The 63277-nt window shown below is 37.3% G+C and overlaps 1 protein-coding gene across 1 annotated transcript; it reads right to left on the bottom strand.

Annotated features, from left to right (window-relative positions):
* Nucleotides 1–21100: 21100 nt before the first annotated feature.
* LOC131154851 (uncharacterized) lies at nucleotides 21101–40797 on the bottom strand. The gene is made up of 2 exons (XM_058107640.1): nucleotides 39292–40797; nucleotides 21101–21459 (listed from the first exon to the last, which is right to left on the bottom strand). The coding sequence occupies exons 1-2, from the start codon at nucleotides 40486–40488 to the stop codon at nucleotides 21301–21303; spliced, it is 1356 nt and encodes a 451-aa protein (XP_057963623.1). The 5' UTR covers nucleotides 40489–40797; the 3' UTR covers nucleotides 21101–21300.
* Nucleotides 40798–63277: the final 22480 nt, after the last annotated feature.

Raw genomic sequence — 63277 nt, 5'->3', positions numbered from 1 at the left:
TTTGAATTTTTTTTTTGATAATATAAAACCTAGTACGTATACGTGCACAGTGTCACATGTGAATGCTCACTCCCCCCCCCCCCCTAACTAAAGCGGAACATTGTCCTCAATGTGAAAGCATAGGGAAAATAGAAAAAGTGTGCATAGGAAAAGTAAGGCGTACCTGAGTGGCAAAGTAATGGAAGAGGAAAACTGAACTACAAGAAAAAGGACTTGAAAACTAACTAAAAATAAAATAAGGTAAAATACAAAGAAAAGAAGGGAAAGAAAAACATAACAGTTGTCTGGCGGAGGCTTCGGAAGAATTTCGTCTGGTGGGTGCAGGTTTATAAATTGCACTAGCGGGTCTCCAAATTTGAGTCGCCACAATGGATTAGTCTTCATACCTGCATAAACTCAAATGAATTAATACGCGTTAGAATACCAGACATTACGTGTGCAGTCGACCCTCTTGTTTTAACAAGAAATGGTCTTTATTGAGCATATTTTCCAAGAAATTTACTTCTTTACGAACTAAAGTTTGAGGGAAAGTTATTGGAAACTTTACCTTTAGTTCTTCAGAAGTATTAACATTACAAGTTTTACCTGGCTCCTTGAAAATTAGACATTCACCATTCTGCTCACCCTCTTTATCGAGTGTACAATTCATCTTCCCACTGAATGGGCTACTTCCATACTGGGCTCCTTGACATCTAATTCAGTCGGGAGTAACGATGCCACGGTTTCCAAGTTCTGAGGGTGAGGTACCACAGTTTGGTACTCCTTATTAGTATCAGCCTCCTCATTAACTAATTGTTTCACTTCTAGGCCCGTTTTCTCTTATTTTTCTTTGAATTCATCTGTTTCAGTCGTAACTTTCGGTGCTAGGACAACTGGTTGTCCAGCAATGAGCATCTCAAGTTGGGAAACTTCTTTCCGGCTTCTCAAAGTGATGGCGCCCTCCACTGTCTTGAGAGAATCATTATGTACTTGTTGTTGTTGCTGGTATTTTTTAGGACTAAGTTGAGGTTCCACGGGCAATTTCTCTTCTTCTAAGATGTCCAACTGCGTGCTCATCGCATTAATGGTATCCCACAATTCATTTAAGTTCTGAGTATGCTGAGTATACTGATCGATCTGAATTTGCATGAACTACTAGAGCATATTCGCCATCTTTGTAATGCTATCATCAAGGAGTCTTGACGACGTACAGTTATGAGGGATCTATTGTGGTTGATATTGAGGTGGAAGATTGTCTGGATAGTATGTCAGCTCATATGCGTCTCTACCACTGATTGTGCTGATAGGTTGTACTGTCATGGGTGCCTGATTGTATTGTATATTCCACTGTGGGACACTTTCAGTTAAGTAATTAAAGAATGATAGTACCTGATCTGGATCCTCGCTGAAGGGTTCTCCATTGCACATGGTGTGTACAAAGTGCTTGCAATCAAGGGTAAGAGTAATATGAAAACAATCAGCTAACCTCCATGAGTCAAACCCGTGATGTGGACAAGTACTTAGTAGATCATTGAATCGCTCCCAGCAAGCCTGAAATGTCTTATCACCCTGCTGCACAAACTGAATAATTTGTTCCTACAAAAATTGAGTTCTTTGTAAGGGACAAAACGTATGCAGAAATTTGCCCTCCATATCAGCCCAATTAGTGACAGAGTGAGGTCTCAAGGAATGAAACCACGTCTGTGCCTCATCCTGCAAAGAAGCAAGAAATAAACATAGTTTGGTGGATTCATCTGTTCTACATTGAGAGAAAAACATATTGTAGGTTAGCTCGAACTCTGAAAGGTGCTAATAAGGGTACTCAGATTCCGTCCCGTAGAACTGGGGTAGCAATGACGTCCTCTCACGTTGCATCATGAAATCAAGTTCTTCATTAGGCAAAACAGTGGAAGAGGATGTAGTGGTGTATTCAAGTTGCAAAAAGTCCATTATCGTGTGCGGTGCAGATGTAGTCATATTTATTTGTTTATTTTTGTTCAAAACTCATTTTTTTTCTTCTTTTTTATTTTTATTTTTATTTTTCATAAGAATAATTAAAATGACGAGAAAAATGCTAATTTGAGAGTAAGACCAACATTCCCCGGCAACGGCGCTAAAAACTTGACTCACTCGAAAAATGAGCAGCTCGGAAGCTATCTTAAGTATAGGAGTTACGTTGTGTAATATTCAGCCCAAGAGCTAGATCGTCTCCTCAGGGAATGCGTTTTAATCTCAAATTTTACGTTCTCCCAATCGAAAAATAAAAGTTACTAAACTCAGTTCAGATTCGGGGTTTTCAAGATTTGTTGAGACTTATTTTGACAAATTAAATGAACACGCAATTTAAAGCCCTAAATTTAGCATGCATTGAATTAAAGAGCAAAAATGGAAACGCTACGTCTACTAAAGGAAACATCGAAACACGCATTAACTAAAGATGTTAACTTTGAACATGGAATTAAAACACGCAATGGAAAAACTCATTCAAACACATACGCAAACAATAAAAATTGAACCTTTAACACGAATCAAGAACTCAAACAAAAATTTAGTGCTTTAAAAACTTAAACATTACCCAGACACTATAAAAATACAAACTTTAACAAGAAGGAACCTAACTAAATCAAGCTTCAATTAAAAATTAAATTTTAAGAGAGGAAGACAACTAATTTCATGAAAACAATTTTTTTCTTTTTGTATTTTATTCTTTTTTTATTTTTATTTTTTTTAAAGAAATAAATCGAAATTTAAATTAAGAGAAAGATAAATAAAAAGCAACTAATTTAAATGCTTTGAATCTAATACTAACTTTAATTAAGAGTAAGATAAGTAAATAAAAAAAATTAAACTTCAATAAAAAAAATTTAAAATCCCTTAACAAATATTCAAATTCTAAAATTTCAATAAACTTTAATATATAATAAAAAAACATTATTTCATTGCAATTAAAAAAAGAAAAGAAAAGAGAGAGAGAGAGAGAGAGAGAGAGAGCAACAATGGTAGGAGAGGAAGGCTGTGTGGTTGCAGCAAGGAAGAGCAGCTGTGCAGGTTGGCCGGAGGTTGAGCTGGACAGAGGAGGTTACTGGTGTGGTTATGGTGGCCGGAGCTGGAGAAGAGGAACCCCGAGGCTGCTGTGCTATGCTGCGGTGTGGAGTTCTGTGGTTGCTGCAGACGGTGGCCACTGGTATTGCTGAAGCTGTCACTAGTGGCTGTGCTCCTTCTCGGCTGCGACAGCTGGTGTGGTTGCAGTAAGGAGGAGGCTGCAGAGGGCTCGTCAGAAGAGGAGCTGCAGAGGGAGTTGGGGAAGAGAAGAGAGAGGTCTCAGGAGGGAATAGGGAGAGGAGAGAAAAATAGAGAGGGAGAGAAAAAAGTGGCCGGAGAGAGAGAGAGAGAGAGGGAGGAGGAAGGGAAGAGAGTCAGGGAAAGAGATGGAGAAATAGAGAGGGAGATAGGAGAAACATAGAGGGAGAGAAAAGAGTAGGGAAAAGGGTAGAAGAGAGTGGTGCAGGGGCACACTGTGTGCAAGGGAGGATAGGAGGATTAAATAAAGAAGAGGGGAGGCTTTTCCCTAGACCAACTGGAGGATCCACGGCCCAACTGATGGGTTCAACCTGACCCGAGCATGCATGGCCAGGTCACATCAAGCATGATATATGTATTTCTTTTTTCACTCCGCGATAATGACCCATTTTGAACTTTCTAGAGCCCGTTTCTCTTGAAATTCAAAACACAGAAGTTGTAGATAATCCTATTATATTTCTCTAAAAATTTGAATCGTCTTGATCGGAGCTCGTATGGGAAAGTTATGCATGAATTATGAACTAATGCCGGTTTTGGCTCCTAGGAATTTTCCTACGATAAAAAATTGCCAAAAATTCGTAATTGTTCAATAAAACTCAGAAATTATAAATAGGGCATTTTTTTAAAATATTGGAAGTAATTAGGCATTTAATTAAAAATATAAGCCCTAATGACTGGTTTAAAATGCCTAATTACGTAGTTTAAGCGCGTAATCACTTGCTGAGTAAGGCGAGTGCCCTAATAGGTATCTAATTACGCGTCAAAAATAGGGTAATTCGACATTTAAATTCATGCATTAAAGGTCATAATTTTAATTAAATGCTCGAGTATGTCCATTTTTTAATCAATGAGTTCGTTTGATAATTATCCTATTTTGTCGAGGAAATTTACGGTCATTCGTGTTTTAATATTGGAGGACAATTTTTGGAGATCAAGATTGAAATTTAAAACGTACAGGAAGTCATGCACGTACTTGTATCTTGTTGTGTTCGGAAAGAGCTGCGTACGTGAGCCAAGAATCAAGTAAAGATCCGTGAGAATTAAATGAAGAAGCCATGCAATCCATGCGCATCGATTGAGAATTTACATGCCGAAGGTCCCCTTGGACATTTAACGAAAAAAATCATGAAGGAAAAAAATACATGTGAACATATATATATATATATATATATATATATATATGTGTGTGTGTGTGTGTGTGTGTTGTGCAAGAGGGTCCTGTTGGGCTTGAATTAAAATACAAGGTGGGCTGGCAGCTGAAAGAAAACAAAAATAAAATAAAAAGAAAACACAAAAAAAAAAAAAAAACACAAAGCAAATTAAACCAAAAAAAAAGGGGGGGGGGTGGGGCGGGTCCTGGAGATGATCCGGCCAGGCAAATAAAAAAAAAGGGAGTGAAGCCGCGTGTGTGTGTGTGTGCAAGAAGAAAGAGGCGTTGGAACTCGTGGGCAGTGCTGGGAACCTGTGGGTACTGCTGGGCGCAAGGCAGCCGAGTTTGTATCTTTTTGGAGGGCAAGAAAGGAGATAGAAAAGGGGAGCAAAAGAAAGGTTCTTTTAGGCTTTTGGGGGAGGAGCTAGGGGGGCTGTGGCTAGAGGTTTTTACGCAGCAACACAGCAAACATAGCAGCCGTAGCAGCTGTGTGCAGAGCTTCTCACGGCTTCTTCCCTCTCTCTCTCTCTCTCTCTCTCTCTCTCTCTCTCTTGTTTAATATTTTTTTTTTGATTATTTCAATACATTATTTGTCTAGTTTAATATTAGATTGAATATTTTTCTTCACTTTATTATTTGAGTAGTCTATGGATGAATTAAATTCTTGTTCTTTTTAGTTTGTTATTTTGAATGCTTCAAGGGTAGTTTAAGTTGTTTAATTTAGTATACATTTAAGCTAATGTTGGCATGATTATAGGGTGGATTGATTAGTTTTCTTTTAGTATTAGTATACATATAGTTTATTGTTCTTTAAGTTGTTGTCTTTTATTTTATTATTGCAATGGTTTATTGTGGAATTAATTTGACTTGAAAATTTGGGATTGCAAGCATGAGGGGCTAAGTTTGGTAACTTGGGTTGTGGGTCAATATCGTTTGCTTTCCATGGTTTATTAATTCTCCTATGATATTATTGATAAATTTTTATTTGGTTAAAACTGAAAATTGAAGGCATCGTTGATAATTCATTGGCTCTTATTTCTTATTTTGTTGTTGACGTTAGGCACATCAAAACCTTGATTTAATCTAGGATTTTCATCAACTAACTTTTACATGACAATCGGTTGATGCTTAATGAGAGTTTTTATTTTCTTCCTTTCGGATGTGGCAAATTTACTCGAGCTTTAGTAATAAAATTTCATCTTATCAATGCCTTGATTGGATTAACAAGAAAAAGAGTAAGGCCTAAGGAATTAGTAAACAGTGGAAGCAAATAGAAGTTGAACCCATAACCCGAGTGTTTGGTAAAATTGTTTCAGTTAATCTATTTAGTTTTGGTTGCGTTATTAATTTTACATTTTTGGAAAATTGATAAAATTTCAGTCTCATTTTGATAGTTTACTCAAGCTTCTCCCACTTTGTTTACTATTTTCAAAATCATAAACGATCAAAAAGATTTTCAAACCACATTTTACAGCAACATGATTTCACTAACCTTTCATAAATACTTTGATACTCAGTGGTCCTTGTGGAATACGATCCTGGACTCATCCTTGATACAACTTGACACTTCTGCACTTGAAAGCACAACTCAGAACGAGTCAGTATCAATTGTAGTCATGCCCAAGTTAAATGGGTAAGGTTATATAAGGTATCAGAGTAAATGGGTGTTACATGTTATGGGCTTGTAATCTCCCTAATTCTTGGGAACTCGCTTATAAATAATAATGGATGTTTGAGTATAGTCTATAAATGTATTAATAGTTGTTGTTATTGGTTAACAAATGGTTATATTTTTTATACACTAAACTCATGATAACCACACACTAATAATAATATAATCCGTCTTACTAAGAAATGTCTCACCCCAATACACAACTCATCTTTTTCAGAACCTTCTGGTGGTCGATCTTAGAAAGCTCCAGAGCAGGGTTGAAAGTATAACATAGCGTGAGTGGCTGTAGAAACTCAGATGTATTTGGGTTATGTTTTATAGTTCTAGTTATGTAATATGGTAGAATGGATATGCCCTTTTTGGTTGTATAGTACTTAGGTATTTTAATTGAGGAGGTATTATTAATTCCGCTGCGTGCATGATGATTTTGGTATCAGAGACAGGTGGAAAGAACACATAACACCCTGGGCCCCATTTGTAGGTTCGGGGCATTACAGAATGGTATTAAAGCTTTATGTTGTTAGGTTCTGCAGACTTTAAGGATGATTAATACCAAAATATAGGAAATAGATGACAATGAGAATAGGAAATAGGTAGGCTAGGTGTTGAGAGGTATAGGATTTTGTATTGTAGCTTGGAAGCAGAAGTACGTCAATGGCTTTCTGTGATTTTTCTGAAGCAGTCGACGACTTCAGAAAAGCCACGAAAAACTCTAGATGATTTCGTTTCTAGGCAGTGAGACTGGTCCTTAATTTGAGAACTTGGACGTATGTTGGATATTAGATAAATATTTGAACCGATTGGTTATGATATTGGAATTCTAAATTCTTTTCTGTCCTATCTTTAGTTGGGATTCTAGAGATAAGATGGTGGATGCCAGAAGAAGCCATAATTTGGGGGCTTCCAGCGAGGACAATTTTGATACCTCTACATTGTTGCGAGGTATAGCTTGGCAAGTTAGGAAAGAGATGAGGCAGGACCTTAGAGAGCATCACTGCCCACCTACAGACTAGGGTTGTAGCATCAAGCAGTTTACTCTCCTGAACCCTCCTACTTTTGTAGGAGAACCTGACCCAATAGCATCAGAGAACTGGATTCAGGAGATCGGGGAGACAATGGTGGTACTTTGCTGCACTAATGAGCAAAAGGTCGTTTACGCCAAATTTAAAATGATAGGAGAGGCAAAATGTTGGTGGCTTTCTGTGAAGCTGCTCGAGGGACAGAGGTTAGTACCAATGGCACTGACATGGGACCGATTCAAGGAGCTATTCTTTGATCAGTACTTCCCCTCGTCCACTAGAGATGATAAAGCTGAGGAGTTTACCAATCTGACTTAGGGGAGCTTGACCGTCAGAGAATACACGGCCAAGTTTGTCGAACTGTCATGCTTTGCCCTGTATATGATTCTGGACGAGATGAGGAAGGCAAGAAGGTTTGAAAAAGCCATGCGATGGAGGATCTATGAGTAGGTGGGGGGGTTCGAGGTCCAAAACTTCTCGGTTTTGGTGGATAAGGCCACAATACTGGAGAAGAGCTTACAGAATAGTACAGAGCTATTAGAGGAAAAGAAGAGGCCCATGCTTTCAGGTTCCCTGCCGAGGCCAGTCAAGGTTCATGGAGGAGACATAGGTACAACGTGGACGAGGCAAGAGATAGGGGATCGATGCTATCAAGATAATTCGTTGCACCCTTTATGTCATAGATGTAACAAACAACATCGGGGCGACTGTCGGGTTGTGAGTGTGAACTGTTATCAGTGCGATAGGCCAGGTCACATCGCACGATATTGTCGTTGGCTATTAATTAATTCACCTACTTCTAATCAGAACCAGGGGAACAATCAGGCACCCCCAGGCGGCCAGGAACGTGTGTATACACTGATCCCAACTAACGCGGATATTGCTCGTGGCGCAGGAGTAGGTAATATATTTATGTTATAAGGCAAGCAATGTTTATTTTTGGTTCTAGATTAATGTATTTATTTATAGTTGTGGAGTATATTGAAATGCATTGTATGGGGTTGGTTCATTAATAGTAGAATACATGTAGAATTATAGGTTCACAAATTTTGAGGACGAAATTCTTTTAAAGGGGGAGATTATAGAGACCTGAACCAAGAAAATAAAATAAAATAAATATAATAAAAGGGAAATAAATAAAAGGGAAGGAAAAGCAAGAAAAAAGAATGGAGATGGTTTGGTACATGACCAAACCGTTGACGGTTTGAGGCCATCTCAGAAAACCATCGACGGTTTCGTCAAGCCTAGAAAAATCGTTGACGGTTTCCCATGGGGCTGCTCACCTATAAATAAGTTTTAGCTCATTTTTTTTTTTATAAAAATTCAAATCCTCTCTCTCTTTCTCTCTCTAAACGCTAGGGTTCCACTCTCGCTCTCTCCCATGTGTCTCTCTCTCTCTCTCTCTCTCTCTCTTCCGAGGCTTCTCGGGATCCGCCTTTGCCCTCCGAATGCCTTTCTCTTCTCTCCCAACTCACCTTCTTACTTCCCACGGCGAGTTAAGGAATTCAGGGTTTCCATCTCCCAATCGTTGTAGGCATATCTTCAAAATCAGGTAAGGGAAATAAATTATGTCAGGAATTTTTATAAATTAACTGATTAAATTGTAATATGAGATTACAGGAATTATATACATATTTTTCTGAAATTCTGGCATATGAAAATTGAATTTTTGGATTATTATTAGTATTATTATGAGTTGATTAAACTGGAGTTTGTGAGCCTAGGGATTTTATAATAATTGTATTTCAAAGTTTATCCGATTGAATTAAAGTATTTGATTTCTGGATTATTGTAGTGGAGTTTCTGAATGATTTGACTAGTAAATTATTGGTTTGGTTTATTATGTGTATTTTGTAAAGAATTAAAGTGAGTAGGGTTGATTATCTCCTTTTTTCCTTTAAATACATATTTTGAGTTAGATAAATTGTGGAGATGATTAAACATGTGTTCTCGGTAAAACATATATTGAGTATAGAACGACGGGTTTTCCAGTATTTTATATAATTATGAGAAACACTCAAATCGTGTGGGATAAGGAAGAGTATTATTGTTTAATTAAAATTATGAGTTTATAGTTTGATATAATGATATACTAGAATTGTGTTGGTGTTATATTATTTTCTGGAATGATTAAAAACAATGCATGTATAGTAACTGTTTATAGTGGCATATAGACCACGAGTAGTTTTATTAAATTGTAAAGTATGGTTTAAGAACTCCGATGGACCATAGAACGCTCGGTACCACAGCTACAGTAATGAAGAGCTTAGTGCAATCACATGTCTCTGAAAGAGAGTGTTGGTATTAAATAGTCAATTGGGCTAGTGAAGTGTAGAGTTCCCACCTGGAGTCTAGACCAGCTATGGGATGACCATTCATACTAGCAGACATATAGTATAGTTGACTTAACCTGGTGGCAGGCCGACTAGGGCTAAGTCCGGCCTTAGGGCCGCACAACCTGTCATGGGGGGAAACATGTCATTTATCCATTCAGAGGTGAGTTCTTATATTCACATTTTTAGATTTAACGAGAGTATAATAGAGTCTAAGAAAATAGAGTATAACAAAGCAGAGTGTTCCAAAGGTTGCAGTTCATAGAGTATAGTTGCAAAGTATTTATAGTACATAACTTATAGTTGCAAACGTATTAATATCTTACAGTTTATAGTATTTATATCGGTGTGAGTTATAGTTTGCATGTGAAAGTTATTTAAATTAAAGTATTAAATGTATTTTATACTGTGGCATTGCATGTGATTAGAGCGAAGTAAACTCTCCACCCGAGGGCTTACTGAGTAAGGCGAGTGCCCTGATAGGTATCAGTTGTAGTCACACCTAAGTTAAATGAGCAAGGTTATATAAGGTATCAAAGCAAATGGGTGTTACATGTTATGGGCTTGTAATCTCCCCAATTCCTAAGAACTCTCGCTTATAAATAATGATGTATGTGTGAGTGTAGTCTATAAATGTATTAACAGTTGTTGTTATTGATTAACAAATGGTTATATTTTTTATACACTAAACTCATGATAGTCACACACTGATAATATTCTATTCCGTCTTACTGAGAAGTGTCTCACCCCAATATACAACTCATCTTTTTCAGGACCTTATGGTGGTCGATCTTAGAAAGCTCTAGAGCAAGACTGATAGTATAACATAGCGTGAGTGGCTATAGAAATTCATATGTATTTTGGCTATGTTTTATAGTTCTAGTTATGTAATATAGTGGAATGGATATACCCTTTTTGGTTGTATAGTATAGTACTCTGGTATTTTAATTGAGGAGGTATTATTAATTCCACTGCGTGCATGATCATTGTGGTATCAAAGATAGGTGGAAGGAACACATAACACCCTGGGCCCCATTTGCGGATTCGAGATGTTACAAAATGGTATCAGAGCTTTAGGTAGTTAGGTTTTACAAACTTTAGGGATGATTAATACCAAAGTATAGGAAACAGATGACAATAAGGATAGGAAATGGGTAGGCTAGGTGTTGAGAGGTATAGGATTTTGTTTTCTAGCCTAGAAGAGGAAGTACGTCAACGGCTTTCTATGATTTTTCTGAAGCAATCGACGGCTTCAAAAAAGCCACGACAAACACTAGATGATTTCGTTTCTGAGCAATGAGACTGGTCCTTCAACTGAGAACTTGGACGTATGTTGGATTTTTGATTAATGTTTGCAACGATTAGGTTATTATATTTGAATACTAAATTCTTTTCTGTCCTATCTTCAGGATGGATTCTAGAGATAAGACAGTGGATGCCGGAGGGAGCAATAACTTGGGGACTTCTAGCGAGGACGACTTTGATACCTCTACATTGCTGTGAGGTATAGCATGACAAGATAGGAAAGAGATGAGGCAGGATCCCAGAGAGTAGAACTACCCACCTCTAGGCCAAGGCTGTGGCATCAAATAGTTTACTCGCCTCAACCCTCCTACTTTTGCAGGAGGACCTAACCCAATAGTTGTAGAGAACTGGGTTCAGGAGATCGAGGAGACAATGGCGATACTCTACTGCACTGATGAGCAAAAGGTCCTTTACACCACCTTTAAAATGATGCGAAAGGCAAAACGTTAGTGGCTTTCTGTGAAGCTGCTCGAGGGACAGAGGTTAGTACTAGTGGCACTGACATGGAACCGATTCAAGGAGATGTTCTTTGATCGGTAATTCCCCTCTTCCACTAAAGAAGATAAGGTTGAGGAGTTTACCAGTCTGACTTAGGGGAGCTTGACCATTAGAGAATATGCGTCCAAGTTTATCAAACTGTCACGCTTTGCCCCGTACATGATTCCAAACATGGCAAGGAAGGCAAGAAGGTTTGAAAAAGGCATACGATAGGGGATCTATGAGCAAGTGGTGGGGTTCCAAATCCAGAACTTCTTGTACTTGGTGGATAAGGCCGCACTACTGGAGAAGAGCTTGCGAGGCAGTACAAAGCTGTCAGAGTAGAAAAAAGGCCCATGCCTTCAGGTTTCCCCGCCGAAGCCAGTTAAGGTTCATTGAGGAGAGAAAAGGACGACGTGGGTTAGAGGCAGGAGATAGGGAATCGAGAATGTCTGGGAAATTCGTCGCATCCTATATGCCATAGATGTAACAGAAGGCATTGAGGTGACTGTTGAGTTGGGATTACGAACTATTTTCGGTGCAATAGGCCAAGTCACATCGCACGATATTGTCGTGGGCTACCGATTAATGCACCTACTTTTGATCAAAACTGGGGGAACAATCAACCACCCCGAGGCAGCCAGGCACGTACACATACACTGATCCCGACTGACGCGGATATTGCTCATGGTGTAGGAGTAGGTAATATATATATATGCTGTGAGGCAAGCAATGGTTATTTTTGGTTTTAGATTAATGTATTTATTTATAGTTGTGGAGTATAATGAAATGTGTGGTATAGGGTTGGTTCATTAATAGTATAATACATGTAGAATTATAGGTTCACAAATTTTGAGGACAAAATTCTTTTAAGGGGGGAGATTGTAGAGACCCGAACTAAGAAAATAAAGGAAAATAAATAAAAGAAAAGGGAAATTGTTGGCCTTACAAGGCTTAAAATCTTGTTATTTTGTTTTGATGCTAACAAACAAGTGAAATTTAATGTATTTGTGTGAGTAATTATATTTCAGGGTTCATATATATGAAAGTAAGGTCAAAGTGCCCACAAGGATCAAATATGATGGAAGCAAGGTCAAAGTGCTCACAAGGATCAAATGAAGCTTAAATGAGCCAAGACATGAATTACTTGTTGAAGAACATGAGGACATGAATAAGTTGTTGAAAGTCAAGGCATATTAAAGTCAAAAGATCCAAAGAAAGGCAAAGTAAGAAAGCTTAAAGAATATGGAAGCTTGAAGAAAAGATAAATTCAATCCAAGGACAAAGCATGAAGACTCAAGAACTTAGAATGTTAATATTTTAGAAGTCTCATGTAAGTGCTTTAATGTTTAATATATCGTTTGAAATATTTTGAAACTCTTAGGTTAACTTCTTAGATCTAGATACTTTTTAAAATACCTGCATAATATTTTTATAAGGTCAAAAATTATTTTAAAAATGTTAGAATCATTTTTGGAATAAAGAGCACCAAAAAGAATTTTTCCCAAATGCTGTCAGTTTTTATACAGCCGCATTTAGGTGAATATTTCTCTATAAAACACTCGTTATTTTAAAGAGTGGTAAACATGAAAGTTGTAGAATTTTCTCTTAGATTTATTTTGACACCATGAACACCTAATTTGGAGTTATACATAAAAAGTTATGGCTAAAACACTGAAACAGGGTCACTGCTGTCAGACATTTAAACATTGTTCAACAGGCAAATTTTTAAAATTCTAACGTTTTAAATTATAACCGTTTGAACCTTAACTATTCTAATAAATATGGAAATTCTTTAAGGAAACTTTTTCCAGTTTGAAAGCCTATAAATACATGGTTTTGCAAAACAAAATAAAAAAAAAAGAATTGAAAAATCTGTTTTGAGAAGCTGAAAGTATTCTTGTTCTTCCTAAGTTCTCTTGCTCACTCATTGAAAAATTCTTTTGCTGAGAACTCTGAAGTGCTGATCCTTCTTCTTTTGAATTCCTACTGCTAATCCTCTTCTAAGAAGGATATTGGTGAATTCTACACTTGAGTTTCATTCTATTTCCTATTGATATTTTACATTGAAGTATATAGTGCTGAATTGTACTAACTTGCTCTTTGAGAGAGTATACTTGTACGCAGATTTTATCTTGTGTTTCTTGTAGTTCATTGACGTTCCAAGGTGTTTGGATCGTTGGCTAAGCAAGGGGATATTGTTTAGAGAGGCAGACTCTAGCTTATGTAAGGAGTGACCGAACGAGGGAATACTGTTTGGAGAAGGCAGACTCTAACCTTAACCAAGGAATGTTATAATCGGTTTTGTTCCACCCGTCAACGAAACAAGTTTAGTGAATCCTTTGATGGTTTGCCAAAGGCGAGGACGTAGGTTGGGTATAAGCCGAACCTCGTAAAAATCTCCGTCTCACTCTCTCTTTCCCTATTCTTTATTTTCAGTTCATATACAATTGCGTGGATGATTTAAATATCTAAATTATACATACTTGGAAATCAAGTAAACTTAAAATCCAATTTTGATTTGGGTTGCGGAAACCGAAAGGGAGTACGTTGGTTACACTATATCTTGCAAAAACCATACGAGAGTACGTTACTTGGTTAACACCCCAAAAATAAATTTACCAAGAGTTTATTTGAATTCTAAATATTTGGAAAGAGTGATTGGATTTATTTATACAGGGCTTTACTTCAGTAAGCATAAATTATAATTCATAATCACAGGGCTTATATAAACAAACAAACAATCTCAAGATCTTATATTACCAAATTGCTGAATACTTTATATCTTGGTTTAGTTGTTTGTTGTTTAACTTGTACTTGGCAAATAAATTGATTGTTTGGTTTGAATATTGTGTTTAATTGATTGGATAAAAGAATTAAGTTCTTGATTGATTAAGGAATTAAAAAACAAGTCAAGAATTGGTTAAAATAAATAAAAGAAGTTTAAGGTATTTTAAAAGGAATCAAAAGAAATTTTTAGAATCCAATTCACCCCCCCTCTTGGGAAGCTATTCCTAATTTCAGAAATAAATAAAAGGGAAGGAAAAGTAAGAAAAAGGAATGGAGATGGTTTGGTATAGGACCAAATCGTCGACGGTTTGAGGCCATCTCAGAAAACTGTCGACGGTTAAAACAACCAAGAGTGTATTAAGTACCAAATCGTCGATGGTTTCATCATGCCCAGAAAAACTGTTGACGGTTTCCCGCGGGGTAGCTCACCTATAAATAGGTTTTAGCTCTTTTTTTTTTTTATAAAAATTCAAATCCTCTCTCTCTCTCTAAACGCTAGGGTTCCTCTCTCTCTCTCTCTTCTGAGGCTTCCCGAGATCCACTCTTGTCCTCTGAACACCTTTCTCTTCTCTCCCAGCTCACCAGCTTACTTCCTGCAGTGAGTTAAGGAATCCAGGGTTTCCATCTCCCAATTTTTTTAGGCATATCTTCAAGATCAGGTAAGGGGAATAGATTATGTCAGGAATTTTTATAAATTAACTAGTTAAATTATAATATGAGATTATAGGAATTATATACATATTTTTCTGAATATTCTAGCATATGAAAATTGAATTTTTGGATTATTATTATTATTATGAATTGATTAAACTGGCGTTTGTGAGCCTAGGAATTTTATAATAATTGTATTTCAAAGTTTAACTGATTGAATCAAAGTATTTGATTTTTGGATTATTGTAGTGGAGCTTCTGAATGATTTGATTGGTTTAAATTATTGGTTTGGTTTATTATGCGTATTTTGTAGAATTAAAGTGAGTATGGTTGGTTATCTCCATTTTTCCTTTAAATACATATTTTGAGTTAGATAAATTGTGGAGATGATTAAACCTGTGTTTTTGGTAAAACGGATATTGAGTATAGAACGACCGATTTTCCAGTAGTTTATATAATTATGAGAAACACTCAAATCGTGTGTCATGAGGAAGAGTATTATTGTTTAATTAAAATTATAAGTTTATAGTTTGATATAACGGTATACTGGAATTGAGTTGGTGTTATATTATTTTCTGGAATGGTTGAAAACACTGCATTTATAGTAACTATTTATAGTGGCATATAGACCACGGGTAGTTTTATTAAATTGCAAAGTATGGTTTAAAAACTCAGATGGACCATAGAACGCTCGGTACCTCAGCTATTGTAATGAAGAGCTTAGTGCAACCATGCGTCTTTGAGAGAGAGTGTTAGTATTGAATAGTCGATTGGGCCAGTGAAGTGTAGAGTTCGCACCTGGAGTGTAGACCAGCTATGGGATGGTCATTTGTACTAGTAGACATACATTATAGTTGACTTAGCTTGGTGGCAGGCTAGCTAGGGCTAAGCTTAGTCTATGGGTTACACAACATGTCATGAGGGGAAGCATGTCGTTTATCCATTCGGGGGTGAGTTCTTATATTCATATTTTTAGATTTAACAAGAGTATAATAGAGTAGAGTATAGGAAAACAGAGCATATGAAAATAGAGTATAACATAGCAGAGTATTCCAGAGGTTGCAGTTCACAAAGTACAGTTGCAAAGTATTTACAGTACACAGCTTATAGTTGCAAAAGTATTAATAGCTTACAGTTTATAGTATTTATATAGATGTGAGTTATAGTTTGCATGTGAAAGTTATTTATAGTAAAGTATTAAATGTATTTTATGATGTGGCATTGCATGTGATTAGGCCGAAGTAAATTCTCCGCCCGGAGAGGGCTTGCTAAGTAAGGCGAGTGCCCTAATAGGTATTAGTTGTAGTCACACCCAAGTTAAATGGATAAGGTTATATAAGGTATCAAAGCAAATGGGCGTTACATGCTATGGGCTTGTAATCTCCCCAATTCCTAAGAACTCTCGTTTATAAATAATGATGTGTGTGAGTATAGTCTATAAATATATTAACAGTTACTGTTATTGATTAAAAAATGGTTATATTTTTTATACACTAAACTCATGATAGCCACACACTGATAATAATCTATTCCATCTTACTAAGAAGTGTCTCACCCCAATATACAACTCATCTTTTTTAGGACCTTTTGTTAGTCGATCTTAGAAAGCTCCAGAGCATGGTTGATAGTATAACATAGCGTGAGTGGCTATAGAAACTCATATGTATTTTGGTTATGTTTTATAGTTCTAATTATGTAATATGATGGAATGAATATACCTTTTTTGGTTGTATAGTATAGTACTCTGGTATTTTAACTAAGGAGGCGTTATTAATTCTACTGCGTGCATGATGATTGTGGTATTAGAGATATGTGGAAGGAACACATAACACCCCGGGCCCCATTTGCGGGTTCAGGGCGTTACAATCAGTCTATATGTCGTTTTGAGTTTTGCATCATATCTTGTGAAACATGCAAATACAATCAAACCTAATGCGAATTACAACTGAAAATATGAACTGCCTTTATCCTTTTACTCTTCTACGTCCATGGATTAATCCAAGACGTATGTGCTTCAAATTCCTCGTGGCTTCCATAGCGTATTTACTATCCATGCATGCTAAGTCATGATCCTGTTCAAAATCTCAAATGCATAGGTAAAATACCAAGTGATTTGTCATTATCAAAACAGGATTGGACTCATAGAGTCAACAATATGCAAGTATAACAAGAAAGGTTGTATTCAAATTCATCAACGAGAAAATAATCTATAGATATGACCTTGCAGAATAGATCATCTCAAACAATGCCAAGAATCTGAACAATAAGATAATGAAGGACTTATGCAAGCAACTCAAGATCCAACATCATAATTCTTCTACTTTTTGTCCCAAGATGAATGCATTTGTTGAAGCTAGAAATAAGAATGTTCAGAAGATTTTGGAGAAAATGACAGTTACTTAAAAATATTCGCATAAAATGTTGCCATTCACATTACATGCTTAGTGGTAGAGACAACATACATAGAGTCCTTATGGAGTCTGAATTGACTAAGGCTGGGTATAAAATGGATTGGACCACTTAAACTTCATTGATGATAAAAGGTTGAAAGCTATACATCATGGACAGTTGTATTAGTGAAGGATTTCCAGAGCTTACAACAAGAAAGTCTAACCTCGAAAATGCAAAGAAGAGGACTTGGTATTGAAGAAAATACATGCTAACATAAATGACTCTAGAGGAAAGTTTACTTTGAGCTATGAAGGGCCCTATGTAGTGAAGAAGGCTTCCCTAGGAGGTGTAGTGATTTTAGCTGACATAGATAAAGGAGCGATAAATCAACCTTGTAATTCAGATGTGATTAAGAAGTTTTATCCTTGAGTCTTGTATTGTACCCATGAAATAATGTAGTAATTATTTTATCAATCAATAAAGTGCAAGTTTCACTATTACTCTTGAGTCTTCTGATGCCATGTGACTTTGAAAAAAAAAATGCATCTAATCTATAGAAGGACATGATCCCCAAAAATAGGATATGTAGGCAATCTATTGAATGAAATGATAAGTTCAATTTAAACAGTCACCAGTATGGGTTTAAGAGAAATGACTTGCATAGAAACAACGATTTTGGGATAATCAAATGCTAAGGACAAACTATTTCAAGAAAGTTGGATCAATCAATGTTTGACTGAGATATGAATATATTGATGCTAGTGCTGTTTTTGAAGTGGTCAATATTTCACATTTTCTATCATAAGGAAGAGCAAAAGCGTTTTCAATGCAATCAATGATAGACTTCATTTTCATTTTTTTAATAGTCCTTCACTTCTTTTTCAATCCTTTCCAATCCAAATACCCAATTTTTTCAGCCAAATATATTTCAAAATTATGTAAATTTCAAAAAGAATACATTGGATGAAGAATTTTTTGAAATAAACTAGTAGATGAGTTGAATTCAAACTCAAGTAATGATTGGGTGTATGTGTGTGTGTGTGTATCCATTAGTTATATACATAGATCTATGTGTATTTAAGTATGTGCATATATATGTGTATTTAGATATGTGTAGTGTGTGTGTAATATGTGTATTTTATGTGCACATGTAACATATATGTGTGTGCGTTAGTGTTAATAGTCATTTTTTGACCGAACATTTCATAAAGTAGTTGAAAAACTTGAGAATTGAACTAAAACAAAGATGAAAAATTTTACATAGGACGGTCAACCAGACACTTAAAAGCAGTTGACCGGCCCTTACCTTTACCCATTGCCTCACACAAGCGTGAAGGAGTTTGGTGCCAACTTGATAGTAATCAATTGGTCCCATGGTGCGGTCGACCGGTTCAGTTGAAATTCAAAATCTTGAATTCTTCTACTTAATTGGCTATTGTTTTTTAGTGTGTCATATGTCCTGGTTGTTGCCATGTGTCAGGCAACGAACCAAGGCATTGGTGGCTTTTGATTGGTAGTTATGGAAGAATTTTGAATTTGAAACATGTCAAGCAACAACCCAGGGTGTTGGTGGTTTTTTGGTTGGTAGTTGTGAAAGTTGGAATTATGAATTTGAAAGTCAATATTTCAACCTCCTTTTCTCCCATTTACATGGTCTATAAATAAACCAATTTTTGGGGCAATTCTAGTGGGGAAAAAGTGAGAAATTTCTATGAAAAAAATTTGCACTTGTTTGTTAGAGAAGGTTTACATTTTTGCATTTGAGAGACATATCTTATTCTCTTTATTCTTCTATTTGCATTTCACTTTCTTTGTGTATTCATTTTTATGAGTGTTTTCCCACTAGAATACACAAAATAATTCAATTTAGGTCAATCCTATCATCTCATTCTTTTCAAATTTCATATTTGTATGTCATATGTAATGCAAGTATGTGTTGATGTGCTAATCATGTAGTCTTATGATTTAAGTTTGAATTGTGTTAATTAATGAATTTTGTGTTTTTAGTGAAATAAGATGTGCATTTTCGAAGATAAATTAGTTTTGGTATCATTTGCTTAAGAAAATGCAATTTTGAAAATGATTTGACAAATATTTTCCACCCGTTTTCCTACGTTTGCATGTGATTTTTTGGAACTTGCATGTCATCTAGGATAGGTTTAGATAAGGTTGATGCTCTAGTTTCATAAATTTTGTATGAAAATTATGAAAATAATGAAAAAAACAGTTGACCAGCCTTGAGGCCAGTCAACCGTCACTTCTCTACAAGTGATCAATCGGTTATTAAGGCACAATTGACTAGCCAATCCAAAAGTTGTTTGCAACCACTTTTTTTTGAACTTTTCTTGATATTTTAGGTTAGCATTTGGTTTGGCCACTAACTGGAGTGTATGGTCAATTCTACTAACTGATTAAGCGATGTTGGTTTTATGATTTTCTCCTTTAAAAATCAAAATGTCATTTTTCAAGGATTTTCTAAAAAAGAATTCTGAAAAGAAAGCGCATGATGTGGCTTTTGGAAATTTTCCGGAATGAATTTGACTCCAATTTCAAGTGTTTTCAAGGCAAGTTTGTGGTTCTCCCATCAAAAAACTAAATTTTAAATTATTTTTTTGAAAATAAATCAATTTTCAAAGTAATCACCTATGATGCAACTTGGGAGCAGAAAATGATTTTTTTTCTACAAAAATTCAGAGATTTCAAGGCTCAGTTCATGTAATGAGTTTTCTGGAAAATAGATTTTTTACCAAAAATGTTGATTTTTCCAAATGATTTAATGGTTTAATTTCCAAACTCCAAAATATTTTTAAAATCAATTTTAAAAATGTTTTGAGGAACTACAAGTGGCTTGATCCTCTTTTTCAAAGAGTACGTAGGCAGTCTATCTCATATAAGATACAACCACAACTTCGAAAAAACAAAAATCCTTTGTTTTCTTTATGTAAGATTTTATTTTTAATTTTTTTGAAAAGGCAATAAGTAGTGGGGTCTTTGGGACTTTAGCCTGTAGATAGACACCACGAAAGCCTTTTCAAAGGGTTGGGGTGAGTGGTATTCTATTGCAGACAATTGACCGCCCATTAGAGGACTATCAGCTGGCCTAACCCGAGAGCAAGGCAGGTCGATCAGCCTCTAAGGGCGTGGTCAATCGATCCCTATTGTCTCTTATTTCTTTGCTATAATTTTCAATTTTTCAATTTTAGGCAATCAAAATATTTCAAACAGGGCACAAACATAAGATAAAAGCAATAATTGTTCTTGGAACAAGTATTTTAGGGTACTAATCTCTTAATCCAAAGGATTAAGGGGTCACCTTCCCTACTCAAAAAAGTACTCCCAAACCTAATCTCGTTGAGAAAAGATTTTCCGTTATTTACCTTTCCAAAAATAAATAAAGTGTTGACTTCATTTTCAAGAAATTTTAAAAAGGCTGACTAGTGAATTAGTGATTCGAATTTTCAATTTCACTTGTTTTTTAAAACGGTCACCAAATAATTTTGCAATAAACAAGCCACTTGAGTCTGTGCCAACATTTATTATGTGTTATTATTGTCAAAGTATGTATTAGTGTGTGTTAGTAGGTATCGAGAGGATTGTTTAGCTAGTAGAAAATTCTTTTTATTTTTTATGTTCAATTATTTGAAATAAAAATACCATTTTAATTTTTACTTTCCGACATTTAAATGAGAAGCTTAGAAATAATAATAATAAACAAACATTTGGACAAAACATTGACTTTCCATGAAATTTGATTTAAAAAAAAATCACTTGAAATTACAAAAATCCCACAAATTTCTCCTGATATCTAATTGTTAGGTCACTTATAATCTTCAAAAAAAAAAATTGTTTTTTGCTAAATATAAGTCCAGTTGTCTTTTTAATAAATCTAGAGGGATCTTTGAAATTTTTAAAATTTAGAGGAAAATCATTACAATTTTTGAAACCTCTTTCGTTTTTTTATCATATCTCAAGGAAGAGAGTATTTTTTATCCAAAACATTTTTCCAAGTTCTCAAAAAAATGTTAGAAAATTAGAAAACAAAATAACATTTTTATAATTCTTTGAAAAATTAAAAATAAAATTGAAAATTGAAAACTATTTTTCACAACTAAGCAAGTCCTGCTTCTCTGATCTCCCATTTCTAATGTTCCCACAGAGATTCTATACCAAATGCCAGTTACAGCAATAAACAATCTCAAGCTGGCCATTCTTTCAAGCAACAGTTGACCAAACTCACCATCCATACTTGGCTTGTGTTTCAGCTTTAGTGAGGAAGCCTTTTGAACGCCGCTCTGCAAGTTCCATCTCCTTCTGTTTCATATCGTAGTATAACGAACTGATCTGATGCTTCCTCTTGTGCAGCTTTGAGGGCTTCCCCTTTGTTGAAACAGGCTACAAAAAGAATATATAAATAAATAAGAATAACACAATAAACAAAACTAAAGCAGAAGTTATTAAATCAATTAACTAAATAATTATTTATTTACTTATGTTATTTTGGATAAAAAAGAACATCATTTAAGCACAAAAACAAATAACATTTGCCATCATGGAACAAATATGGCCAGTAAATCCAACCACCTCTAATTAAATATTTTCAGCAGAAAAATTCCAGGTACTTCATTAGAGGCAACAGACAAAGTTGGATGTTTTAGCAAACAATTCAAACCTCTGCTAGAGGTTTCGCAATTTCCATATCTGAAGACAGTCATCTTTGGAAGATTAACCAACTTCAACCATGCAATGAAATGAGTACGTGTGGGGCTGTGAGTCTTTAATTCTACAACTTCCATCATCAATGTAGATGCTCAATAATTACAACAGTAGTCAATTTTGGATCCGGTGAAGGGCACATTCAACAGACCTCCAGCTAAAAGGTCTTTGATTGGTCAAATGCCCAAGGCACATATGGGACATATGGGAGCTATGGAATCAAATGCTTGTCCAATTGACAAATAGAAGTTTTGCCCCAGTGATGTCTTAACCCAATGGTACACAAACAGGGCATGTCTTTGGGACTCAAAAAGATTCCCAGGTTCAGATCTCACTTTGTCTGGATTGTTGTATATACTCCCCTGGGCTCAACAGCGCTATATATTCAGGTTCCACTCCTCCAGCCAGTGTTCGAGTTCTCTCTCCAATCACAAGGCTGGCTATTGGTGCCATCTAGTCTGGGCTTGTTTTGTATGTATTCCTATCACTCTATATCCAAAAAAACAAAAAATAATTAAAATGGAAATTTCATAGGAAGTATTTTGATTTAAGAGATGAAGTTATTGACGAGTATTGAGGTATTTGGAGTTCATTCTCTTGCTAAACATTTTTGGGTTGACGGAGATAGGAGAACAAGTGGGTTGATGAAGATTGACCAAGGTGTAAACAGTTACGACAATCAATTGGGCTGAGCTACTCAAATATTGGTCCATTTGACCCAGAAAAAAGCAAGATTGGGCAAAATTCTTAGCATGAAGTTGCATATGGGCCTAACTCAGCCGATTTTGATAGGACCCAAACTATTTTTATAGATTATATGTTCTATATATGTATCTTATGAGAACCGATCTACCTAAAAGATTAGGCTGTTAAATGGTGGTCCAACAATGTATATCAAGCTATTTAATGTCTCCCTTTACATGTGACCATATCCTGCATGCTAGAGGGCAAATCAATGAACTTGAACAGGTGCACAAACAGAAACAGAAAAAAGTACATTATAACACATAATGAGAGAAGCACAAGACTTGAACCAGGACCTCCTGGAACCAAAGTAATCTATATTAATTTAAATAAATAAACTTGAAAAATAGTAATCTAGTTAGGTTCTTAATTCAAATTATTGATGTCGCAGATTCTCCTTACCATATCAAAAATTTTAAATTGATTTTTAGAAACATTTTTACTCAACTATAAGTCTACTATATTGGTAATTGTGAGCTTTACATAGGCTGAGCCTGAGTTTAAGTTCTCTTATTTGAGCGGAGTTTGAACAGAACTTGTCCACCCACCTGACTGACAAGCATACAATAAATTCAGTTAGAGAAAAAAATGTGGTCATACCTAAATATTAAGATATTATTGACATCTTAATGAACAAGCACCACGAACTTGACCTGCTGCATTCAGGACATGACCAAATTCTTTTTGCAATTTGAAGAAAGCATAATATGTGCACATGCACACATACATGTACAAGTGTGTGTGTGTATAATTAAAAAATATGCTACATAAATACTTCCTCCCTCGCTCCTTGTGTTTGTACTTTATGCATGAGTGTGCATGTTTGGAAAATAGCCACCACATGAAAATGAGTTGCAAGAATTTACAACCCATATCACATGGACAGAGTGCAAGTATTGGATGTGGCTATATATTCAAGCGTGGAGCTTTCCTGTACTATTTCCATCATTTTGAACAGAAGAACTAGAATTTTAAGAGTGCCATGGGAGATGGGAACTAGGAAGTGAGAAGTTACAAAACATGCATAAACCAATTCCTTCCAGAATTTGAGGATAGTTGATGGACAAACAGTAAGCTTCTTTCAAATTGTAATAAATAACAAGGATGAAATTATATTTGTCACAAGGTTTGGGGTCAGCAACTATAATTTGTTTTTGTTCTAAATTGCAGTAAAATTTAAGAAAGTACCCACCTCCTGTGCCAGTCACTGGTATACTACTACTAATAATAATAAAGATGAAATGAATCTACAAAGAATCTTGGCTCAGTGTCTTAGGGGGCTCTTATATGCTGGTGGGCATACATATTATCACATGCTGAACAATTTCTCTTTTGCTTTCGAGCAGCAACAGTCCACAAAACAATAATAGGGCTGTTAGATTGATCTTATGGAAAAGAGAACCATGAAATCTTGGATGACAATATGATGGAGGATCGCTTGCGAATTATACTACAACAACAACAACAAAACCAAGCCTTAGTCCCACGAAGTGGGGTCAGCTATATGAATCATTTTTCGCCAATTTATGCGATCATGAACCATTTCTTTTGATAGATTCAAGGATATTAAATCCTTACTCACTATCTCCTCCCAAGTTATTTTATTGTACGGTTATTGTTTTAAGTAATAGCAGGTATTAGTGCTGGACATGCAAGTTATTGTACTACTAATACTACTACTTGTAAATATGTGTTGGTAATAGCAGGTATAAGTGCTGGACATGCAAGTTATTGTACAGCAGTTATTGTTTTAAGTAATAGCAAGTATAAGTGCTGGACATGCAAGTTATTGTACTAGTACCATTAGTAGACTAATACTACTTGACTACTACTACTACTACTACTACTAAGATAAATTCAGCACTGTCAGGCCCTAAAGTCAAGTTCAGTACTAGACTACTACTACTTGACTACTACTAAGATAAATTCCTGGACATGCAAGTTATTGTACTACTAATACTACTACTTGTAAATATGTGTTAGTAATAGCAGGTATAAGTGCTGGACATGCAAGTTACTGTACAGCAGTTATTGTTTTAAGTAATAGCAGGTCTAAGTGCTGGACATGCAAGTTATAGGAGGGGCATCCTATTGCGTACAGGAGTCGTAAGCTTAGTGAAGCAGAGCGGAAGTACACAATTCAAGAGAAGGAAATGCTAGCGGTGATACATTGTCTCCGCATGTGGAGGCATTACTTACTTGGGACAAGGTTTGTGGTGAAAATAGATAACTCGGATGTGCGTCATTTCTTCACATAGCTGAAGTTGACACCCAAGAAGAGCCGATGGCAAGAATTCTTGATAGAATTTGATTTCTCCTTTGAGAACAAGGTGGAGCGCCTAAACCAAGTCGCTGATGCACTGAGTAGGAAGCCCAAGCTAGTGGCCTTGCAGATGGTAGCACACTTGACTGTGAGTACTGTTACCATGACGATGCAGCGCATCAAAGAGAATTTAGCCAAAGATCCAGTTGCGCAGAACCTAATGAAGCTGAACAAAGAGCGGAAAACACGTCAATTCTGGATGGACGACGGATTGCTAATATAACCCATGGTAGTCGACTCTTTGTGCCACGAGCTGGTGATCTTAGGAAGACACTGTTGAGATTATCATGATACCATGTGGGCCGGACATCCAGGATGGCAACGCACTTTGGCCTTATTGAAGTAAAGGTATTATTGGCCGCACATGCGTGATGATGTGGTTGATTATACCTAAACTTGTCTCACTTGCCAACAAGACAAGGTGGAGCGGAAGAAGATTGCAGGGTTGCTGGAGCCCCTACCAGTACCATCCAAACCATAGGAAAATGTCACACTGGACTTCATCACCAACCTGCCCAGAGTGGGAGATGTAGGGTCTATACTTGTGGTTGTAGACATGTTTTTGAAGTATGGTATATTTATAGCTGCACCAAAATACTACTCGGCAGAGGAGATGGCACAATTATTCTTTACGAATGTTGTGAAATTTTGGGGTGTTCCCCAAGACATTGTTAGTGACCGAGACTCAAGATTCACTAGCAACTTCTAGACAGAACTTTTTAGAATCCTCAGTTCACATCTTGACATCTCTTCAAGTTACCATCCACAAACAAACGGAGAGTTCAATGGGCTACTAGAAAAGTACTTGCGCCAATTTGTCAATGCCAATCAGAAGAATTGGGTGCAACTACTTGATGTGGCTCAGTTCTATTTCAATGCCCAAAGGAGCTCAACAATCAACAAAAGCCCTTTTGAGCTTGTTACAAGCCAGTAGCCGTTGTTACCTCACACAGTGGACAAGTCATACAGAGGAAAGAATCCCAAGGCGTACATATTCACTAGAGAATGAAGACAGATTGTAGAGATTGCCTGAGCCTATCTGGAGCAAGCTTCTAAGCGGATGAAGAAGTGGGCAAATTAAGGGAGAAGACTACAGCACTTCAACGTAGGTGACTTGGTGCTTGTTAAGCTCAATCCTGAATAGATCAGGTCACTACGAGGATGAGATAGGAGACTACTTCGCAAATATGAAGGACCTGTATCTTGGCCAAAGTCAAGAAGGCCTTTTACAGAATCGAGCCTCCAACTTGGATGATTTCACACCAGCTGCCTGAAGTCGTTCAACGCCGACATTGACGATCCAAGCAGAAGTTAGTCAAACAGAGCAGAGTTGGAAGACAGTGCAACCTGACAGACGTGAAGTTGAAGATATCCTTGCAGACAGAGAGTTCACATCCTCAAGGAAGAAGCAGCGGGAGTTCTTAGTGAAGTGGAAAGACCTTGGTGATGAAGAAATCAAATGGATTTTTGTGGAAGATATGAAACCGTTCGTGGACAAAGTAGAAGTGTACCTAGCGTCAAAGTCTACGAGGACATTGACTGCGTAAGTGGGGGAGCGTCACAAGCTGAGCTTGTTCAGGGCATTATGCTTGCTTGTGACTGCTTGTCTCGTGCATTTGGGGATGGGGTTCCATCATGTAAATATTAGTGTAGGTTTATTTTCTAGTAGTAGTTTCTCCCTATGCCAAATAAGGCAGTATGACTCATCGGTCACTTTAATGTTTCCTAATGCTAGGGTGAGGATTGCATATAAAGCTCTATAGGGGAGGGTGAGTGTTCATCAACTTGTAAAATTCACTAGATATTGTCAACGTGTTTAGCCTACTTGCCTTCCTTAATAGACACACAATGTTAACGGAGGTGTTGTTAATGAATTACGTTGCTTCAATGTTTACTGCTTACTTGCCACTGCTTTCATTATTGCTTACTGCTTCCGCTGATATTTGATTGAATGATATGAAAGTGTTTCATTGATGAATTGTGGTAAACGATAGGCTAGCTAGTTAAGCAAGAGTGCTTTAGCTAGTGCCGCACGGTCCTTTCACAAAGGTGTGAAATAGTCGGCCCGTGATACCCTTATATAAGTGGAAGTGTTCGGCGCATGACCATAAAACTAGCAATAATTAGGAACTAAGCACTTCTAAGTGCAAGATCTAGCATTTTTACGATAAGCAACATGAAAATCCAAGTTTAAGCAAGGTCAATCTCTAAAATCATAGCCTGATACAATAGATGGATAAAGAGGCACTAAGACATCAACTCCCCACTCATGACTTTCACAGACCTTCAAATGTTTCTCAGGAATAGCAACATATGTCTCACTGGGGACAACAAATGAGTTACACTGAAAAGGAATGAGAATAGGGAACAATGGGTCCAAAGAAGGTGAACCACTAACAACATATTGGTAGTCATCCAAGGAATACCCAGCCCCAGAAAAAATAAGGTGTGCACTTGAAAAAGGTGTATCCAAAAATGACGCAAGACGAGAGACAAGAATTTTTTCCTCCATGAAACATGAAGGCATTATGCTAATTAGAATACAAGTTGTAAGAGTGTCATTGTCCCAAAAAAATGTTGAGAACATGCATATGAAACAATAATGACGAGGCAAGATAAGCGCTATTTTCCAAGGCAACCTCATTTTGCAGAGGGTTGTAGGCACAAATAATCCCTTTATCACAGAGAGAGGATTGAATCTAATTTTGAACAAATTCAAAGAATATCAAAATGAGAAATTCTAACACTAACCAAATTGATTTTTTATTTCATTATAAATTGAATGAAATACACTAAGGTAGTGTCTGGGACCATGGATTTCAGGGCTAGGATTTGGATTTGTGTGGTTTTGGTAAAAACTCAATACAATCTTATATTAAGTTTTGTCCAAATTCACACAAATCCAAATCCAAGGTCCAAAATCCATGCTCCCACACACAGGGTAAGGAAATTAGCTTTATCTTTCAACAAATATAACCGAGTTAGGGAAGAAAATCATTCACAAAGGGCACAAAATATTGACCTATTTATAACCAGATGGGCTGAACTGCACAAGTTCAAATATCCGGATGAAAAAAAAAAGAAAACAATGATTTACTATGAGTCTCAATCCTAGACCAAAATAAAGACCGACAATGCTACCTTAATAGACAAGCTTGACACTTAAAACAAAAAACATACTTGAAAACTGGTAATATTTCCTAAATCATTAGAAGATACAGACACCATAGTCAAGCATGCCACTGTTTTAAAGAAAAATCATTAAAAGAAAAAGACACCCGTATGGGAACATGAACTACTGCCATCTCCAACAAAATAGAATTGCCAATCCTTCTTAAACCATCCACTAATCTTCTTCTTTGTCTAAATACCAGAATAACACAATCAGATGGATAGAAGGTCATTGATTAAAAGACTTTGTCAAGTGACTCACTAATAACATTTAAGGAAATTTAGATACATGCAAAACAAAGTGAAAATAAGCAAAAGGAAAGTATCTCCACAATGAGAGGCAAGAGTAAAAAAGCAGTCAGCAAAGGGAACTGTAGAATAATAAATACTAAGTTTAAGGATTTAAATAAATCAAATCAAGTGATCATAGGATGAGGCATTAGAATTAAAAATCCACGGATTTGAGGACATAGAGGCAGGATACCCTCCAGAGTCAACTACAGTAGCACTAAAGTGTCAAAAGGCTGAGCTTGAAGCTACTCAACCACAAAGTTTTTATACTCCTCTCAAGACACGGTGGATAATGTAAACGGCCACATGTGCTAGATGAATCCTCTACACCACAACATCACTGTGAGCAAAAGACAAGGTGGCCAATGCTAGTATGCCATGGAGATAACAAACACTGATCCCAAGTTAGTATAATTTTCCTTCCAACAAAACGATGAAGGCAAACATGAACACCACTACAATCAACAAAACCACCATAACTATCATAATTATCATAATTTTCAACAGCTGAAACCCCCACTAGGACAAACACTACCATTTGTTACAGTTTCTAATGAAGCACCAACCATTCCTGATGGAGATGAAGATGAAAAATTAATCCAATGACTATCATGGTTCCCTACGTTGGAGTCAATACCCACTTCGCTCTCCACAATAAGAAGCAGAAGTACCAAAACTTTCAGCAAAGGAAACTGTAGAATACTAAATATTAAGATTCAAGGATATAAATAAATCAAATCAAGCGATCATAGGATGAGGCATTAGTTCTGTAGTTTTTTTCTTCTGGTTTGTTCCAGAATTTTGAAGGGAGATGTCTTATTCTCCTCTTTGTAAATTCTTTTCCTATTGATGAAATATCTTCTTCTGTTACCGAGAGAGAGAGAGAGAGAGAGAGAGAGAGACCACAATAGGTAATTCAAGGGGAGCAGCCAACTTAATAGCTGTAATCTGCATATTCACATTATTAATATTCTTTAGTAAAAGAATATTAAGACAAAGAATGTGAGCAACCCACAACACACAAACTATGCTCCAGTAGCCAACAAAAAACAACCTCACAGATGACAACAGCAACTGCACACATTGTCTTTATGACAAAAAGCATTGAGGCTAATAAAAAATTCACTGGAGTGTTTCAAAGACTAGCCACGAAACTCACAAATACACCTCCTCACAGTAACTGATTGCAAATGCCAGGCAGGACAAGGAAACAGAGACATTGAACACCAAACCACTCCCCCCTCTCCCAACCACCTAAACCATTCTACAGCTTCACACAATCAAACACCCCAAAACCAACCACGAATTCAGCCAGCAACAGCAATCTATGCAACTGCCTCTGCGTCAACAAACACCTCACAAACACATACTGCATCCAATAATGGATTCACACAGCCCAACCGAGAAGTACAAGAGGTCCATAAACAACTCTTAAACAAGAGAGAGAGAGCATTTGATTTAAGAATTGACTAGGGAGAGATAAAAAAAAAAAAAAGCGGGGATGGGGGAGATTATTGCCTTGATAACATGTTATAAATCTAATAAATCGGAGTTAGACACACAATAGATGAACTAGAATTTCTTTTAATAGAAAAAAGAAACTTTATTAGAGACAGCAGACAGAAGGATACAAAAAAGACGAACAAGAATCTTCTCCAATCTGATTGAAAAAGAGGCATTTTCTAGTTCGAAGAGTTTTAAAAGAAAGAACAAAATTGTTTCTAAAGGTCTCAAAAGAAACAAAAAAAATAGGTTATCAAAAGCATTTTCAAAAGAATAATAAAAAACCATTCAAAAGTAAACACAATTCTATTATTTGTGTTGAGAGAAGTATATGAATCGAGTGAAACTAGAAAAGGAAAAGATTCTATAACCAATATTCGGATGATTCATGAATCATCCATTCAAAATCGATTTATGGATTGGACAAAGTATCTACTGACAGGGAAAAAAATGAAAGATCTGACTTATAGAACAAACAAACACAATCCGAAATCAAATAGAAATAATTACAAAAACAAGAAAAAAGGATTTCTAACTCCAGAGATAAATATTAGTTCTAACCAAGGTCTTAAATTTTGATTTCGAATCAAATTTCGAAGCTCTAAAAGTACGAAAATTTTGACGAAAATTTCGATTTCGATTTCAATTTGAAAAAATATCAGAAATTAGTAGTAAAGCATGGAATTCCTTGTGAAACTTTAGAAATGGTTAACAAACATAATAATATAAGTTTTAGGACTAATATATTACAAATTAAATACATCTATGTTATGTATGAGGTGGAAAAGTTGTACAATAGTATGTGTATCAAACATATTTGTAAGATAATATACATTAAACATATTCAATTAATACAAATGAAATTCATAAATCATTTAAATATTATTTATTATACAAATAATGATAATTTAGACATGAATGGTTAAATAAACTCGTTACTCTTAAGTTATTTTTTCATATAATTTCAAAAGCACTTGTAATAATCTTTTGTTTTAATAAAAAAATTAAGATAGAAATTTCACTTCACTCCTAAATTTCTTTTTTGAATTCTGACGAAATTTCATTGTAGTTAAAATTTCGACAAGTTTCGCTAAAATTTCAAGATTTCGATAAATTTTGAATTATTTGTTGAGATTTCGACAGAAATTATGCAATATGGAAATCGATTGCCATTTTGATTTTGAGGGTGACAGAAATCGGAAATTTTGACGGAAATTTCGACAATTTTGTGGAAATTTAAGTCCATGGTCCTAACAAACGAAATAATAATGCTAAAAGGTTTAAATCACCAAAAAAGATTTGGCATATATTAGAAAGAAAAAAATGCTTGCTTAATTTGTAAATCACATTATTTTATGAAATTTTTAATTGAAAAGATATACATAGACATCCTTTTATGCATCATTATATTCCCAAAACCAATGCACAACTTTTTTTTGAATAAAAAAAAATTATTAATAAATACATTTACAATAATGAAGAAAATAAAGAAAGAATTGATAAAACAAACCAAACTACAATTCACTTTATTTCAACTATTAAAAAATCACTTCATAATATTAGTAATAAGAATTCACAGATTTTTTGTGACTTATCCTTCTTGTCACAAGCATGTGTATTTTACAAATTATCACAAATCCAACTTATTAACTTGTATAAGTTAAGATATTTCCTTCAATATCATGAAACATCTTTTTTTCTTAAGAATGAAATAAAGGATTACAAGGAATATTTCATTCCAATTCCAAACTAAGACATAAGAAACTTCCGAATTCTGAAACAAATCAATGGGAAAACTTTTTGGGTGTTTGGGAGGGTTAAAGATTGCCTAAAACCAATCAGATCAATCAGATTTGGAGAAGATTATTATCTTGACAGAATGTCATAAATCTGAGAAATCTGAGTTAGACACACAATGATGAATTAGAATTTCTTTTAATAGAAAAAAGAAACTTTACTAGAGACAGCAGACAGAAGGATACACAAAAAGAAGGGCAAGGAATCCTCAAACAAAAGAAATAAGAGCAGAAAAACACAATCAAGTCAATAATGCCATCCAATTATGATTAACATCCTTAAAGCAGCAACCCTTGAGACAACCAACTTCCCCATAAAACAGCACAAAGAGCACACCTCCACCACCTCCCAAATTTCTTCCCCTTCCCAAATCCAACAAAAGAAATATTTAACAGCTTCTCCACTGACTTTGGACACAGCCACACTTCACCAACTCCAAATAATATATTCCAGAGACCCCAAGAAAATGAACAGTGTAGAAACAAACAGGGAACATTCTCAGAACTACACCCACACTAAAAACATAAATCTGGAGACAAACCCTCAGCAGGCATCCTACTCTGTAGATTGTTGGTTTTAACTCTATTAAGGGCCACCAACCAAACAAATGCCACTATTTTAGAGCAGACTTTAGCCTCCCAAATGCAGCATAAGGAGGGAAAAATACATCAATCTTAGCCATGAGGAAACAAATATATTCAACACGAATATTCTTCGAAAAGAATCCAAACACCACTTCCTACCATCACTCCTATTAGAGATCTGACTACCCTCCAGCACCATAAGAAAAGAAGAAAGCCCATGTTCCCAATTGTAACTTTGTTGAGGAATAAAGGATAAACCTGTGAAATAAGCCTCTAGGTCCAAGGACTCTCAGATGAGCATTTAAACCCCAAACTAGCATTGCACCCATTCTCCTGCAAGCCAAAGTTGCTTTTGAAACTCTCTGTCATAGGAAATTTGCCTCCAAGGGAAACAGCCACAACCATTACCCAAAAGACTAGTGCTTTAAGATACCAAATTATCAAGACCGAACTCTCCCTCCTCCTACCCACACACCACCTCCCCACTTGACCAAATGATCTCTCCTCTCCCTATACCCGACCAAAGAATATCCCTGATAATCCTGTCAAGCTTTTCAACTACCCCTCCCAAAATCCTAAATAGAGATCAATATATATATAAAGGAACGGTGGACAAATTAGCTTGTGTGAGAGTGATAGAGTCCCCTAAAGAGAATAAAGCACCTTGCCACCCATCCAACCTCTAATAGCTACCTTAGTTACCACAGGATTCCAGAAACCAAAAGAATGATGCTTTCCTCCCAAAGGAAGACACTGCACCCAGCTAAGGATGTCACATGTCAGCCCCAAAAGTTTAACACTAAAAAAATTAATATCCCCAACTCCCACTGTTCACATAATCAATTCTAAGACTAGATACCCTCTAAAAAATCTGTGATAATGTTTACAGAAGAATCAACATGTTCATCTAGAAAAATAACAGTGTCATCTGCAAACTGCAAACAAGAAACAACCACCTCCTCCCTCCCCACCTTAATACCCAACACAGCCGTCCTATGTACAACCCTATCTCTCATCCTACTCAACACATCCACCACAAGGACAAACAAAAATGGGGATAAAAAATCCCTTTCCATACTCCTCAAGACGAACTAAATCACCCTTTTTGGCTGTCCATTAATAATCATTTGAAAAAAAAAAAAGCATTCAACAAATAGCTCCTCATCCAATTCGTCCACGTAACTCCAAAGCCCTTTCCTCATTAAGCATTAGATGAATTAGAATTTTAGCCAAAGAATATAGGAGAGGAAAAAAAAGGGGGAGAGAAAAGGTTACAGCCAGAGATCATCAGTTCTACTTCTACCACACCAGCTGCACCCTATATTTTCACAACTGAACACTAAAACACCCCTAACTACAATAGGACGAAGATACCTTTTACTAGGGAACTGCCACCACTCCAACAAAAAGACCTCAGGCAGGACGGCACTTAGTTACCAAATAGAACTAATATCCTATAGAAACGTGAATTGGTATGAACATTCCAAAATAAGGTACATAATTGTTCTAGAAGACCAAATCTAGCAATCCTACGTTTTAGTTTAATATTTTCCACATGGCATGTAGTTTTATTGGTAAGAGGGGAGCATTGTTGCATTCTTTTTGTTTTTCTAATAGAAAACAAAAGCATTTTAAGACAGGGAAGAAAACATAATAGTACAACAATGAGGACAAAATCCTCTTAAAAGAAAAATAAATAAACAAATAAAAGAGAAGAAAACTCAAAAGAAGAAGACGAACCTCAAAAGAATAATTACTTGGACTGCAATATGAAGAGCGAAGAGTCTTGTGCAATTCTGTTTCTTCATTGCCCTTTCACGCTGGCTATTTGTAATGAGTAATTTGGTATATTTGGTACAAATTCGGTCTGTCCATACACTTTGAAGGCCTTTTATACCGTTATGGCTCTTATTTGGTGTGTTCGGTTGGAAAGGAACACAAGAATATTCAGAAATGTGGCTATTGCTAACAATTTTCTTTGGAGTAGAATGGTATATCTTGCGTTGGCGAATGGTTTTTTTCATCTTGTTTCACTGAAAGATTTGCACTGGGATTGGTTGACCCTATTACATTTGAGTTTGGCTCTCTATTTAAGTTGCATTCTTTGTAACTAGTTTCTATTGATGTAAATGGAGGATTTCTTACTCTCCCAGTCTTCAAGTTAACATGGCCATTCTATCCCACTAGAAGCCCAAGAAGCAATTCCAATCATAATAACCAGAAGAATAAGCCCAGAGAGAAGCAAGCAAAATGATTACGTCCTAAAGCAAAAGAGACATAGAATAACCTCTAAAGGTGCAAACATTCCTCACCAACCATATACCCCAAAATAGACTGCAAAAAAAAACAATTTTCTAGCACCCTTTCACCTCCCAGAGCCTATCTTAACAAAAAGTCTCCGACAAAATCAAGCACATCAAACACTTACCCAAAATGATAAACTAACAAAAATACAAATACTCACCAAAATGACCAAATAAGTTATTCCATACATTCCAATCTCCTGCTATAAAAGATGAGAATAATACTTATTGCTGCTAAAACGCATCACGCACGCATAAGGGGATAATGCCTTCTATTGTTTCCTAATCTAAGGCTTATTGTTGTATAATAATTTTCTTTCACGTCATTATTGATATACTTCAAAAATTAAAATCTCTTTGGAGTTTAAATATTATAAGTGCCACTACACATTTTTCACCTATGTATTAGTATATAATGACTATACCACATTCTAGAGCATGAACCAAAACATTATACCTTCCGATTGGAAGACATAATACTAATAATAACAAACTATACAATGATCCCATTCCCGTTACACAAAATGGATCATTCTCTATTCTAGGTAAAATTGGGATAGCACCACAACTCATTGTGCCTATTATAATTTTTCAAATCAAAATGTTGAAGTTCCTTGGGGCAATGTGGATTTCAAATGGATATTATTAGCACAAATAGAAAACTTAAGAATTTGCAACCCTATAGTTCTTACAGCAAGACTAATAATGTTTTACCTATTATCTACATAAATAGAATAAATATAATGCCAATGCTTTTGACCCTTCAAGTAAGCAGCACAATGAAAGAATATTTAAGTTTTATTATTAGGGCATCCCCACCCCCACCTGGAAGTTTTAAAATTGATCAATAGGATATCAAATGGGACCTTAAGTGTAATCATATCTGTCCACATCTATAGACAAATTTGCTCTCATCTTTACTCTGAGAACTGACTTTATTGTAAATTTGAACCACCACTTCAATTCATCACAGAAGATGAAGCAAGGAATATATAAATACATCTTTTTGTTTCATTATCGAACTGTTATAATTTGATGACATTGAACAAAAGGTCCTATTTGATGCATGACATGAGTCCAAGATTTCATTTGGTTGATTTTTGAAACTATGGAGCTTTGATAGTTGTTAGCAAGCTCAGGCAGTGCCTTGATAATAACCAAACACTTGTTAAAATCAAATTACAAAACCTGAAATATCACAATGAATATTACTCGAAAAGAATACAAACACCACTTCCTACCATCACTCCTATTAGAGATCTGACTACCCTTTGGCACCATAGGCAAAGAAGAAAGCTCATGTTCTTACTTGTAACTTTGTTAAGGAATAAAGGGCAAACCTGCGAAATAAGCCTCCAAGTCCAAGGACTCTCAGATGAGCATTTAAGCCCCAAACTAGCATTGCACCCATTCTCCTGCAAGCCAAAGTTGCTTTTGCAACTCTCTGTCGTAGGTAATTTGCCTCCAAGGGAAACAGCCACAACCATTACCCAAAAGACTAGTGCTTTAAGATACCAAATTACCAAGACCGGACTCTCCCTCCTCCTACCCACACACCACCTCCCCACTTGACCAAATGATTTCTCCTCTCCCTATACCCGACCAAAGAATATCCCTGATAATCCTGTCAAGCTTTTCAACTACCCCTCCCAAAATCCTAAATAGAGATCAATATACATATAAAGGAATGGTGGACAAATTAGCTTGCGTGAGAGTGATAGAGTCCCCTAAAGAGAATAAAGCACCTTGCCACCCATCCAACCTCTTAGCGACCTTAGTTACCACAGGATTCCAGACATCAAAAGAGTGATGCTTTCCTCCCAAAGGAAGACACTGCACCCAGCTAAGGATGTCACATGTCAGCCCCAAAATTTTAACACTAAAAAAATTAATATCCCCAACTCCCACTGTTCACATAATCAATTCTAAGACTAGATACCCTCTTAAAAAATCTGTGATAATGTTTACATAAGACTTAACATGTTCATCTAGAAAAATAACAGTGTCATCTGCAAACGGCAAACAAGAAACAACCACCTCCTCCCTCCCCACCTTAATACCCCACACTGCCGTCCTATCTACAGCCCTATCTCTCATCCTACTTAACACATCCACCACAAGGACAAACAAAAATGGGGACAAAAAATCCCTTTCCATACTCCTCAAGACAAACTAAATCACTCTTTTTGGCTGTCCACCTAACTCCAAAGCCCTTTCTTCCTTAAGCATTAGATGAATTAGGAATTCAGCCAAAGAATATAGGAGAGGAAAAAAAAAAGGGAGAAAACAGGTTATAGCCAGAGATCATGAGTTCTACCACACCACTGTCACCACCTGCACCCTATATTTTCACAACTGAACACTAAAACACCCCTAACTACAATAGGATGAAGACACCTTTTACTAGGGAACTGCCACCACTCCAACAAAAAGACCTCAGTCGGGACGGCACTTTGTTACCAAAAAGAGCTAATATCCTATAGAAATGTGAATTGGTATGAAATTCCAAAATAAGGTACATAATTGTTCTAGAAGACCAAATCAATCAATCCTATGTTTTAGTTTAATATTTTCCACATGGCATGTAGTTTTATTGGTAAAAGGGGAGCATTGTTGCATTCCATTTGTTTTTCTAATAGAAAACAAAAGCATTTTAAGAGAGGGAAGAAAACATAATAGTACAACAACGAGGACAAAATCCTCTTAAAAGAAAAATAAATAAACAAATAAAAGAGAAGAAAACTCAAAAGAAGAAGACGAACCTCAAAAGAATAATTACTTAGACTGCAATACTTGAAAGAATTAATACCAATGATTTGCTCCAAAAGAGAAGACCTAATAAGTCCCTGTCCCACGAAACTTGTGTCCTTTGTATGAAGAGCAAAGAATCTTGTGCAAATCTGTTTCTTCATTGCCCTTTCACGCTGGCTATTTGTAATAAGTTATTTGGTATATTTGGTAAAAATTCGGTCTGTCCATACACTTTGAAGGCCTTTTATACCATTACTTTTAGGGGATTTGGCAAGGGGAAGGATCATAAAGCTATATGGCATTGCATTGTTATGGCTCTTATTTGGCGTGTTCGACTGGAAAGGAATGCAAGAATATTCAGAAATGTGGCTATTACTAACAATTTGCTTTGGAGTAAAGTGGTATATCTTGTGTTGGCGAATGGCTTTTTTCGTCATGTTTCTCTGAAAGATTTGCAGTGGGATTGGTTGACCCTATTACATTTGAGTTTGGTTCTCTATTTAAGTTGCATTCTTTGTAACTAGTTTCTATTGATGTAAAGGGAGGATTTCTTACTCTCCCTGCCTTTTATTTTTTTCAGGTCCTTTCTCTTTCTAATTTTCTAATGCAGATTCTTCTCTCTTTTAATACAATTATTTGTTTATCAAAAAAATAAAAACACAAGGAACCTCAAGTCAACATGTCCATTCAATCCCACTAGAAGCCCAAGAAGCAATTCCAATCATAACCAGAAGAATAAGCCCAGAGAGAAGCAAGCAAAATGATTACGTCCTAAAGCAAAAGAGACATAGAATAACTCTAAAGGTGCAAACATTCCTCACCAACCAAATACCCCAAAATAGACTGCAAAAAAAAAAAAAACAATATTCTAGCACCCTTTCACCTCCCAGAGCCTATCTTAACAAAAAGTCTCCGACAAAATCAAGCACATCAAACACTTACCCAAAATGATAAACTAACAAAAATACAAATACTCACCAAAATGACCAAGTAAGTTATTCCATACATTCCAATCTCCTGATATAAAAGATGAGAATAATACTTATTGCTGCTAAAACGCATCACGCACGCATAAGGGGATAATGCCTTCTATTGTTTCCTAATCTAAGGCTTATTGTTGTATAATAATTTTCTTTACGTCATTATTGATGTACTTCAAAAATTAAAATCTCTTTGGAGTTTAAATATTATAAGTGCCACTACACATTTTTCACCTATGTATAGTATATAATGAATATACCACATTCTAGAGCATGAACCAAAACATTATACCTTCCGATTGGAAGACATAATACTAATAATAACAAACTATACAATGATCCCATTCCCGTTACACAAAATGGATCGTTCTCTATTCTAGGTAAAATTGGGATAGCACCACAACTCATTGTGCCTATTATAATTTTTCAAATCAAAATGTTGAAGTTCCTTGGGGCAATGTGGATTTCAAATGGATATTATTAGCACAAATAGAAAACTTAAGAATTTGCAACCCTTTAGTTCTTACAGGAAGACTAATAATGTTTTACCTATTATCTACATAAACAGCATAAATATAATGCCAATGCTTTTGACCCTTCAAGTAAGCTGCACAATGAAAGAATATTTAGGTTTTATTATTAGGGCATCCCCACCCCCACCTGGAAGTTTTGAAATTGATCAATAGGATATCAAATTGGACCTTAAGTGTAATCATATCTGTCCACACCTATAGACAAATTTGCCCTCATCTTTACTCTGAGAACTGAATTTATGTTAAATTTGAACCACCACTTCAATTCATCACAGAAGCTGAAGCAAGGAATATATAAATCCATCTTTTTGTTTCATTGTAGAACTGTTATAATTTGATGACATTGAAAAGAAGGTCCTATTTGATACATGACATGAGTACTAGGTTTCATTTGGTTGATTTTTGAAACTATGGAGCTTTGTTAGTTGTTAGCAAGCTCAGGCAGTGCCTTGATAATAACCAAACATTTATTAAAAATAAATTACAAAACCTGAAATATCACAATGAAGACGAAAAATGTATCAAAAATACCTGGTAAGAGGGACCAAAAGCAATTCCAGTTAGCTTGACCTGATCCTCCCTTGGTCGATTTTTTATCAATTCATCCTGTCTGACCTCAACGATTTCCATAGGAACTTCGTTTCTCCCTCTCTTCCCAGGAACTTTCACAGGATTTTTAGCCAACCCAAGAGCATCTGGTTCCATGGTAACCAACGAGTCATCAGGCCCATTGCTCTCATAATGCCCATAACCTTGGAAACCACCATAACTATCATGATTCTCATAATTTTCAACGGCTGAACCCCCACTAGAAAAGTCACTACCATTTGTTACAATTTCTGAAGAAGCACTAACCACTCCTGATGGAGCTGAAGATGACACATCAATCCAATGGCTATCACGGTTCCCTACACTGAAATTAACACCCACTTGGCTCTCCACCCTAAAACTATTCGAATCTGAAGAGGGTATATCCGCTTCCACAATTGACCTACGACCGGAACCCATTGATGGGAGAGCACCTAATGCTGCCGAGTTCTTGGGTGCAGGGATGCTGGACAAGAAAGATTTCACAGAAGATGTTTGAGCCGAAGATTCAAATTCTTTGGTCCGTTTTCTTTCTTTGTCCCTATCATCATCATCGTTGTCATCGTCGTCGTCGTCGTTGACAGCACGAGACTTTAAAAACGATGGGTTTATGGGAGGCTTGAACTGAACAACCTTTTTAGGATAGGGTTCAGATGTAGAGAGGATTGGAAGGGCTTGAATATTTGACTTTGGGGGAGGAAAAGCAGAGAAAACAGAAGATGATTTGGGTTCAGGAAGGGAAAAGAACAAGGCGGAGGTTTTAGCACCACTGCTAACGTCGGTGGAAGATTGTCCGCGAAAGTTAGAAGTGGATATGGAGGCAGGACTTAAATCTTCCCGTTGCTGCTCGTCTCCTTCTCCTTCCTCTTCTTCCTGGTTTTTGGGATCTGAAGATGGGAAATTTGTCGAGGGTTGTCGCCTCGAAACGTTGGATTTTGGAGGGGGAAGGGAGAAGACAGAAGATTTGGGTTGTGGGAATGAGGAGAAGATGGAGGAGATTTTAGGGCTGTCGCTGAAGTTAGAGGAGACTCCGCTAATTTTAGAGGGTGGCTTTGAAGAATTACTATGGAGCTCTTCCTGTTTTTGCTCTTCCTCTCCTTCTTCGTCCGAGGAGCCATAGCTTGCTAGCAGCGAATCCATGTGACGGAGACACAAACGAAATCTAGCAGTAAATTATACGTTGTAAGATCGATTCTGCAAACACCACTGTGACCGCGAAGAGGTTCCGGACGCAAGGCAGCATCTGGTTCCTTTAAATAGAATCCAGTATGTGAGTCTCTCTCTCTCTCTCTCTCGTTTGTAGAGCGCGTCTCTTTTGGACCTTTGGGCTTTGGCAGTGGCACACAGGGTTTGCGGTTTTGGGGCTTGGCTGCTGTGTTCTTGGGCGGTTGGGCCTGGGGTAAATAGGCTCCATCGAGAAAGGTATGACAGTATATGACTAATTAATTGGGATGTTGGGCTTGTGCAACTACTTATTTTATAGTTTAAAATTTAGAAATTCAACTATAGCTATTCTTAGAATAGGATAAAATATAATCTAAAATTTGAGAATGGAAAAAATAATTATTTTTTATATTTTTAAATTATTTTATTCTAGATATAATAAAAATAAATAAATATCTTCATGATAAAATTTAGAATTAATTATTTTTATGTATTTTTATTATGAACTCATAAAAAACTTCATATTGTTATTTATTTTATATCAAAAACATAATTTATTATATAACTAATAATAACTAACATATTAAAATTATATATTTATGGCAATAAATATTCTACAAACCAAACGGAACCTTAAGGATCGTTTGGAATCACTTATGTAAAAATATTTTTCAAAAAAATTTGTCATCCAAAAGATCCATGCTATTTAATTTAGGGATACGCTCCTCGAATTGGCAGATCTACTTTCAAGGAGATCATATTAGAGGGATTTTTATTCTTTATTATAAAAATCCACTAAAATTGTACCCATTATTTTTTAAATCAAATACTTTTTACAAAATATTCCTATCTTAATTTCAAAGAATGAATTGTGTCATTACAATGGCCAATTAGTAAAGCAGCATTGTTTTGTGTGTGGAGGGAAAAAAAAAATAACAAAAGGGTAGGGGCTTTCGACGCCCCCCCTTTTTTATTCTCATTTTCATTCTCTACCACATATATAGGTATCTCACACCTTGTCTACCCTACTAGCCCCCATAATCTTCCTCAAATCCTCCCAAAATCTCCCTCAGTCTCACCCACTCCCTTGCGATTCTAGAGGTTGCGCCAACTCTCCCTCCCCTCCCCTTTCTATTTTTTCTTTTTTCTTCCTCCATTTTTCTCCCTTTTTTCCCTTTTCCCCATTTGTATACATTTTCCCTCCTTTCCCCCCTCTATTTAAACCCCACAAGGCACTACAAAAAAATAAGGTTATTAGTGAAGGATCAAAACTGATTACGCGTCAAAATTGCGTAATTAGGCACTTTAATCCGGTCTTTACGGCTTATATTTTTAATTAAATGTCCAATTATGTCTAATACTTTAATAAAGTGTCGAATTTATTATTCTTGAGTTTTATTGCACAATTTATGAATTTTTGGTAATTTTTTGTCGTAAGAAAAGTCTTAGGAACCAAAACCAATACATGTTCGTATTTCGTGCATAACTTTTCCGTTCGAACTTCGATCAAGACGATTTAAATTTTTGGAGAAATAGGAAAGGATTATCTACAACTTTTGTGTTTAGAGTTTTGTGAGAAATGGGCTCCAAAAGGGTCAAAACAAGTTGTGAACGCAAAGAACAAATAAAATAAAAAAATAAAAAAATATATATGAATGGGTATTTGATGTGACCCGGCCATGCATGGCCGGGTCGGGTTGGGTAATCTGGGTCTAGGGCAAGCCTCCCCTCTCCTTTATTTAATTTTCCTATTCTCCTTCTTTTCTCTTGTTGGGCGCTGCCCCGGCCGCACCCTTCTCTTCCTCTTCTTCTTCTTCCTTTACTTCTCCTTTGCCCTGTCTTTCTCTCTTACTTTTCTTCTCTTTCTCTGGTTTCCCTACCCTTTATCCCTCTCTTCCGAGCCCTATTTCCTTCCTGTGCTCCAACCACCGTCGACGACTCCATAGCAACCTGAGAGCACGAAGCCCCCACTGCTGCAACCAAACATAGCACCACCAGTAGCCGCAAACAGCAACCATCGAGAGCTCCATCACAGCAGCTGCCCACAGAAGCGGCCAAGCACCTCCACTGCACTACGACTCTGTTCTCTCTCTCTGTCTCTCTCTCTGTCTCTCTCTCTCTCTCTCTCTCTCTCTCTCTCTCTCTATGTGTGTGTGTGTTATTTTACTTTAAGTACTATTCATGGATTCTCTGTATTATTTTGGTTGAAGTTTGATTCTTTGTTACTCTGTTCTTTGTTTTTTTTTTTTTTCTCTTTTACTGTTAAGCTGGTTGTTATTATTATTATTATTATAGTATTAAAGTTCATTGAAAACTTAAATTTGGATTTCTATTTAAATTGTTTTATTATTATTGCAGTGTGATTATTTATTTATTTTCTCAAGCAATTTTAGCGTTGGATTTAACTCGTGTCATTTAATTAGTAAGTTTAGTTTGATTATAAAATACAAAAGACAAAAAAAAAAAGAAAAAAATGTTTTTGCCTTGAAGTTGTTGAACCTCTAATTTTTTATTGAAGTTCTGTTTAGTTAGGGTCTACTTAGTTAAAGTTCGTGTTTTTATTGTGTTATGTTTCCGTTAAGTTATTAATGTTTAATTTTAGTTCGAGTTTTTTTTTTTCATTTTTTTAAGGGTTCGGTTTTTAGTGAATGTTTGAATCTGATTGAGTTTCCTTGCCTACGTGTTTTTAATTAAGGGTTCAAAGTTGTCATTCTTTAAATTAATGCGTGTTTTGATGTTTCCTTAAAGTAGATTAGGGTTTGCATTCTTATTCTTTAATTCGATGCATGTTAGGACTTTAATTTGTGTGTTTATTTAATTGGTCAAAATAAGTCAAACAATCTTGAATATCCCGAATCTAAACCGAGTTCAGTACCCTTTTTACTTTCGATAGGAAAAACGTGAAGTTTGAAATTAAAAGCATTCCCTGAGGAGACGATCTAGCCCTTGTGCTTAATATTATACGATGTAACTCCTATTCTTGGGATAGCCCTCGTGCTACTCATTTTTAGAAGTGAGTCAAGTTTTTGGCGCCGTTGCCGGGGAATGTCGGTCTTAGTCTCAAATTAGCATCTTTCCCGTCATTTTTATTAGTTTTATGAAAAAATATAAAAACCAGAAAACAAAAACAGAAAAAAAATTGAGTTTTGAAAAATGGCTACACCTACACCGTGCATGATAATGGACTTTTTGCAGCTTGAATATGTCACTGCATCCTCTTCCACTGTTTTGCCTTATGACGAGCTTAATTTCATGATGCAGCGTGAGAAGATGTCATTGCTACCCGAGTTCTACGGGACAGAATCTGAGTGCCCCTATTAGCACTTAGCAAAGTTTGCATTAACTGGCAATATGTTTTTCTCTCATACTAGGACTGATAAATCTATTCGACTGAATTTATTTCTTGCTACTTTGCACGATAAGGCACAGATCTGATTTCATTCCTTGAGACCTCATTCTATTACTAATTGGTTTGATATGGAGCGTGAATTTCTGCATGCGTTTTGTCCCTAACAGAAAACACAATTTTTGCAGGAACAGATTCTTAATTTTGTGCAACAGGATGACGAGACATTTCGGGCTTCCTAGGAGTGATTTAAGGATCTGCTATGAAGTTTGATTCTTTGTTACTCTGTTCTTTGTTTTTTTTTTTCTCTTTTACTATTAAGCTGGTTGTTATTATTATTATTATTATTATAGTATTAAAGTTCATTGAAAACTTGAATTTGGATTTCTATTTAAATTGTTTTATTATTATTGCAGTGTGATTATTTATTTATTTTCTCAAGTAATTTTAGCGGTGGATTTAACTCGTGTCATTTAATCAGTAAGTTTAGTTTGATTATAAAATACAAAAGAAAAAAAAAAAATGTTTTTGCCTTGAAGTTGTTAAACCTCTAATTTTTGATTGAAGTTTGGTTTAGTTAGGGTCTACTTAGTTAAAGTTTGTGTTTTTATTGTGTTATGTTTCTGTTAAGTTATTAATGTTTAATTTTAGTTCGATTTTTTTTTCATTTTTTTAAGGGTTCGGTTTTTAGTGAATGTTTGAATCTGATTGAGTTTCCTTGCCTACGTGTTTTTAATTAAGGGTTCAAAGTTGTCATTCTTTAAATTAACGCGTGTTTTGATGTTTCCTTAAAGTAGATTAGGGTTTCCATTCTTATTCTTTAATTCGATGCATGTTAGGACTTTAATTTGTGTGTTTATTTAATTGGTCAAAATAAGTCAAACAATCTTGAATATCCCGAATCTAAACCGAGTTCAGTACTCTTTTTACTTTCGATAGGAAAAACGTGAAGTTTGAAATTAAACGCATTCCCTGAGGAGACGATCTAACCCTTGGGCTTAATATTACACGATGTAACTTCTATTCTTGGGATAGCCCTCGTGCTACTCATTTTTAGAAGTGAGTCAAGTTTTTGGCTCCGTTGCTGGGGAATGTCGGTCTTAGTCTCAAATTAGCATCTTTCCCGTCATTTTTATTAGTTTTATGAAAAAAAAAATAAAAACCAGAAAACAAAAAACAGAAAAAAAAAAATTGAGTTTTGAAAAATGGCTGCACCTACACCGCAAACGATAATGGACTTTTTGCAACTTGAATATGTCACTGCATCCTCTTCCACTGTTTTGCCTTATGACGAGCTTAATTTCATGATGCAGCGTGAGAAGATGTCATTGCTACCCGAGTTCTACGGGACGGAATCTGAGTGCCCCTATCAGCACTTAGCAGAGTTTGAATTAACTGGCAATATGTTTTTCCCTCATGCTAGGACTGATGAATCTATTCGACTGAATTTATTTCTTACTATTTGCAGGATAGAGCACAGATCTGATTTCATTCCTTGAGACCTCATTCTATTACTAATTGGTCTGATATGGAGCGTGAATTTCTGCATGCGTTTTGTCCCTTACAGAAAACACAATTTTTGCAGGAACAAATTCTTAATTTTGTGCAACAGGATGACGAGACATTTCGGGCTTCCTAAGAGTGATTTAAGGATCTGCTATGAAGTTTGATTCTTTGTTACTCTGTTCTTTGTTTTTTTTTTTTTTCTCTTTTACTGTTAAGCTGGTTGTTATTATTATTATTATTATTATAGTATTAAAGTTCATTGAAAACTTGAATTTGGATTTCTATTTAAATTGTTTTATTATTATTGCAATGTGATTATTTATTTATTTTCTCAAGTAATTTTAGCGGTGGATTCAACTCGTGTCATTTAATCAGTAAGTTTAGTTTGATTATAAAATACAAAAGAAAAAAAAAAGAAAAAAATGTTTTTGCCTTGAAGTTGTTGAACCTCTAATTTTTGAGTGAAGTTCGGTTTAGTTAGGGTCTACTTAGTTAAAGTTCGTGTTTTTATTGTGTTATGTTTCCATAAAGTTATTAATGTTTAATTTTAGTTCCAGTTTTTTTTTTTCATTTTTTTAAGGGTTCGGTTTTTAGTGAATGTTTGAATCTGATTGAGTTTCCTTGCCTACGTGTTTTTAATTAAGGGTTCAAAGTTGTCATTCTTTAAATTAACGCGTGTTTTGATGTTTCCTTAAAGTAGATTAGGGTTTCCATTCTTATTCTTTAATTCGATGCATGTTAGGACTTTAATTTGTGTGTTTATTTAATTGGTCAAAATAAGTCAAACAATCTTGAATATCCCGAATCTAAACCGAGTTCAGTACCCTTTTTACTTTCGATAGGAAAAACGTGAAGTTTGAAATTAAACGCATATCCTGAGGAGACGATCTAGCCCTTGGGCTTAATATTACACGATGTAACTCCTATTCTTGGGATAGCCCTCGTGCTACTCATTTTTAGAAGTGAGTCAAGTTTTTGACGCCGTTGCTGGGGAATGTCGATCTTAGTCTCAAATTAGCATCTTTCCCGTCATTTTTATTAGTTTTATGAAAAAAAATAAAAACCAGAAAACAAAAACAGAAAAAAAAAAAATTGAGTTTTGAAAAATGGCTGCACCTACACCGCGCATGATAATGGACTTTTTGCAGCTTGAATATGTCACTGCATCCTCTTCCACTGTTTTGCCTTATGACGAGCTTAATTTCATGATGCAGCATGAGAAGATGTCATTGCTACCCGAATTCTACGGGACGGAATCTGAGTGCCCCTATTAGCACTTAGTAGAGTTTGAATTAACTGGCAATATGTTTTTCCCTCATGCTAGGACTGATGAATCTATTTGACTGAATTTATTTCTTACTACTTTGCAGGATAAGGCACAGATCTGATTTCATTCCTTGAGACCTCATTCTATTACTAATTGGTCTGATATGGAGCGTGAATTTCTGCATGCGTTTTGTCCATCACAGAAAACACAATTTTTGCAGGAACAGATTCTTAATTTTGTGCAACAGGATGACGAGACATTTCGGGCTTCTTAGGAGTGATTTAAGGATGTGCTAAGTACTTGCCCACATTACGGGTTTGACTCATGGAGGTTAGCTGATTATTTTTATACTGCTTTTACCCCTAATTGCAAGTATTTTTTCTAGACCATGTGCAATGGAGAACTCTTCAGCAAGGATCCAAATCAGGTACTATCGTTCTTTGATTACTTAGCTAATTGTGTACCACAGTGGAATACACAATACGATCAGGCACCTATGACTGCATACCCTATCAGCACAATTAGTGGTAGAGAAGCATATGAGCCAACATACTATCCAGATGATCCTTCGCTTCAATACCAGCCACAACAGATCCCTCAGAGTTGTACAACGTCAGAACTTCTTGAGGATAACATAACATAGATGGCAAACATGCTCCAGCAGTTCATGCAAACTCAAGTCAATCATAACAATGAATTATGGGACACCATTAATGCGATGAGTACGCAGTTGGACATATTCGAACAAGAGGAATTGCTCGTGGAACCTCAGCCTAGTCCTCAAGATTACCAGGAGCCACACCAACAAATACATGATGTTTCTATTGAGATAGTAGAGACCGCCACTACTTCGAGAAGTGAGAAAGAAGTTCCCCAACCTGAGATGCTCATCGTCGGGCAACTAGTTGTCCTAGAATCGGAAGTTATGGCTGAAATAGATGAATTCAAAGAAAAATAAAAGGAAACGAGCCCAGACGCAGAGCAGTTAGTTGATGAGGGGACTGATACTCATACGGAGTACCAACCTGTGGTACCTCATACTCCGAGCTTTGGAACCGTGGAAACGTCACCCCCACCTGAATAAGATGTTAAGGAGCCTAATGTGGAGGCAGACCCTTAAAGTGGTGAGATGATATGTGCACCCGATAAAGAGGGCCACAAAATTGATGAATGTCATATTTTCAAGGAACCAGGTATGAAGACTGATCGATTATGGTGGCTCAAATTTGGAGAATCGTTGGTGCAATTTATAGACCTGCGGCCACCAGACGAAATTCCCCCTGAGCCTCCGCCAGACAATTGTGATGTTTTTCTTTTCCTTCTTTTCCTTTTATACCTTATTTTATTTTTAGTTAGTTTTCAAGTCTATTCTCTCGTAGTTCAGTCTTTCTTTTCCATTACTCTGTCACTCAGGTACGCTTTACTTTTTTTGTGCACAGTCCTTTCTATTTCCCGTATGCTTTCACTTTGAGGACAATGTTCCACTTTAGTTAAGGGGGGGTGAGCATTCGCATGTGACACTATGCACGTACATGTACCATGTTTTATATTATAAAAAAATCAAAAAAATAAAAAAAATAAAAAATAAAAAAAAACAAAAAAAAATCAAAAAGAAAGAGAGAAAGAAAGAAAGAAAGAAAGAAAGAGAACTGAGGAATTACACTGCATTATGCCATGCTTAACACTGCTGCATACCCTTCATATACTTGCGTATAACTTAAGAATGACACATTTGAGTCAATCATGCGTAGTTTCTCTTTATATGATCTTATGACTCCATGAAGAATCGATTAGTAGTACATTCGTGTTAATCTGGAAATATAATTTCCTGTATTTACACGGTATCTCATGAGGCTAAATAAACACATACATGTGATTCATTGCACTTACGGTTTCCTGTGAGCATTGAAAGAACACCCGTAATGACTATGACACCTTGTGAGGTATTATTGAGCCAAGTATCGTTCTTTTGAGTTTTTGACGTCAGCTCAGAGTTCATGAAACTCAACTTTCCTTTTTTCTGGATATCCTTTGTACATTAGTCTTTGTTTTTGATTTTCTAGCCTAGAGGTGACATCTAGTGGGGAAATAGAAACCTAGGTCTTGTAGCCTACTCAAGATGTGAAGGCCGAGCCACCCCCAGAGATAGACTTAATTCATGAACCCCTATTCGAGCTCAATTCACATTGATGGTATGAAGATTACAAAAGAAGTGTTAAGATTGTCCTTATTGCTCAAGAAAAGACCGAAAATAAAGAATGAGCAAAAGAAAGAATAAAAAATAAACATGTGCATGAAATGAAATGCCAATGCCGACTCCACATACATATCACAAAAAGTCAAGGACACGACACATGTTTTCCATGTATGAAGATGCTTCAATCGATTAATGCCTCAGATGTACTCACGACAAGTTTGTGAATAAGTTGATCTAGGGTGGTCTCAGTTGGATATGGCGAGTAGGTGAGAAGATGCTAGGGTGAAGGACTTGACACCTCATAGATAGGCTAGATCCTTTCCAGACTAGTCCACTCCGTATATTTAGTGTTTGTTCCTTTTAATATGTGGGATGTTTGATCACGACACTCCTCCTCACATATGACGAGTGAACCCATTTTCTTTGAGTGTTTTTGAGGGTATACCAGTTAGGCCGAGTCAAAGCAACCGTTCTATAGGTGTCCACTGGTATCCTAGGTGTATTGAGTCACACACATCACACACACCTCGAGAGCTTACCTGTTTATACTTGAACTTATATGACTGCATTAACTCTGAATGTGCCACTGATTAATTTCATGTGAGTATACTGCTCTTAAATGACATATAAACGATGAAACTTGCATGAGTGATGTGCTTTGGAGTTGTGTGTACTGAATATGAACAAGCCTGTGTGAAATTCAGTGGTATTCTCATATGTGAAACGGTATGCTTGTGTCGCATGTGCAATAATTTCATAATCACTGGAGTTGTAGTTGTAGGCACCACCCTGAGATTCATTCACGTCATTTGCTAGAGACTAGAAAAATGTTAGTTGGAGGGGTGTGATTACGCATCAAAACTGCATAATTGGGCACTTTAATCTGGTCTTTACGGCTTATATTTTTAATTAAATGTCTAATTTTGTCTAATATTTTAACAAAGTGCCGAATTTATTATTCTTGAGTTTTATTGCACAATTTATGAATTTTTGGTAATTTTTTGTCGTAGGAAAAGTCCCGGGAACCAAAACCAACACCTATTCGTATTTCATGCATAACTTTTCCATCCGAAATCTGATTAAGACAATTCAAATTTTTAGAGAAAGAAGAAAGGATTATCTACAACTTTTCTGTTTAGAGTTTTGTGAGAAACGGGCTCTAGAAGGGTCAAAACAGGCTGTGAACGCAGAGAACAAATAAAATGAGAAAATAAAAAAAAATATATGAATGGGTATTTGATGTGACCCGACCATGCATGGCCGGGTCGGGTTGGGTAATCTGGGTTTAGGGCAAGCCTCCCCTCTCCTTTATTTAATTTTCCTATTCTCCTTCTTTTCTCCTATTGGGCGCTGCCCCAGCCGCACTCTTCTCTTCCTCTTCTTCTTCTTCTTCTTCTTCCCTTACTTCTCCTTTGCCCTGTCTTTCTCCCTTACTCTCTCTTACTCTTCTTCTCTTTATTTGGTTTCCCTTCCCCTTATCCCTCTTTTTAGAGCCCAGTTTCCTCCCTCTACTCCATCCACTGTCCACGACTCCACAGCAACCCGAGAGCACGAAGCCCCCTCTGCTGCAACCGAACACTGCACCACTAGTAGAGCACTAGTAGTCGCAAACAGCAACCACCGAGAGCTCCACCACAGCAGCTGCCCATAGAAGCTGCCAAGCACCTCCACTGCGCTACGGCTCTGTTCTCTCTCTCTCTCTCTCTCTCTCTCTCTCTCTGTTATTTTGCTTTAAGTACTATTCATGGATTCTCTGTATTATTTTGGTTGAAGTTTGATTCTTTGTTACTATGTTCTTTGTTTTTTTTTTTATCTCTTTTACTGTTAAGCTGGTTGTTATTATTATTATTATTATTATTATTATTATTATTATTATTTTAGTATTAAAGTTCATTGAACTCTTGAATTTGGATTTCTATTTAAATTGTTTTATTATTATTGCAGTGTGATTATTTATTTATTTTCTCAAGTAATTTTAGCTGTGGATTTAACTCGTGTCATTTAATCAGTAAGTTTAGTTTGATTATAAAATACAAAAGACAAAAAAAAAAAGAAAAAAATGTTTTCGCCTTGAAGTTGTTCAACCTTTAATTTTTGATTGAAGTTCAGTTTAGTTAGGGTCTACTTAGTTAAAGTTCGTGTTTTTATTGTGTTATGTTTCCGTTAAGTTATTAATGTTTAATTTTAGTTCGAGTTTTTTTTCATTTTTTTAAGGGTTCGGTTTTTAGTGAATGTTTGAATCTGATTGAGTTTCCTTGCCTACGTGTTTTTAATTAAGGGTTCAAAGTTGTCATTCTTTAATTAACACGTGTTTCGATGTTTCCTTAAGTAGATTAGGGTTTCCATTCCTATTCTTTAATTCGATGCATGTTAGGACTTTAATTTGTGTGTTTATTTAATTGGTCAAAATAAGTCAAACAATCTTGAATATCCCGAATCTAAACCGAGTTCAGTACCCTTTTTACTTTCAATAGGAAAAACGTGAAGTTTGAAATTAAACGCATTCCCTGAGGAGACGATCTAGCCCTTGGGCTTAATATTACACGATGTAGCTCCTATACTTGGGATAGCTCTCGTGCTACTCATTTTTAGAAGTGAGTCAAAAACCATTACTAAAAAACACAAAATCGTCACTAATAGGATTAGTGATGGTTTTACAAGTATTAGTGACGATTTTGAAATAGTTGTCACAACTGCGGTTAATAATAATTATTAGTGACGAATTTTAAAAGCATCACTAATAATAGAGTATTAGTGACAAATTATAACCGTCACTAAAACCCTAACACCGTTACTATAAATTCTACATTGGCTCCGCACAAAATCGTCACCAATAGTAAAGTATTAGTGACGGTTTTGAAATCGTCGCTAATAGTGGAGTAATAGTGACGAATTTCAAAACCGTCACTACTTATAACTAGTAATGACGAATTTCAAAACCATCACTACTAGCAACTATTAGTGACGAATTTCAAAATTGTTGACCTTATAGGTCATATCCCGTTTTGATTATGACAAATACTCTAGTATAATAGTTGATGAGTTTGTGTAGAGGATCAATTGGAAGTTTCATATGGTGCACATGGACTTGAAAGAGATTGAAGACCTAAAACATTTATTTGTTGTATGTCAATTAAGTTTTATTTGGGTTTGTAATATTTAAATTCTAATGGTCTGTAATAATTAATACATTGCATGCATGATAGGACAGATAAGCTCAAAGAGCTTAAACCAACCATAGGTCTAAATATATTGCATGAAAAAGCCCCCACATATCTTAGAAATAATTATCATGAAAAATAGGGGTGATTTCGAAAGAAAAGTAGGACCTAAATTGAAAATTTTTTATGGTTAGTTGACCGAACCAAAATACATTAAGCACTTTAGTCGATCGAACCTCCCCAAGGTCAATGGTTTGACCAGTTGGTCTACCGATTTTAAAATGAGCATCAACACCCTGGTCGACCGAACTGGCACATGGAAAATCCGAACACCCTGGTCGACCAAACTCACAGTTGTAAAATGGCTGGGTCAACCAAACCATTTTACCATTGTAAGAAGCATATTTTTTTTGTACACAAATTTAATTATCTGTTGTATTTCAAGTGTGGGCTTGAAGAGGGAGACTTTTCCTATGAAAAGTCCCGGATTAGCTTTTATCTAGTTAGAAAAGTTAGGTGCACTATCATGTTATAGTGTTGTATTTGGTGCCACTCCACCGTTAAGTGAGCCATAATGGAAATCTTCTTGCTTGTGAGCTCGAGGTGGGGACGTAGGCAGTATTGGCCGAACCCCAATAACATTTATTGTGCCTCCTTTTAATTTATGCAATTTTAATTTCAGTGCTTGAATGTTTGCGTTTAATTTTTAATTAAGTTTATAATTGTATAGAAAGACCCTAGACTTGTGTAATACTGCTGCTGAAATTTGAAATCAGCCTAGGAAGTTTTAAATTCCCAATTTACCCCCCTCTTGGGAATACACCAATTCCAACATTGGTATCAGAGCCTCGTTGTCACACCCCGAACCCAAAAATGGGACCCAGGGTGAAAATGTAATCTAACATGTCTCTATATCATGCAAACCATCCAAAGACACAGGACAATGAATAAAGGTCCGACCTCGTGGGGTTCCTAAGCACCTTATACACATTCATACACAATAGAATATATGTAGCGGAAAAAGGTCATTCTATACATACCTGGTACCATACCAGAGTCTATACAAGAAACGGAGTCCAGGCTCCACACATACAAAACGTACAACCGGGTGCCAATCATACCCTAAAACAGCACCCCGTGGAATAGAAGTCCTAGCACATAATACCTAAGCGCTACCCACAGTACATCGACCACTATGTTCCCAACACTAGGATGCTAGTTCTGGTTACTCGAAGGACTTGTAAAAATGTACGTGCAGTACGGGTGAGACACATCAGAGTAAGGTAAACACAGGTTACATTAGTGTGTGACATTTGAGTGTTATCATGACAGCAAAATATACACAGTTAAAAGCATTTCCAGTGTTTTCACAATGCAGTTCCAGTACAGTGCATACAAGCACACACACGCATACGCATGCCCATGATCTACCTAGTGTCGTCACACCCCTCGCCCTGAAGCCGATTCGCGATATCTGGCGTTAGCCCGTAGCCAACCCGTGATACACGGCGCCATTGACACATGGCTAGTCCTAGACTCCCATGGCATCATACCGGGGCTAATTGGTGGATCCACACCCTTCCGTGATCAACCGATATAGGCTCATGCCCTCGAATATAGAGCCGGACACTCTTGCCTACATGGCAAGCGATAAACACACTCCCTCGGATATAGAGCCAGACACTCTTTCGCACCTGGAACAATTTGGAACCCAGTTCCTGCTGTATTTCAACAAAACACAACCATGCATGCTCATATAACCAAACAAACCACACCCATTTGGTAATATAAAATCATGGTTTTCCAAACACATACAATTTAAACAAGTCAAGGCACGACCATCCTTATATCACAATATAAATCATCATATACATACGGTTTTCAACAAACCAAGGATGCAGTCCAATACCCCCTTTTTCCCAAAACTATAATCATGAAAAACCCATAGTTTACCCATTAGATCTCCAAAAATGAGTAACCAAAACACACACAGGACCGTGAACCACAATTCTACCGAGTCCGATTTCAAAAATAACTAATATAAACTGTATTCCCTTACCTTTCCCCCAAAAGACCAATCCCAAACTCTACGGCTCCTAAACAGCCGAAAATCTTCAAAACGAGTTTCTAATCCATAGAACTTGTAGAGAATACTTCACCGATCCTCGTGGTAACTTCAGATCATCGAATTAGATAATAAACGACGAAGAAATCTAGAGAGATGGAGAGTAGGAAGAGTTTCTAGAGAGATAGAGAGAGAAAATGAGATTTCTTAGCAGAAAAGTAATGAAAATGGATATTTATAGTACCTTTGACTCAGCAGCTCTCATTAACGAATTGCATCCTCATCGACGAGACCTTATAGTCTTCTCGTTGACGAGACCATCCTCGTCGGCAAGCCTAGGATTTTTGATTTTTCGAAACCCCTCGGCTTCTCCTTGTCGACGAGCCTTGAATTTCATCGCACTTCACAATACCTCTCTGCTTCTTCTCGTCGACGAACACCTGCTCCTCATCGACGAGAAATATGAGACCTTCATCGACAAACTCTGGCTTCGTCAATGAAGCCTGTTTAATTACCTCTATACCCCTCTCTTCGTTAATTAAACCCATATTTTACGGTTTGGGTTCTTACAATCTCCCCTCCTTACAAAAATTTCGTTCTCGAAATTTGCAATCTCTCATTCATAAACTCATCATACAAGCAATAAGATATACCCAATTCTAAAGAGAACTGGTGACCACTAAAATGTAGCCCCGTCACATCATAACACATACATACATACATACATACCCTCATTTATGGTGGAGGAATACCGTGGTTACATACATAAACTATCCCAGGAGTTCACAATATACACACTCTTGATGACTAACCACATATCCCAAACCCAAAGTAGGGTGTCGTACACATACTCAAAACAACTGTGGATACTTCCGGCGTATTTCCGTTTCTAGTTCCTAAGAAGCTTCCTCAACCTCGTGGTTCCACCACAATACCTTCACTAAAGGTATATCTTTGGTATGAAGCTTCTAAACTTTACAGTCCAGAACCTGAACAGGTATCTCCTCATATGCTAAAGTATCCCCAATTTCCAATTCATCATAACTAATAACATGTGATGGATCCAGCACGTACCTCCTCAACATGGATATGTGAAACACATCGTAAACCCTCGAAAGTGCTGGGGGTAGTGCAATCCTATAGGCTACCGGACCAACTCGCTCAAGAACCTTGAATGGTTTGATATACCTCGAGCTCAGCTTGCCCTTCCTCCTAAATCTCAACACCCCTTTCATCGGAGCGATTCTCAGAAATATCTTATCCCCCACCACGAACTCCAACTCACGGCGGCGAACATCTACGTAACTCTCCTACTGACTCTAAGCTGATTTAATCCTTTCTCGAATCAAACTCACCTTCTCAGATGCCTATTGCACAACTTCAGGTCCTAACACCTGACGTTCACCAACCTCATCCCAATACAAAGGAGATCGACACCTCCGACCATACAAAGCCTTGAACGGTGCCATCCCGATATTAGCCTGGAAGCTGTTATTATAAGCGAACTTTACTAGTGGCATAAACTGTATCCAGCTACAACCAAAGTCTAACACACAAGCTCGCAACATATCTTCCAAGATCTGTATCGCCCTCTCCAACTGTCCATTAGTCTGGGGTGGAACGCTGTACTAAAAGTAAGCTTTGTCCCCAGTGCCTCCTGCAAACTCGTCCAGAATTGAGAAGTAAACCTCGAGTCTCGATCTGATACAATGGACACCAGTACCCCATGCATCCTAACAACTCATGCACGTACAAGTCTATTGGCCTACTTAGAGGATAGCTAACATTCGTCGGTATAAAATGAGCAGATTTCGTCAATTTGTCAATGAACACCCAAATAGCATTCTGCCCGTAATGTGCTGGTGGCAATCCGATCACAAAATCCATGGAAATATGCTCCTATTTCTACACCGAAATATGCATAGGTTGCAACAGCCCTGCCGGCCTCTGATGTTCAGCTTTCACCTGTTGACACATCAGACACTGCTCCATGAATTAAGCGATCTACCACTTCATACCAGACCACCAGAAGGTCTCACACAAGTCATGATACATCTTTGTACTATCAGGATGTACCGTATATAATGAACGATGCGCTTCCTCCAGAATCTTCCTTCTGATCTCATTGTCGTTCGGAACACATAGCCTGGTCCCAAACCTTAACATACCTCCCTCAGGGATGTTGAAATTCATAGCCAATCCCTGTTGTACCTTTTCCATAACCATTGCCAACTCTACATCACTAGCTTGCACGACATTTATACGCTCAAACAAGGTTGGCTGGACCACCAAACTAGCAAGGAAAACCAGATGATCTCCACACATAAACTCTATACCTGAGCTCTCCAAATCATGTCTGATGTGACGCTGAGTTATGACTGCAGATACTGCCACATGATCTGACTTCCGACTCAATGCATCGGCCACCACATTAGCTTTTCCCGGATGATAGCTGATAGTGCAATCGTAGTCCTTACTCAACTCAAGCCACCGTTTTTGCCTCATATTCAACTCCTTTTGCGTGAAAAAATACCTGAGGCTTTTGTGGTTAGTAAAGATCTCGCACTGCACACCATACAAGTAGTGTCGCCAAATCTTTAGTGCATGTACAACAGCAGCCAATTCTAGATCATGCGTAGGGTAATTATTCTCGTATTTTTTCAATTGCCGAGAAGCATATGCTACTACTTTGCCTTGCTGCATAAGCACACATCTTATACCCTTCAGAGACGTGTCGCTATAAATCACAAACCCACCATCCCTCGGAGGAATGGTCAAAACTGGAGCAGTAACCAGCCGATGCTTCAACTCCTGAAAGCACTGCTCACAATCACTGGTCCACTCAAACTTCACTCCCTTCTTGGTCAATCGAGTCAAAGGCCTAGAAAGTTTAGAGAAACCTTCCACGAACCGACGATAATAACCGCCAGTCCCAAAAAACTCTTAACCTCCTGTATATTCTTTGGCCTTACCCAGTCGACCACCGCTTCAATCTTACTAGGATCAACTGATATATCGTCTTTAGTCACCATATGGCCTAAGAATGCAACTTGATCCAACCAGAATTCACACTTATTCAGTTTAACATACAACTTCTTCTCCCGCAGAATCAATAATACTAACCTCAGATGGTCCTCGTGCTCTTCTGTACTCCTCGAGTATACCAGAATATCGTCAATGAATACCACCACGAACCGGTTCAGGTACTCATGGAAAACCCTATTCATAAGATCCATAAATACAGTCGGAGGATTCGTCAACCCAAAAAGCATAACCAAGAACTCGTAGTGGCCTTATCTAGTTTGGAAAGCAATCTTCCCTACATCCTCAGATTTGACCTTCACCTGATGATATCCTGACCGCAAGTCAATCTTCGGAAAGACCCGCGTCTCCTGCAACTGGTTAAAGAGATCATCAATACGAGGTAAAGGATAATGATTCTTCACATTCACTTTATTGATCTCACGGTAATCAATGCACATCCGTATCGACCTGTCCTTCTTCTTTACAAGCAGTACTGGAGCTCCCCAAGGCGAAACACTAGGTCGAATGAAACCCCTGTCCAATAATTCCTACAACTGCTCCTTTAACTCCTGAAGTTCTCTTGGAGCCATCCAGTACGGAGCTTTAGATATTGGTGCCCTGCCAGGTAGTAACTCTATCGCGAACTCCACCTTATGATCCGAAGGCAAACCAGGTAAATCATCTGGAAACACATCCGGAAACTCGCTGACAACCCGAATATCCTCGAGTCTCAACTCAGTTCCTTCACACAAGCTAGGTACCCCTGACATCTGTCCAAGAGTTATCTCCTCGCCTGCAATGTCGATAGAACCTGTGGCGTCGAACACACACATGATCCCACAAATTCATACTCCTACTCCCTAGGAGATCTAAACACTACTACCTTCCTACGACAGTCGATTACAACATAACTAGAGAATAGTAAATCCATCCCCAGAATGATATCGAACCCTAACATATCGTACACCATAAAATTCGCTAGTAGCAACCTCTCCTAAATTACCACTGGGCAGTTTGCTAACATCCTTCTACAGAATGATATACACCCAGATGGTGTAGTAACAGATAACACCTTGTTAATAACTTGGGTCTCAACCCCACACAATTTAGCAAAACTCACAGATACGAAAGAATGGGTTGCACTCGAATCAAACAAAACAGAAGCCTTATTTGAAAGTAATAATAAAGTACCTGTCACTACGTTCCCTGTATATTCAACATCCGCTGGAGTAAGAGAGTATACTCTGGTCGGAGCTGTATTCGCCTGAATGGTTCCCCGAGGCATTTGATTGCTCCCTCGGTTGACACTAGATGCAGGCACGTCTAGCTTTGGTGCATGACAATTGCAAAACATGTGACCTGACTGACCACAGTTGTAGCAGTTAGCCCCAAATGACCGGTACTCACCCTCGTGCCATCTATGGCATCTGGTACAACGACCATAGTCTGGCTCCTTTGAGAACCTTCGCGCTTGGTATTCTAATGGTAAATCAAGACCTTGTTTCTTTTCTTCCACAATCCCTAACGAGATCCTCACCGAGAACCAGAAGATATTGTGCTCTTCCTCGATTCCTAATCCACCTCATCCTTTTGGATTCCAATCTTAATCATAGTGGCTTTATCCACCAAAACCGAGAACTCGCAGATTTGAAGCGTACACACTAGTTTGCGGATATCTTTTCTCATGCCCTTCTCGAATCTCTGGGTCTTCTTAAACTCGCTCGAGATCAAACATGGTGCAAACCGAGACAACTCTATACATCGAGCCGCATACCCCTACACCGTCATACTTCCCTGAGTTAGAGCAAAAAACTCATCCGCCTTAGCATCACATATAGAAGCAGGGAAGTATCTGTCAAAGAACACCTCCTTAAAACGGCTCCACGTCATCTCCACTAGACTAACACTCTACTTCTCCAGCAGACTCACCGCAGTCCACCATCGACCCGCCTCCCCAAATAGTTAGAAGGTAGCATAGAGGACTCGCTGCCTATCCGTGTAGTGCTGGACTTCATAGATCCTCTCAATCTTTTCCATGCAGTCCTCTGCTATCGATGGGTCATGTCCTCTAGAGAATGTCAGAGGATGCATGTGTGTGAACCTTTCAATGGTGCACCCCATAGCAATAGGAGAGCGTTTGCGTCTCCTCACACTTCGCCCGATCTCCCGCAAAACCTACCTCATCAAACCCCGAGGCACAGAAGGAGATTCATCGCTCGCAGTCTCCTCAGAGCCACTTCCCAGGTCGTTATCCTTAGGCTCCATTCTACAACACAATAGGAACCTATCAGTATCCCTACAACACATACAGTTAACACAATTACCTTTAACTAATCGTGTTAACTACTCCCTGCTAGGTCCAGGTCTATCCTATCACAATGACACGAAAGTTATCAATGGTCTGCCCTGCTTTTACTGAAATGGTCATTCCAGGAAAAACACGGAATACCGCCAAAAAATCCCCGTCTAGCAATAGAACAACTCTCAACCAACTCTACCCACATCCAACATCCTATACTCTGGTATGTGCTCATAGCTAAGCCTAACCAAGTCTACAAGACCTAACGGTGGTTAGCTCTGATACCACGCTATCACGCCCCGAACCCGGAAATAGGACTCAGGGGTGACAATGTAATCTATCATGTCCCTATATCATATAAACCGTCCAAAGACACAGGACAATGAATGAGGGTCCGACCCCGTGGGGTTCCTAGGCACCCTATACACATTCATACACAACAGAATATACGCAGCGGAAAAAGGTCATTATATACATATATGGTACCATACCAGAGTCTATACAAGAAATGGAGTCCAAGCTCCACACATACAAAACGTACAACCAGGTGCCAATTATACCCCAAAACAGCAACCCGTGAAAAAAAAGTCCTAGCACTTACCCAAGCGCTACCCGCAGTATACCGACCACTATGCTCCAAACACCAGAACGCTAGTTCCGATTACTCGAAGGACCTGTAAAAATGTACGCACAATAGGGCTGAGACACATCTCAGTAAGGAAAACACAGGTTACATTAGTGTGTGGCATTTGAGTGTTATCATGACAGCAAAATATACACAGTTAAAAGCATTTCCAGTGTTTTCATAATGCAATTCTAGTACAGTGCATACATGCACACACACGCATATGCACGCCCATGATCTACCTGGTGTTGTTACACCCCTCGGCCTGAAGTCAGTCTGCTATATCCGGTATTAGCTCGTAGCCAACCCGCAATAAATGGTGCCACTGGCACATGGCTAGTTCTAGACTTCCATGTCATCGTATTGACGCTAACTAGTGGATCCACACCCTTCGATGATCAACCGGTATAGGGTCACGCCCCTGGATATAAAGCCAGACACTCTTGCCTATATGGCAGGAGATAAACACACACCCTCGGATATAGAGTCAGACACTTTTTCGTACCTGGAACAATTTGGAACCCAGCTCCTACTGCATTTCAACAAAATACAACCATGCATGCTCATATAATCAAACAAATCACACCCATTTGGTAATCTAAAATCATGGTTTTCTAAACACATATAGTTTAAACAAGTCAAGGCACAGTCATCCTTATATCTCAGTACAAATCATCATATATATACGGTTTTCAACAAAATCAAGGATGCAACTCAATACCCCCTTTTTCCCAAAACTGTAATTATGAAAAACCCATAGTTTTACCCGTTAGATCCCCCCAAATGAGAAACTAAAATGCACACAGGACCGTGAACCATAGTTCTACCGAGTTTGATTTCAAAAATAACCAATATAAACTGTATTCCCTTACCTTTCCTCGAAAATACCAATCCCAAACTCTACAGCTCCTAAACAGTGAATCGAATTCTCAAAACCTACAAAACGCAATACAGAATATACTTAGGACTTCGTTCTTTGCCTAACTATTGGATCAGAAAAGAAAACCGAGCCTTACCTCAATTTTTTTCCAAAACCCAAAAATCTCTGAAATAAGTTTCCGATCCGCAGAACTTGTAAAGAATCCTTCACCGATCCTCGTGGTAACTTTGGATCATTGAATTAGACAATAAACGACGAAGAAATCTAGAGAAATGGAGAGTAGGAAGAGTTTCTAGAGAGATAGAGAGAGAAAATGAGATTTCTTAGTTGAGAAGTAATGAAAATAGATATTTATAGTACCCTTGACTCAGCAGTTCTCGTCGACGAATTGCGTCCTCATCGACGAGACCTTATAGTTTCCTTGTCGACGAGACCATGACCTTGTCGAAGAGCCTAGGATTTCCAGTTTTTTGAAGCCCCTCGGCTTCTCCTCATCGACGAGCCCTAAATTTCTTCATACTTCACAATACCTCTCAGTTTCTCCTCGTCGACGAACACCCACTCCTCGTCAACGAGAAATATGAGGCTTTCGTCAACGAACTCTGGCTTCATTAATGAAGCCTATTTAATTACCTTTTTGCCCCTATCCTCATTAATTAAACCCATATTTCACGATTCGAGTTCTTACAGTCTCCCCTCCTTACAAAAATTTTGTCCTTAAAATTTGCAACCTCTCATTTATAAACTCATCATACAAGCAATAAGATATACCCAATTCTAAAAAGAACTGAGAACTACTAAAACGCAACCCCGTCACATCATAACACATACATACCCTTACTTATGGCAGAGGAATGTCGTGGTTACATACATAAACCGTCCCAAGAGTTCACAATATATACACTCCTGATGACTAACCACCTATCCCAACCCAAAGTAGGGTGTCGTACACATACTCAAAACAACTTCGAATACTTCCGGCGTATTTTCGATTCTAGTTCCCAAGAAGCTTCCTCAACCTCGTTGTTCCGCCACAATACCTTTACTAACGGTATATCTTTGGTACGAAGCTTCTGAACTTTACAGTCTAAAACCTGAACAGGTATCTCCTCATATGCTAAAGTATCCCCAATTTCCAATTCATCATAACTAATAACATGTGATGGATCCAGCATGTACCCCCTCAACATGGATACGTGAAACATATCATAGACCCTCGAGAGTGCTGTGGGTAGTGTAATCCTTTTGGTTACTGGACCCACTCACTCAAGAACCTCGAATGGTCCAATATACCTCGGGCTCAGCTTGCCTTTCCTCCCAAATCTCATCACTCCTTTCATCGGAGTGATTCTTAGAAACACCTTACCCCCCATCTCAAACTCCAGCTCATGGCGGCAAACATCTGCGTAACTCTTCTATAGACTCTGAGCTGATTTAATCCTTTCCCGGATCAAACCCACCTTCTCAGATGCCTGCTGCACATGTTCAGGTCCTAACACCCGACGTTCACCAACCTCATCCCAATACAAAGGAGATCGACACCTCTGACCATACAAAACCTTGAATGGTGCCATCCCGATACTAGCCTAGAAGCTGTTATTATAAGCGAAATCTACTAGCGGCATAAACTGTATCTAGCTACCACCAAAGTCTAACACACAAGCTCACAACATATCTTCCAAGATTTGTATCGCCCTCTCCGACTGTCCATTAGTCTGGGGGTGGAACACTGTACTGAAAGTAAGCTTTGTCCCAAGTGCCTCCTGCAAACTTGTCTAGAATCGAGAAGTAGACCTTGGGTTTTGATATGATACAATGGACACTAGTACCCCGTGCATCCTAACAATCTCATGCACGTACAAGCCTGCTAGCCTACTCCGAGGATAGCTAACATTCATCGGTATGAAATGAGTAGATTTTATCAATTTGTCAACGATCACCTAAATAGCATTCTGCCCGTGAAGTGCTGGCATCAATCCAGTCACAAAATCCATGGAAATATGCTCCCATTTTCACACCGAAATAAGCAAAGGTTGCAACGGCCCAGCTGGCCTCTGATGTTCAACTTTCACCTACTGACACGTCAGACACTGCTCCACGAACTGAGCGATCTGCCTCTTCATACCAGACCACCAGAAGGTCTCGCACAAGTCACGACACATCTTTGTACTACCAGGATGTACCGTATATAATGAACGATGTGCTTCCTCTAGAATCGTTCTTCTGATCTCATCTTTGTTTGAAACACATAGCTAGGTCCCAAACCTCAACACACCTCCTTTAGAGATGTTGAAATCCGTAGCCAATCCCTACTGTACCTTTTCGATAACCTCTGCCAACTCTGCATCACTAGCCTGCGTGGCCTTTATATGCTTAAACAAGGTCGGCTGAACCA

The sequence above is a fragment of the Malania oleifera genome, chromosome 5 (assembly GCF_029873635.1).
Source record: "Malania oleifera isolate guangnan ecotype guangnan chromosome 5, ASM2987363v1, whole genome shotgun sequence".
In the NCBI taxonomy this organism is placed as follows: domain Eukaryota; kingdom Viridiplantae; phylum Streptophyta; class Magnoliopsida; order Santalales; family Ximeniaceae; genus Malania; species Malania oleifera.
Note: the sequence above shows the minus strand (reverse complement) of the source record. Positions and strands in the feature narration are given on the sequence as shown.

Excerpts from the sequence above, each read along its gene's own strand:
- LOC131154851 (XM_058107640.1), bottom strand. The coding sequence starts at position 40,488 with ATGGATTCGCTGCTAGCAAGCTATGGCTCCTCGGACGAAGAAGGAGAG. Across the intron at positions 21,460-39,291 it reads CTTTTGGTCCCTCTTACCAG|CCTGTTTCAACAAAGGGGAA; the intron begins GTATTTTTGATA and ends TTCTTTTTGTAG.